Source organism: Lytechinus variegatus, chromosome 4, assembly GCF_018143015.1.
Source record: "Lytechinus variegatus isolate NC3 chromosome 4, Lvar_3.0, whole genome shotgun sequence".
NCBI classification, from domain to species: Eukaryota; Metazoa; Echinodermata; class Echinoidea; order Temnopleuroida; family Toxopneustidae; genus Lytechinus; species Lytechinus variegatus.
In genome coordinates, this window is record NC_054743.1 from 5,518,891 (window position 1) to 5,590,979 (window position 72,089).

At 35.6% G+C, this 72,089-nt stretch overlaps 2 long non-coding RNA genes across 2 annotated transcripts; one reads left to right on the forward strand and one right to left on the reverse strand.

The window, feature by feature from the left end:
- Positions 1 to 4,775: 4,775 nt before the first annotated feature.
- LOC121412516 lies at positions 4,776 to 7,123 on the reverse strand. The gene is made up of 3 exons (XR_005969628.1): positions 7,084 to 7,123; positions 5,506 to 5,630; positions 4,776 to 5,017 (listed from the first exon to the last, which is right to left on the reverse strand). It is a non-coding gene; the product is annotated as an uncharacterized LOC121412516 (long non-coding RNA).
- Positions 7,124 to 29,180: 22,057 nt separating this feature from the next.
- LOC121412517 lies at positions 29,181 to 31,788 on the forward strand. The gene is made up of 3 exons (XR_005969629.1): positions 29,181 to 29,528; positions 30,967 to 31,066; positions 31,679 to 31,788. It is a non-coding gene; the product is annotated as an uncharacterized LOC121412517 (long non-coding RNA).
- The last annotated feature ends 40,301 nt before the right edge of the window (positions 31,789 to 72,089 follow it).

Below are 72,089 nucleotides of genomic sequence, written 5' to 3' on the forward strand. Positions count from 1 at the left end.
TTTCCCATATTGAAAGTTACTACGAGACTGACACCCTTATTAGAGTCTACAACAGACATGCTCTATTATTCAATCAACTTAGACTACAATATTTTAAGACATTATCTTTCTCTCCAATACCAGGTATGTATAAGTACAATTTTGTTATCATTAATATTGACTCTCGCTGTATTTTGAAATATTTTCTAATTTTGCCTGCGTTCCATATCACTGTTATAAATTTGTTGGATTAAATGCTCCCAAAATAAGGACAAGATTGCGCAAAAGAGCATCTAGGACCCCGACCGCAAGGTCTTTGCGCATATTTTTTTTCTAATTATCCACTTCACACTGGCCCTTTCAGGTTTACTTGGAGTCTAATCTGGCTCTTTGAAAGAAAAAAAGTTTGAAAACTCCTGAACTAGAGCATGTAAAGTGTCTCAAGATTAAACACATGAGGAATAATGTGATAAGTGGAATGAAAACCTGCTTGCAATAATTGATGTAACTGATTCTATTACTTACTTTTGAAAATTAAACAAATGTTTTTTAGTAACAGTACAACCAGATTTAACCATCCGGCATCGCAGATTCCAAGTAGAAAACGGTTACTAACATCTTCTGGTACGTGGCAGGGAGATTCGATACGTCACAATGGGCAGGTAAAAGCGGCTTGGTTTGTGTAAATACTTATATAGATACAAAGGGGAATAGAGAAAAGGGTGTATGGATTAGATTGCTTCCATCCATATCCGCAACCCTTTACTTATAACTAATTGATGAAGAAATTTAATTTTTAAAAAGTGGAAGATAAAGACAATTACCATGGCCATGTATTATGATGTGAGCTTGATTTTTAAAGCTAAAATAGAAGATTATGTTAAGCAACTAAGAGTTAACACCTGTGTGAAGAATAATCAGTCGGGACGCAGGTAAAGTATTCTATGTGAGGAATTACATGTACGTTTAAGTTAAGTAGTAATAAAGTAGTTTGGACTTTTCCCATTTTCAGATGTGCTGCAGTAGGTCCTTAAAAATGGTTTGTGGTATAAACTTGTATCGTAAAAAATCCAACATTCTATGATTATCAATAGAAAGGTTAAATTTGGTTGGTTTAGACCATCCTCGTAGGTGTCATACATTCAGTTGGTAATCTGAAGAATGACGAAATGTTACAATGTAAAATGCTTATCATTGACCATTTTACCACCAAACCATCATATCTTCATTTTCAATGTCTTTATCTGTATACGACGTCAGTTTTAATAGATGGAACGGGCGTTTGTCCACATTCGTGTGGGACCAAGAAACTCCCAATAGAGTAGAAAGCAGATTCCATTTTAACACATATTTTTGTTATGAATAATATTTTATTTTCTTCCTCTCTCAAATAAATAAGTTTGCAATAAAAATTCATATAAATCAAGATTCTGATCATGTATACAATACAAATAAATATATTAATATCAATAAGATTACAAATATTTTTAGAATTCTTACAAATAAGGCCTATTGCCCAATTTCTCTTCCATAACAATGTGAAAGAAGAGGGGGGGAACACATCAATAGACAAATAAAAAAAAATACTTTGTGAACGATGACTTTTTTCCATGAATAGAATAGAAAGAAACTCTTTTGCACATATTAATCGTACAAGAAAAAATAATAAAATATTTTAAAGGTTAATTAGAGGAAGGTTATTAGCCTAAAAGCGTCACTACACACTAACCTTACCCCCATACCCCCTCCCCCTCATCTCTCTCACCCAGACACTCACACGTACACCAATACACGATACATCCTGCTCTGGTAACACTATCTGTATTTGAACAAATAAACAAAACAAAATGAAGCAACCAAAACATCCATAGGAAAGGTGTGCATTGATTTGTTCCCATTTCCTTAAGTGTATCCCCAGCTTCCCCTTTTTAAACGCTATTTGATATTCCGTATCTCTATACTCTTTAACCAAATGTGTCACTTTCTATACGGTTGGCAATATTCCCTGTTTTATATAACTAAAAATAATATACTTAATTAAGAATACAATACAGTTTATTAAAGTTACTCTTTTAGTACTTCCAGATATCTCCATGACAATTGTTTTCTGTCACATTTTTTTAAAAACAAGTGCACACGTAGTTACCAATAATGCTTGTAGCATTTTCATTTATTTGAAAGCAAGATAAAAAAGCATTGTAGATTAAATGCCTTGCTCACGGGCATAGGTGCCGCGGCCGGGAATCGAACTCCAGGCTTTTCATGTATAGCTAGGCGCCTAAGACCACTCGGCCACGGCACCTCCTCACATCGCCATGTTACAACAGGGGGTGGAAACTCCGCTTCTGCATCCGGTCAGACATGGGGAAATTTTGGAAGGTCAAAAGTGCACACTGCTCCCATTTTTTGCGTACAAGGCTATGGACACCGCAACTTCATGGCACACCAGCGAAACAGAGGCGTGGTCATAAATTGGCCTGCGCGCACAGCGTAAAAATATGCAAATAAGCAAATTGTCACAAATTAGCATAATACGCGACGTGATTGAATATGAAATGTATAGAGCTGCGTCTTTGGTAAATTCATCTCATTGATCATTCCCCCTCAAGGTATTCAGTTGTTTATTCATCTTTTCTTGTTTACATATTTTTAATTCTTTCGCGATTATTACTACATCAATTAAGATATTTCCCTGGAAGACATTTTGGAAGCTTACAAGAGATCCATTAGTAGGATTGAACTTAGGGGTCTGCTTGCTCTATTCATCAGGTGTTCATCACTGCCCATTATTTTCATTACACATCATGAATAGCCACAAATATTTGTTTATTATTTTTTGGGGGTGGGGTACATACTTAAAATGATCTGAGCAAGAGAGCAATCAGGTCATTTTGTCTTTATTTTGATATTGAAATGAACAATCTGGTGCAAATCTTGTGAAGATTTTTTTTTAAGTCTGAGTTTGGAATGGGAGCCAAAGAGAGCCCAGTACCCCCCCCCCCATGTATTTGCTCTCATCAACGCTATCTTAAAGGTCACTTCCAAATAAAATAAAAATTTGTACCTGCCCACCCCCTATATTTCTCTATCAATTCCACCCCCCCCCCCCCTCTCTCTTCCACACACACACATCCCACATAATCATGCGAGCAAACAATTATTCTCATTTCATTTTTATTTCTATTCCACTTTTAAATCAAACTCATTCATGTCTTTAATTCGGCTGCACCTGAATGTCACAGTATGCCATGTTGCAATGGCTTTTATGGGCTATCTTGCCACGCATGTTATTTTGATACTAAATACCTGTTGTACTAGTATTATACCCATGGATACCCGACATACAGAATCAATCAATCAGTAGCACCATATAGAAGTAATCTTCAGTGCCATTTCATCACAACACAGTTTGGTAGCAATAACATTATCATCACATATCTTTCACGCAATATAAATTGGTGGATTAAGTAAATCACGAATATCAAGATTAGAAAGTAATATTTCAAATTAAAATGTTTATTAGTTAATAAATTTTTGAATACATGAAAAAAATATTTTTTCTCACCAAACACTCTAAAAAATGGAATGTTAAATCAACATTTAAAAGGTTGGAGGAGTGACAACCTTTTCCAAATGTTACATCCAACTTTGTATAAAGCTAAATCCAACATTTTAAGTGTTGGGTAGAACCATTTAAAGTGGTAAATGCAACATTTAGAAAATGTTGTCACTCCTCCAACCTTTCAAAATGTTGATTTAACATTCCATTTTTTAGAGTGAAGCATCAAATTACATCAGCAAAATGCCTATAATGGGTGCAACAGAAATTGCAAGGATATTACAAGAGAGGGGATGTATTTTTTGGTAAAATCTAGAGAAAAAAATATGAAAAAAATAAGTATGTATATTCACTTACATAGTTATTGATAAGCCTTACATAGTCAATATAAGGGGGCCATCAAGGATGCCATTAATAAAAAGATTATCAATATACCTCTCTCTCAAAGTCAGTTACTAAAATATCAAATTATTTTTTCAGCATTTGCTGACAAGAAATAGCATGCTAATCTAATCGGTGACACTTCATAAAAAAAAGGGAGCACATTTCTCTAAAGAGTGCCTTCCCAAATCTGCATATTGGTAAATCAGTAACAAAGTTGCTTATTGTCTATTGTTGTGAAGTGCTGCTAGAGCTGTGTTCTATTTCCAACAAATTCTTTTATTTGCAGAGCTAATCTAGTTCATTATACGGGACATCGACAATACAGTGTTACAAAAACAAAGAGATTAAAAAAACAATAGTGCAACTTTTCACTTCCCCCAGAAAATGAATTCAACAGCATTATGTCCAGCAATACATACAGGTTCTTGTTTCATAAGGACTTCAATTATGGTAAATTGGCCCCAAATGTAACTAGCAACTAGCATGGGAACCCCAATGTTGATCTGTTGCTTTAATGTTTCCATGGTAATTACCAGAATGGCAAAGCTAGAATAGTGGTTGGTCTTAATGAACTGGGGTCCAGGACTGAGAGTGATTTCTTCGCCCTCTGTCACCTTGTTTTTATTATGCACATTTTTTCAATGAAAATCCATTATTTCTTATCACCTTTTATATGTCTGTAGGTATGTATGTTACATAGCCCAGACCTCAGTAAAGGCCCATTCTGCATTGTTTAGATTACCAGAATACAACCTATCCCTTTCAAACTACTAATATTATTCAAAGTGCTTTCACTACTATAAGTACTACATGTAGATGATTAGAACATTAATAAAGGGGGGGGGGATAAGTGTGCCCTTTCGAAAAATATTTTAATCTTGTGTGAAACCTATGGACCTAAATATCTATACTCCAAATAATCTTTTTTTGTTCAACAGATGTGTAGTTAAAGCAACATTCAATATGTATCGACACATTTATTCAATTCATTAAATTTTTAAATCTGTAATTGCAATGAAGCAACTGCTTGTTATGAACCTGGCCTTCATATTTCTTCTTGATCTGCCCTGGTGATACTCAAACAGCCTGTGAAACCTGCATAGTAAACAAAAAGAAAAGGGAACAAAATGAGCTGCTGATATGAATTATTCTTACTCATCTAGTCCAGTTTATTTAGAAGTTTTTAACTTTTTATGAGCCCCTACTCTTCCATGCAATATTATTTTAAAAATGCACATGTAGTAACTTATGTTGCCAGATAAAAATCATAGATCACTATTATAGATCATTATTCATATAACTTTTTTTATTAAGTGTGAAAACCCATTCAAATATATATCGAAAGATTAATCTCAATATTTTGTCCTTTTTTATTTCTGTCTTCAGAGTAACTGAGTTTTAAAGTGATTTTATGTATGATTAATATAGCTAAGATACATGGACAATAAGTATGCAATGATGATAATGGAAATACTGGTGAATCTGAATCCAAAGAATATTGTCTCATCATGAAGCTTTACTTTATGGGATATAACATGATTCAGAAAAATAGGTTTTTTATATTTTTATGAAAACAAGCATACCTGGCAAGCTTTTAGATCAGATATCCTGTTACTCATCAGATTGTACCTCTTGGTGATGTGCAAATGGTATTTGACTTTGTACTTCTGAATAGGCTGGGACTGCTAAGAACTGGATCCCATTGGATCTGCAATTCAATATACATACAATACTTTACAGTTAACAATTTCAAAAGTAATAAACAAAATTCCTCTCTAAAACAATTTTTCAGAGTTTCCAGCTTTCACAATTCCCAACTAGAAAAAACCAGGTCTTGACCAAAAACTAAATGGTTCAAGCATACATGGCCTACTCTAGTGAGGTCTTATGTCAATCTTCAATATATATACACACCAAGCCAGCTTTGACAGATGTAAGATAATTATCATTTGTGTGATAATATGGCTCTCGTTCATTCATCAGTGCGAGTCAATCATTAATTTTTTTGCACTCGTCAATAAACATGTCTGATTTGAATCTCTACGTTAAGTGAGTTCCTCTTTAAGTTTAAGTTTGATTTTTATTTTAAAAAAGGGTTAGCTCACTTGCTGGCAGGTTTAAATGACCCTTTGCCTTTCACCACAAATAACATCAAGTGAGGACAATAAAGATAAATCAATCGGATCAGCCGCTCTCTCTGCTTAGCCTTATACTTAAACAATTCAAAATAGGGCACTATAAATTTTCTCAACCCTTCCAAAAAAACAATTGAGCAGTTTGAACCCTGACATAGAAATGTTGCCCCCCCCCCCCGAAAAAAAAAAGAATCATTAAACTCCTTTGCTAGGCTAATCATATTTTAGTCCAACGGTCCAGCCAGGAACTAAAATGAAATTAAAGTTAACTTAAAAAATCTTTGTAGAAAAAAAAGTCAAACCAGACAGATCTAGATTTTTTCTTTAAATCTATATCTACGATAACATATCCTAGGGGCTTACTTTTATTTAAAAAAAAGAAAAACGTTAACATCTGTCTCAAATCATTCCACGAGTGATGCATGGGCATGGCAAAATCTACCAATATCATTCCAAACAGATTCATCATTCAGTTCATTTAGATTTAATTTCATTTCATTTTAAATGCAGATAGTTATATTGAAATAGCGGTGTCGAAAAATCAGTACTCGGCCCATGGCCTATAACTTCAAATTTCAACTCGAGCTTGTTTGACACTTAATTTCCAAAACCTAATGACCTAGCCTACATCGGCAATTTCGCAGCCGGCTGGCACCGGCGATATCAAAGTCCGCATCCCGCTCTGGCTATATATTTGGCTTAATTTTGATGCAGCTTTGCCGTTAAACAAGTCCACATCTAACCCTGATATTTGACAATAAGAACTGAAATACAGATTTAATAAGGGCGGACATGAAGCATCCCAATTATCCAACTTAGTTCTGCGAAAAACTATATTATTTTCTGACAAAATATGTCAGTCAGATTTCAGACTTATTTGGGATCAGGACAGGAAAAAGAAATGGAAATATGGAAATTGTGGTTCGCGTTGTAAACTGCACATAAAGCCATGCATGCGACGCCGAACCCCAGCAAACACATTACAATTTCAACTAAGATCAAAGTAAGGAATTGAACTTAACTTACTTTTATTCCTATGGAATGTCATTAGATTGATATCAATGTTTCCTCCAAGATTTTCTGCTCCATTGAAGTTCACTCAGAAATCATGATTTCGAACACCAATTCTAAAAACAGATAATTAGACTTGCTATTGTATTTCAAAAAGTTGAATTTCGCAGAATCAAAAAGAACGACACTTCGCACAGATATCGTAGGGAATTGTGGGACGGAAAAAAATGTTTAATGCATGACGACATGAATAAAACATTAGCGTTTTATCCAATCATACAAGTGCATTATGCGTATTTTGACGTCATTACTCATGAATTAAACATTGACCTTCCAAAATCAACCTTCAAATTGGACAAATGGCAGCCATGTTTGTTATGTACAAAACCTATGGAAAATCAAAAACGCGCGAAAAGAGTTGCCTCTCTAGCTCCCTTCGGGAGCTTACGTATACGTAAGATCGTATCTCTGTGTGTTACAAATGGAATTACGCCATCTACGGCAGAGATATGGTAAAGTTTTGGGCTCACGCTCATAGACTCGTCTGTTAAGATGGTACTATTTAAGAAATCTTAAAAATAAAGTTGAAATTAGAGGGTCGAATGTTTACCACCATTGGATAGGATATACTTATATCTGACCTTCCATATCCGACCAGAAAAGGGTCCTGTAGCCAGCTCATTTGAAAAACAAGTCGCGATTTATCAGTTTATGAAGACAAGTATGACTGGATCATACTCATCAACTGAAACAGTAAAATAGCCCTAATTATTCCACCGGTCAAACAATAGTTCCAAATTCATTGATATATCTTCCCAATTTGGGCAAATAAAGTTGAGTAGTTTTCCTCCCTATTATCAGTGTAAGATGGTCAATCGTATTTATACACTTTTGTCAATCAGTAAGTCAAATTAAAAAAAGAATAGAATAGGTTGGGTCGGGTGAACATCTTTTGCCTTCCCGCTGTAATTAGGATCGTGGCACCTTATTGTTGATGTTGTTGTTTAGCTTATTTGCCTTGGCTGTAGTATAGTTCCAGACAATTTTACCTGAATTCTATGGTAAAGTTTGGACTTATACATTTTCTGCTGCTAAGGCTTTCACCTTAGGTTCAGGAGCTTTAAAACTCGCTCGCGGTAGAAATTTTTCAGTTCGCCCGAAATTTTGAAATAATGTTAAATTTCTCGTGAATGCTGGTGCATTTTTATTCGTTACTTGTTCGCACACATATGCGATATTTGTAAATCCTTTTTAAATCCTCAATCAATTAACGAAACTGCCGGATTACGTGAAAGCAGGGAATCTCGCCTAACATTTTGCGTGTACGTTCCATTATACCGTTAAAAATCAGGGAAGGGTGTCTAAAAAGAAATATCGTTTTTTAACAACTTACCCTACTTCACATTATTTCTTCCAAGAAATCTTATTGATCATTAAGATGAGCATTTTATTGTAACGTGTTCCGATTGAACACTGAACCATAGAAGAATAAACTGAATAGCACAACATTAACAGAGCTCAATATATCCAACGTTTTGCCACTGGTTCACAAAATGTATAAATCGCTAACAAGGATGATCACTGCAATGATTATTATACCAGTTTAGTCAATAATAAAGTAAAAAAACAATCTAGGTATCCTAAACTGAATAACATATATACGTATAGACATGGAATGTACTGCAAATATTAAAGAACGCATTATACATCCACATCTGTAATAAATCTTAAATAAATAAGTAACAATTATTATAGAAATAATCGTCATGATGTAGTAGATTTGAATCACATATTTAAATCAAAGAATATATTCATGAGCAGTGCGCGACAAACAAAATTATATATTATAAATTTATTATTGTAGGGATTCCTTGATCCGAGATGAAAATCTGTGATTTGGGCTGCCGTGGCGTAATATAATCCGCTTTTAGATAGCGCTTAGTAAATCTGAACGACGTCTCTAAGCGCTTAACATATAATTACCCTGGTCATCGGATCCTTGCATGCCCACATACAACATTTGCACCTTCTCCACTCCCTGGGGAGCATTTGGACAAGAGTTTCAAGACTCAAATGCTAGGCATACTACAGAGGCTTTCACATCCTACTGTGTACCAATTTAACACGAGGGAGAAGAGTGGCAAAAAGTGGATTGATGCCTTGCCAAAAGACGCTAGGTCATGGTGGGATTTGAACACACGATCCTTTGATTACAAGACGAGGGTTAAAACCGCAGCACCCACTCCTTCCCTTAAACGAATAAGTAAATAAATAACAATACAAAGGTAAGAAGAAAATGTATAAGTCAAAATTCAGAAAACAGTCTTAAGCGAACAAAACGATTTCTTTTAATAAAATCGAAAACCTAATTTGTGATTTGACAATATATTTGGACAATGATTTCCTATTTCACCTTCTTCCTTTGCTTTTTTTTGTTCTTTGAGCCGTTTGAGGCATCCCCCTTCCCTATATGCAGTATTTGGTACAATTACAATCGGTCAGATCAAAAATGAATCGCCTGAACTGTAGCAAAATATCTACTCATTAACATGCTCCAGATATCGCGAAAGTTGCACGATCCACGTATCAAAGTCATGAAAGTGGTCTAGCGAGTAAGACTCTCGTCTTTCAATCTGAGGGACCTGATTTTGACAGGCGTGCTTTCCTTCAGCGAGAAATTCACCCACATTGTGCTGCACTCATTCCAGGTGAGTAAATGGGCACTGGGAGGTAGTAATTCCTCAAAAAGCTATGCGCACCGGATTCGGTTGTTTTTGTTTGGCCGGGGTATATAGGAGCGCCATGAGCACCGACCGAACAAGAAGGATACGTGCGAAAAACAAATCCTATACCACTTTATCTGGCGGCTCAGTCATGTCAGTTGGGCAACTTACATTCTAAATAACTGAACGATTATCATGAACGCTTATCATAATTGTCTACCTGCCTATAACGCAGTTGATGGTAATATTTTTTTCATTTTCTTTAGTTTTTCGTGCATTTTTGGAAAAAGATAATATTAGAGATATGATGAAATGTAATGTCCTTATACAAAGCAAGTAATACGAACAAGTTGGGGATGTGGAAGAAGTTGAAGAAGCAGAAAATAGAATACGAAGAAAGAGAAAGGGGGAAAAGAAGTAGAAAGAATATAATAAGAAGAGTATGATGACGATGGTGATGGTGATGATGATGAAGGACGAGGGGGAGGAGAAGAAGAATTTAAAGGGAAAAAAAGAAACGGACTCTTAAGAATAAGGGAAAAAAGAAGGAAGCCATCATGATAACGACCTAAGTTTCAAGGGCCATAAATCACATGTCGACTTACAAAATCTACATACATACAACAACACATGGAAAGAAAAGAGGGGAAATAACTTGTATAAGTAATTAATAAGTGATATACATGTATGCAATGATAATGAGGCAGTTCATAATGCTAAAATTTAATCAACTTACCTAATACCTTTTATATCAGCATCAATATGTAGCTGTAACCATAGAACCTTCGTTTTACACGTCATTAGTTTTGTAGAAAAAATAATTTATCGAATACGTGGAAGAGACGCAGCGCACATGAACACGTTCATTTGCAATATGCATTGGATTTACAGATTGTTGTATGGCTGGAAATATTTGACATGCGCTGTAGTGCCATATTCATCATGTGACCACTGTGAATCCACCCCTATAAAAAAAAGTCAGGTAGGATCTGATACGTTGTTCTGTACTTGTCAAAGCAACCTCGTCTAAAGGGCGGAGGAGAAGACCAGTGGTGTAACAGGCGGGGGCAGGAGCAGGGGGGGGGCAAGCTGCCCCCCCTGGCGAATTTCACCGGGAAAATAAAGAAACGGTGAAAAAGAAAAGTGAGAGAAAGGGAAAGAAAGAAAGAAAGAAAGAAAGAAGGAAAGGAAGGAAGGAAGGAAAAGAGGAAAGGGAAAATGAAAGGGAAAGGGAAAAAGTGAAAAGAAAGGAACAAAAAGACAATACATGAATAGAGAAAAGAAAGCGGGAAAAGGAACGAAAGAACATTTGAGAAAGTACAAAATATCCTGAACTACTAATACATTTATGATCAGCAAATGAGGGATATAAAATCAAAAGATATGACTCAATGGCACAGGCAAGAATGGCGGGAAAATTGGAGAAAGACGCAAAAGGAAACGAGAAATTAAGGTAGAGCGAAAAGCTTAATTGAAAATTCAGAATATGAAGAAAATGGACAAGAAAAAAGAAAAGAAAAATAAATAAACAACACCACCAGGCTGCCGATGATTAAAGAATATAAAGAAAAGGAAGAGAGGTGGATGGCGTATATCATAAGCTTGCCATTTTTTTGTGGATTGATGGTCGCAATTAGGACCAAAAAATTCTTAGCCAAGGGCTGCTCATATCCCCTGTGTTAATCATAACCTATAAGTAAAGCTTTACGCCTGTTAGATTTACCGTAAAAAGGTCTTTCTTGGGCTAAATTTCCAAAAGTCTTATCAAATAATTAGAATTTAATTTCACAATCTTTTCATAAAAGGCCATTTTTTCTGGCTCGCTTCGCTCGCTGGCGTTTTTTTTTACAAATTCTTACCTCAATTCATTATGCTGTGCTGCCACAAAATATTTCGATTATTAATATTATCACCAACTTCTTTATTTTGTTTATTATCAGCAACTATTATTTCATTTATTATCAGCAACTGCGTTACGTGCTGTCTGTACCAGTGGTTTGATGAAATCATAAAAATAAAATGGCCTTCTGCAATGTTTACAAATATCACAGGGCTCCGTCCCTGACCATTGACGGCACCAATGAGGGAGGCACAGGGGCATTTTCCCCCCAGTGAGTCGCCCCCTCCCCCCAAATTTTGAAGAAAAAAATTGCAAAGTGCTCCAAAACAGCTTTTTGTTCTTTAGGTTTTGTAAATGTTTTCATCCATTCACTGTTAGCTACCAACATTATATGTCAACATCAATTTTTCATGTCATTATATAAAATTCAAAATTATATTGTGATGTTATATTACGACATATGTGATGAATTGTAAATAAATTCCTCGTTTAGAGGTACAAAAAATTGCTTAACTTTAAAATTTAATAACCTCGTTATTAGTAATCCGATTTTGATAAATTTTTCAGAATTTTGCTTTGTGAATTATACTCAATTCATTTAAATATAAATATGTCCAGCCTGGACCACCCCTTTTAACACAGCACTGCTGTATCCCAGTTTTATGTCGACTTACTTAGTGACATATAGGATCTTCCACTTCACCAACACTCTGAACCGGGTTGTAGGAGGTCAAACTCTATATTTATCTGAAATATAAAGAATCAATAAAAAAAAGCCCAATAAAAATTACTTTTATGATATTCTACAATCCATTTTCTACTAAAGAACATATATCTCATTTTGTAGCATCAAATATCGTCTAATTTGAGTCTCAAAGGAGGTAATTGTCCCACAATATGATTTTTTTTTCTCCTATTATTTAGTAATGATCCATATAGTATTATATATAGTATATGAATTATCATATATATTGAATCGATCCATTATTTACCATAATACACGAAATAGGTGTAAATTTCACCCTCCTCTGTGTCGAACTGAGCTAGCCAAATAAACATTTTTTTTTCATCAGGGCCCTATACTGTGGAACAATCTCTCTGTTAAACATCAGACAGCTAAGACATTAAAAGGTTTCAGCTTTAATTACAAACGACACTTACTTTACACCCAGCAACCCCTTTCTCTTGGCAAATAATCATAGCCTCTCTGTTTCTTTCCTCATTATTTCCTGTCCTGTCGTATGTCATATGGATGTATTTTTAGGATTATGTATATATTATAGTTGATGTATTATGTATTACATGTATGTATTACGTACTATGTGCGCTTATGAATGACATTTTGGGCCATCCAAACAAGCCTGATGAGCTTTCATTTGGTCCACTACTATTTTAAAACGTATTTGTATATTGTTTTGTATATTTCTTAATTTTGTGGAAATAAATGAAATGAAAATGAAAAACCTAATAACGAAAAACCATTACATAGAAGTTATCAAATCAAATATGCATATGGGGCGCGTTGATGCATTTTGAAAATGTTTTGTCAAAGTTAAAATGTCGTCTAGAAGATCCATTCTTGTTTAAAGGTCAAGTCCACCCCAGAAAATTGTTGATTTGAATCGATAGGGAAAAAATCAAACAAACATAACGCTGCAAATTTCTTCGAAATCGGATGTAAAACTATGACAGAAAATTATGACATTTTTAAGTTTCGCTTATTTTTCACAAAACAGTGATATGCACAACTCGGCGATATGCAAATGAGAGAGTCGATGATGTCCATCACTCACCTTTTCTTTTTTTTTTATTGTTTGAATAATACAATATTTCCATATTTACAAATTTGACAATAAGGACCAACTTAACTTAACTTTAAACTGTTAAAATAATGGTAATTCCACATGTTCAGGGAGAAATAAAACTTTCTTTCACTTTACAGGGAGGAGAAAATTATGTTATTTCATATAATAAAATACAAAAGAAATAGTGAGTGGGTGACGTCATCAGTCTGCCAATTTGAATACCGACCTGGGGCCCGTTGCATAAAACTTTTTACCTGAGAAAACTCAGGTTGTTTTTACAGGAGTTTTGGCCTGTGCTAAAGTCAATGGCGGAAATCAGACTAACCTTAATTTTCAGTTTTTACCAGAGTTTTCTCAGGTAAAAAGTTTTATGCAACAGGCTTCTGGGGGTGTTTCACAAAGATTTAAGTATGACTTAGAGTCGCACTTAAATGCCTAGTTGCGTACAGTATGAAAGGCATGACCGCATTGGTCAGATAGTGTCATGAGGACGCGCACTACCGCGTATCTATCAATAAGATTGGTCGTTGCATATCATGTACGCGTCGGCATTTAAGTAAATCTTTGTGAAACACCCCCAGGATGTGCTTAGTGAAATTAAGCGAAACTTTAAAATGTCATAACTTTCTTATTTTACCTCCGATTTTGATTAAATTTTCACTGTTTTGCTAGTTGGATTTTTCCCTTTTTGTTGGGGTGGATTTGTCCTTCAAATCTTTACCACTAATAAACCTAATAAAAAATCGCTATGCATGCGAGCTGGGGGTTAATTGTTTGGACCAGAAGAGGGACTATAAAGACCCCTGTTTAGGCCCTTTCTTTTAACATTTTCGGATGAACAAACCTCATTTCATTTTCAGACTACCGAACATTCGGGATTACGAACCTCATTTCGTTTTCAGACTACCGAACATTCGGGATTACGAACCTTTTTTTGTTTTCGAAATTACAAACCTTCGAAATTACGAACCTTCGGAATAACGAATCGTCGGAAATAAGAACGAATGCGGTGCAACAGGGTGTAAAACCTAACAAAACAAATGAATTCACGGATTGATTGATTTACGGATTAACTACAGGATCGACGTCGCGCTCCGTTAAGAGGAACCCCATCATTCTTCCAGCGCCCCCCCCCCCTCCCTCACTTCTCGGTTTTGCCTAAAATATGCTTTAAGACTTGTTGTCATGTAACATTCATGAGAATGTTTTTTTATTAACATTAAAATTAGATTGACAGAGTTTCCATCTTATGTTTCGCCTTTAACCTTTATTTTTGAGAGGCCATCGACTAGATCATTTCATGATCAAGTAGTCTGCAGTCATCTGCTATTTCGTTTTCTGTGACGAGCCATGTAGACGTACGAGATTAAGGAACTTTGGGAGCACGGCGCATGCGCGAAGTAATACGTGACGAGCCTTCTCCTTCACTGCCCAAATCTGTGACTCGTATTTGAGGGTTTTGACGTTCGGTGTCATAGTGCTCGAACGAGCTCTAGTTCGTAAATAATGACGTCATTCAAGCTTAGCAAAAATGAATGAAGCAGCATCAACATTCGAGTTTCGCTAATTTAGCAGGGCTAGTAAACTGCAAATTACTGCTTGTTACCAGTTTTTCTATTACATTTAGTGTGTCCTGTTTTCAGACACAACATATCCGATAGGTAATTGATGTTCTATTTCCAAACAACTGTGCTTTTTCTGCTTTTTGCGCAAGAGTGCAAATGTTGCACACACAGTCGCCCCACTGGTTCGTAGCGTGATGCTATACGTCTGATTCTCCGGTAGTCCACCTCCTGGGGGCCATTTCATAAAGCTGTTCGTAAGATAAGAGCGACTTTAAGAACGACTGGTGAACCTTTCTTATGCCCTTAACCATCGCTAATGTATATACCATTTACCACAAGAAAGGATCACCAGTCGTTCTTAAAGTCGCTCTTAACATACGAACAGCTTTATGAAACACCCACCAGGACTGTTGTTATTTTGTACGACACGACTACCCAGCACACTACAACTCCATAACAGTACACGCATACACACACCCTGAATAGTCATTTTTTTTTCGGGAAAGTGAATCACTGGGGTAAGTGAATCAGTGGAGGGCGCGGGCCCGGGCGTGTGTGTGTTGGTTATGGTTTGCCCAATCAGTAAAAATTGTCCAGGACGTGGACTAATTCTCCGGCCGACCATCGGCCCACGGACCGCTCGCTATCACGCTGGTATAGCCTTTGGCCTGGTACGGGTACGTCGACTTAAATCAAAACTGTTTTCATCAATGTACGAACGTGATACTGAACGAGCGATGTCACCACTTCCGGTGAACTAGGAATACGTTGCAGTCGCAGACAATCGAAAGCTTACTATTATAGACAATTCGTCTTACATCAGTCTGTCTAATATTAATTAGGTTCTTATCTTTTGGTTTTATTACCATTTAGTCTAAAGTCGATGAAACGTTATGATTATTTATTTAAGTGTGAATTTTAGCACTTTCGATATCTTGTGCGTGTGTGTTTGTAAATAGTTTCCATTTTAGTTTACCATTTTGACCTTACAGTAGAACTTCTGTCTCTCTCTCTCTCTCTCTTGTATTCTGTAGATTGGTATATAATATATTTTAAGTTATTAATCACGTTAAATATGACCAGCGCTCCGCTTAAAGGCTTTGCCTTTAAATGGGTCCTAAATCCATTTCGATTATGCTACAGTGTGTATATATATTTGATTATATTCATATAATGTTTGTTGGTTTTGAATAAATAAACCTGACAGACAACCGATAGTATCGAAGGCCTTGGAGAGGTAAAAAATGTCTTAAGTGTATGTTAGGATCATTAGAAGCGGATGCGACATGAATAACAATTTGCATAATTGCACGAACTGTGTAATGTTTTTATTTGTTAACTGAAACCGAATTGCGAATTTGCAATAATATTGTAGCTCGCTAAAATGTCATGATACGATCATTATCATTTGTTTTAGAAAGTTGTCAACATTAGTGATATTGGCCTATGATTAATCGATTCTGGAGGATCACTTTTTTAATCAAAATTAACATTTCATTTCTTCAGCTTACTCCTTGATTAAGATTAAATTGAAAATAATTCTGCAACTACGTCCATGATATGTTTCAATAAGAAAATTGTAGCTTCCTTGTGTCCATACTTCGATTGTTTTTCATACTTTACAATACATTTACGTAAGGCATGTAAGGTGTGTGATGGATTAGCTGGGTTGCAAAAAGGAATTAAAATCTAAATTCTTCAAAAATAATTAAATATTTTGTCATCACTTAGATTTTTTATGATCAAATTTGTTTCGATTTTCAAGTATTTAAGCGATGTGATGTTGGTTCAATTTGATGTATAATCTTGTTTCACTCACAGATTTGAGTTATATCTTTGCTTAGACTTCTTCTATTCAATGCATTATTCATTTTTCCGCCTGTTTCTGTATTATGTTGGAACTCTTTTTTTCAAACTGAGCGCCATAATGACTCTTTGTTCTTAAAATCTTAAGATTACACCAAAGAAAAGATGGTAAAAATATGTCGTTCGGGTTCAAAAATTATAAGTGTGTAATAGTCTGCATTGAATGACAAATACCAAGTCCTACCATCGATATGTCACTTTGAGATGAGTTAACTAAATGTAAAAAAAATGGTAATCCACAACCCTACTATACGGTCGGAGGTAAGGAGTACCTTAGTGTTCCTGATTCTCCTAAATCAAATTGTCTTCCGCTATACCTAGGGAAGATCCAGCTCTTATCAATGGAAGGGAATTGAAAATTATATATTTTCATCCATTTTCCTCGCTGGTCCGCCTACATTTTTTATTTTAGTTGTGGATATTTTGAGTGGCTTGTGTACTATTAACTATTTTTTTGTATTTTTTTGCGAATCGTGGGCCAATTTTTGTTATGATACTATCTACAAAGGGACCTGTTCATGCTGTTTGCAGGAATTATCTCAATAATGCGGACTCGAAGGGCAGCTTGAATATTTTATCGATTTCGACCTGAAGGCCGGACATTCCAAGCACGATCGGAAGGATGAATTGGATGGGTATAAATAAAAAAAAAAAAGATTCGAAAATTTTGTTTTTCAAAAAAACAAAAAGGACATTCTAAACATTTTTCGAAATCATGAACAATATGCGTATCAAACTACATGTAAACAATTTAGACGACCGCAAAACCGCGAGCTGAATTTTTTATTATACTGACCTGAAAAGGACTGCTAATGATTGTTTACAGTAAATCATGAATATACATCTCACCTATCGAAGATGTAAAACACAATTAAGAGAGTGCGAAGACCGAACTATTTTTCGAAGACTTATACCTTTCAAACAATACGTTGGAAACAATAAAACCGTTAATAGGATGGATAAATGATGCTGAAAACGGGCATCCTAATCAGATTATTCGTAGATTTGCAATCATAAATAGAGAATTGTTGTTCGCTATTTCTCTTTCAATGGTCAAGTCGGTGTAATTCCCTTGTTAGGGTGTTAAACATATCTGTTACAATATCATTATTTAATAATTTATTTTATTTTTTATTTATTTAATCACGGTTAAAAAGCCTGCTTTCAGCTAGAAGCTGCTTTTCAGCAAGGCCGTGGACAAATGATAATCCCGACCTTTCGTTTGAGGACGCGTACGCTTATTTAGAACGGTAGTTCATTTTGGGAGAGACTTTTGGGCCGGTCGTCATGGTCGTAAAACTCCGTCCTGTAATGCAAATTGTGTGACATGGGATTTTTTGTTCGTTTCGCATCTGGAACGGAAACATTCAATTTGCGTTTCGTGTGCAAAATTCTGGTTGCTACTATGGTAACAGCGATATATCTGATTTAGGACGACTTTCCAAATCCAAATTTGCTTCCTCCCAGAGCTCGAGAGGCCGCCCGGGGGACCCACTTCCATTGAATGGTGGATACCAGGCGCGACCATACGTAAAAAGGGAAAGAGTGGGTATACATATAGTATATATATGTAGCGTTATGAGGGTGTGAGAAACAATAATTAAAATACTGAAAAGGGATATATTTCCACTACTTGTAGGGTGTCACAACTTGTTGAGAGATGCATTTTCATAATCTGGAAAAGACCTTCCCTTGTTTAGGGTACTTTTCGAAACCCCATGGTCGCGCCTGGTACCCACTCATCAATGGAAGTGTACCCCCGGCAAACCCCCCATTTCTGCGGAAAAGTAAAACATACTGCCCATCACATTGTGTGCTAGAGGCATATCGTTTATGTAGAAGGTGCTGGCAAAAGAAAAAAAACTCCGCAAATTTAGACGGTTTATGACCTGTTGCATGCTGTGTACATGTCAATGCATGGGAAATGATTCGGCTTGAGAGGTGATCTGACTCATGGAATCAATTGCCAGTGATCCACAAATAATGCACATTAAATGCAATATCGATTCGATGGACTGTAATGATCTATATCTAAACCTTAATTCGGTAAGTTTTTCCTTACTCAATATGTACTCGATTTGTTTGAAAAACCACTTTCTTATCCATGTCATAATCTACATTTCGCGTGTCTCCAGCCAGCTGGAGTCATAGCCATGATACAGGTACAGTCCCGCCGCGAGCTTCGGCAGGCAAATGACATGGCATGGCATGCTGGTATCGTATGAAAGAGCTTTGCACACGAAAAGCAAGATCTATAGGGCCTGTAACACAAAGCTTGGCAATGATTGTAAAACAGTTTTCTACGTTTGATTGTATTGACTGTAATGTATAATCAATCTAGAAATTCGAGTCTATGATTAATCGTTAACTTTTGAGTTACCCGACTCTAATCTCGCGTTGTAGAGATTTGCGAAAGGTGCCTAATAACAAATAATATCAACATAAAACAAGCATACAAAAATAAAAACGAAAAACAAAAATATATCAAAGCATAGGTAAAATACAATTGGCAAAAGTAAAATTGGAGTAAACAAAAATGAAAAATAAATAGACGAAAATAATATACAAAGTTATGTCAAAATTAAACATAAAAAATGAAGATATATAATGCGGTATCATCAAGGGTGAATCGGGGTGGAGAATTAAATTAAGAAAGTGATATGAGACGTGCAAATGTAGCCGGGTTTTTTTCTAATCGGGTTGTTGCGGGTAAGTTATTGAATAATTTAGAAGCTGAATAAATGGGACTGTTCTTTAGATAATTAGAATGAGGCTTCGGTAATTGAATTTGTCGGTCTATGTTTCTTAAAAGATATTCTCGTGATTTAAGTGTGATTCGAGAACAAAGGATAGATGGAGCTAGATTATTGACCAATTTAAAAATGGTGAAAATTGACTGATTGTTCCATCTCTTGTTGAGTTGATCAACCTTTAAAATGGCATATACATTCGCTTTACTAAATCTACTGTTTACTTCTAAGACAGATTTCAGTGCCCTGTTTTGTAGAACTTGGAGACGATTTAGTTGGCTTTTATTGCCATTTCTCCAGATTGTACAACAATAGTCAAATATCGGTTGGATTAAAGCCTTATACAACATAAGAGCTGTGTTTTGGGGTATATAACATCGAATGCGTTTTAAAGAATAAAATGTCTGTAAAACTTTCTTCCGAACACTGTCAATTTGGGGGGTCCAGGTTAGGGAGCTGTCTATTATTACACCAAGATATTTACATTGGCTTACCCTTTGCAATTCGTAATTTTGCATTTGTATTTTTATATTATCAAATAGACGGAGTTTTGCTTTAGATCCTAATAACATGAATTGACACTTATCGATGTTAATTAATAGTTCATTATTAGAAAACCATTTAGAAATTAACTTCAAATCTCTATTAATAGTCATTTCTAAATTTCTGGGCTTTCTAGATGCAAAGTAAATGCATGTGTCGTCTGCATATAAAGAGAGGGAGCATTGTTCTACAGATCTGACCAAATCATTTAGAGTGATTATAAAGAGGAGGGGGCCTAGGATACTCCCCTGAGGCACTCCGCTTTCAACAGTACGAAAACCTGACATATTACCATTGACAACCGTTGATTGCTGCCTACCATAGAAATAATTGCGAAAACATTTTACTGCATCCTGATCAAATCCAAAGTAAAATAATTTCTTTAACAGTAATTCAGACGATATTAAATCAAATGCCTTCTCCAGGTCTATAGTGACCATAGCAATAACGTAACCTTGATCAATTTTGTTAGCAAAATCATCAGTAATATTTAACAAGGCAGTGGTTGTTGAGTGGCCTGGACGAAAACCATGCTGGCATGGATCAAGCAAACTATTGTTTGACAGGTAGTTATACACTTGATTAAACACAATCTTTTCTAAGACTTTAGACAAAACCGGGAGTACTGAGATTGGTCTATAGTTTGACGGATTAGTATTGTCACCACTTTTGAAGATTGGCGTTACACGAGCCCTTTTCCATGCATCAGGAATCCTCCCTGTGGACAGAGAAGTATTGACAATATGTGTCAATGGCGTAATGATGTAGTCAATACCTTCTTTAATTACATGTGCTGGAATTTGATCCAGGCCAGTGGCCTTATTACTTGCAATTTCATTGATGTGTTTTTTAACATCTCGACTTGAGATCGGCTTAAAACTGAAAGTGGTTGATGCTTTGTTTAAGTATTGATCCATATTGTCTTCGAAGGTAAACCTTTCTTTGCGTTTAGCTGCCAGGTCAACGAAGTGATCATTTAAGCGTGTGGCAATTTCCTTAAATCCCAAAATATCTTTACCATTAAAAGACAGTTTCTGAATTAACTTCTTGTGTTTTTTATTAGGAAGCATACATCGTAAAGATTTCCACATAGCAGAACAATTCCCTTTGTTGATCAAGATTATCTCTGAAATATATTGCTTTTTTGCCTTTCGTATCATATCTGTGACAGTATTTCTAAGTTTTCTGTATAATATCCAGTCACTGTCAGATTTCGAAGATTTAGCACGGTTTTTTATTTCATTCCTTTCCTTTATCTTGGTCAATATGTCACTATTTATCCATGGAGTTTCTTTTTGTCGCACTCTTTTTTTCCTAAGAGGTGCGTGTTTATTCAAAACTGAACAAAATTTACTGGACCAAATTTCATAGGCAATATTAGCGTCTGTTTCAGAAAGAACATCTTGCCAACATACATCGCTTAAAATCGCTTATATTCATTTTCTTTAGATTCCTTGAATACACATATTTATGACACACAGATGGGGATTTGTGCTTTCCTAATGAGCAGATCACCATATAGTGATCGCTCATGCCTAGTGGAATGACATCACAAAAAGTAATTTTGTTATGATTTGAGGAATATATGACATCAATAAGTGTTGCAGATGTCTGTGTTATCCTAGTTGGCTTATCAACAAATTGTTTTAAATTGTATTCTTCTACTAAGTTCAACAATCGTTTTGTTTGGCAAGTGGGTGGCTCCTTAGCAATGTCACAATTCAGATCTCCTAAAAGGATGACATCTTTAGACAAAGATTCAATAGATTCAAGTATCTTCTCAAACAAATCAAAAACAGCACTTTGAGAGTTTGGTGGTCTGTACCAATACACAACGATAAAAGGTTTTTGCTTATCAATGCATATTTCAACGCATATCAATTCTAAACCATCAACAATAAGGTCACGTTTGATATTAAACAAAATATTTTCTTTAATGTAGATCAAAATCCCACCTCCGTTTCGGTTTCTATCCGTTCTAACAACTCTATAACCTTGAACATCGATCTCACTATTAAATACAGATGAGTCTAATCTTGTTTCACAGAGACATAATATTTGAATATTTTGCCTAGATAAGATATTACGAACTTCATCAATGTCTTTCAATAATGAACATATATTAAGGTGGGCAATATTGATACCGGACAATGACTTGACTTTCATGAAAATGTCATCGGGAGAATGATAATTAGGTAATGGAAGTTCGGCTTGGTTTGGCAATCTAGTGTGTTCAACGGCATTATCATTATCAAAATTTATGTCTTTAGGTAGTTCATCAAATATACAAGGGATACATATCCAATTTGAATTAGACAGAAAGATTTCACGAGTTGCCATAGAACAATCAAGATGGGCCCATCTTTTGCAAGATATGCACAATAAAGCATTTTGATTCGATCTAACTTCTTTCGAACAGGTTAGACATATTCATATTCCTGGTGGCTGCACGTGTAGGAAAGTTTGCAGAATTAATAGAAGACATAAAATAAAGATAAGCAATAAATAAAAAATATATAAAAACGTGTAAACTGAGTTTTCTTACAAGTTCTCAAAGTCGAGTCTTGATCTGATCCTGATTTTCTTTGAATCCCTTGATCTGATAGCAAAGATGATTCCATCTTGGGTCCAACAAGACTTAGACTTCTTGCTATTGACAAGTTCCCAAAAGAGGTTGGCTCGCCTGGCTGTGAGATCCTCCTTTAGCCATATTTTCGGTCCGTTGCCTTTTGTCAATTTCGTTCTCGCCTTGTAGACGTCATTCCGGATGTTGTACCTGCTAAACTTCACTATTATCGGTCTCGGCTGATTCTTCCTTGAAGCAGTTGCGTATGATGACGATTCGTGTCTCTGTTCATCACCTTGCCTCGGACGTAGAGAGATGCGATGACTGCGATCAATCGCATCTGGTGGAACTGTAAGACCAAGTTTGCTGTTAAAAACATCCAGGATGAGCTCGTCAGTCTTTTCTTCTGGTCCTTCAGGAATGCCATAAAGTCGTAGACAGTTTTTTCTGCTGTATTGTTCTGCCTCTTCATTCTCGTCTTGAAGCATTTTCGTTTCCTTCTTCATTTCAGACATTTTCTTTTTCATAGTTTCGACTTCATCCATGTACTTCTTCAAGTCCAGGTTGACAGCTTTGTACACCTTATCCACAACTTGTTCTTCCAACTTTGCAGCTATAACGTCATATACATCATCTGCTAGGCGTTTGATCAGGCTTGATGAACGTAGTGAATGGGCAATCTGTTTTTCAATAGCTTTCTTCAGTGTGCTATCAAGGAGCTGGCCCCTGGATTCATCCGCTACAGTTGAGTGACCAGCTGAAATTGTGTTATCATGTCCACCATCATCGTCGCTATTTTCTTCACCAGAGTCACCGGCTATGTTATCGGCTCGGTTTCGTGTCTTCGTAAGATCTCTTCTTCTGCTCTTCTTGGTGGCAGTTTTATTCGACATTTCTTGTAGAATTACGCTACTTGGAGGTTCAAAACACCAGATGTAGCTTACCAAGATAATGAATATTACCGGCGTTCACGAGAATATGATGCAAGAATATCACAAATGATGCAAATAGTTAAAAATGTTAGTGAATATAGCGCACCGAGGTGACGTCGAAAGTAGATTATGAATCCTTTTCGATAATATAATATAGGATTTGTATAGCGCACGTAACCACCTTGCTAGGTGCTCAAGGCGCTCCTATATTATCCAGGCTAAGCTAGTCTACCGATTCCAGTGCGCACAGCTGTTTGAGGAATTACTTCCTGTCGGTACCCATTTACCTCACCTGGGTTGAGTGCAGCACAGTGTGGATAAATTTCTTGCTGAATGAAATCCCGCCATGGCTAAGATTCGAACCCTAGACCCTCTGCTTGAAAGGCGAGAGTCAGAACCACTAGACCACGACGCGCCCATGACTGAAGCCGGTGTGACGCCGGCATCACATAATATACAGAAGTCCAAACCGGCGTAAGGCCAGCTTTTTTAAGGGGGTGTTACACATCCGACGCCGGCTTCAGTCCACTTTTGACGTATGTTTTTTTTTTTGTATACTGTATGGTGGACCTCAATGACCTCACAAGTCCATTTGTGGATTAGCACACCTTGTGTTGCTCTCCACAGGGCTCTTAGTTTTTAGCTATTTTCACTGTGTTAATTATATAGCTGTTATTTGTATTTGTTGGTACTAGTCTCAGCAAGTTGTCAGGGTGCTGCTTGACAATTTTCATAACATTTTTACATGTTTTAATGTATCTTTACTGCATTTAAATGTTTGGCAGCATTGCACATCGTAGTCATGGCAAGAAGCCATGGCTGCCTATACATGATGTAAAGTATTGTGTACTGTGTACTTCAATACATGTTATATAAGCCTTTTGTGTAACTTAGAGTTGAACCAGAACTTGTACACAATGGGATTCTTTCATCTGAGCTTGCTTGTTCATGTGTGTCTTATTGTTTGCCTGAATGGGACTGAGCACTTCATTGAAAAGCCATTTGGTCATCCTTTAGTACAGCAACCCCTCACTAGAAAAAGATTTCTACAGAGAAGGATCTCCTACAACTCGAACTGTGATGCTACCTTCCAGCTTGAGTTACTTAAAAATGGAGACATTGAGCCAAATCCTGGTCCTGAAGGGCAACCGTCTCAGATATCACTCACTCCTGGAACTAGCGATGTTCGCTCCAATGAGGTTTCTTTTGAACCCATAGTGAAGTATACTTTAACGGAGCTTCTTCAATGGAAAGACTGTAAGTTACCAATATCGAATTGTTTACGTCAGACGATTATATCTCTTGGAATTAATAAGCGTAAGAAGAAAACCCGAAGGGGAACACATGGCAGTCACCATAAGCGTAAGAGGACTTCTTCCTGCGAACATTATTCTATTCCTGTTGTTTTTCGGCCACGTGCAGACCTACCAGCTCAGCCACAGAATGAAGTATGTTTAAATCAACGACAGGGAAACCTGACTGTTGTGAAAACTGTTCCTCATTTCACCAAGCTGTGTATCTTGAACATGAGATCGGTCAGGAATAAGTCTTCAGCATTCACTGACTTTGTTCTTGAAAATGACTTTGACATCATAGCTATATGTGAAACTTGGTTGAGAGATGGTGACAACGCTGTTATTAGTAGAATCACTCCAGATGGTTACAGCTTTGAGCATCGATCAAGAGGAGAGAAGCCTGGGGGAGGAGTTGGTCTGTTGTTTAAATCTTCCTCGTCCATAACTGTTCAGCAGGTTACACCATACAGATCCTTTGAATGTCTTCATGTATTGGTTTCAAGTGACTCCCGTTCAGTTAGACTTATTGTAATTTATCGTCCAGAAGTTTCTGACGACCAAGGACGCCACCTACCTTTTAGCATATTCCTCGAAGAGTTCAGTACGCTGTTAGATGCATACCTTCTTTGTCCGTCTGAAATCTTGATTTATTTACAGGAGATTTCAATATTTGGGTTGATGATAGAACTGACAGAAACGCAAGACAGTTTCTAGATCTGTTATTTATGTTTGGGATGAAGCAACATGTTCAGGAATCGACTCATCGCTATGGACATACCTTAGATCTTCTTATATCTCGAGAATCAGAAAATGTCCTCTCAGATGTCGCCATTCTTCCGGGACTATCGGATCACTTTGCAATTCAGTGCAACTTGCTTTTAAGGAAACCTAAAGCTGTTCGTCAATCAATCGTCACACGAAACTTAAAACTGATGGATCGTGCAAAGTTTCAAACCGGTGTCCATGCAGCGTTATCGTCCATCGATTTTGAACACAACGACGTTTCTTCATGTGTCAACCATTATGAGAACTCTCTACATAGTTTACTTGATCAGCTTGCTCCAAAGAAGACTCGAACAATCGTTATCAAGCCTCGGGCACCATGGATGACTGATGACATTCGTAGTGCAAGGCGTCTTCGACGTCGACTTGAGCGGCGTTGGAGATCTTCTAGAAATCCTGCTGACCGACTTCTATATGTGGAGCAGAAGCAACATGTGTCTCAAATGATGGACCAAGCACAGAAACGGTATTATTCTTCTTCCATTGCAGATTGTTCAGGAAACCAGAGACGTTTGTTTAAAATTGTTAACAAATTATTAGACAGGAAGAAGGATCCAATATATCCTAACACAGATAATGATCATGATCTAGCGAATCGTTTTTGTAATTATTTTGTAGGTAAAATAAGAGGTATTCAAGAAGAATTAGCCACTCTTAGTTTTAACACAAGTACTGATGCCTTTTCAAATATTGTTCCTATCACTGCCACTGGTATGTCTGAATTTGCTCCTGCCACAATTATTGAAATTAGGAAAATTATCATGAATTCCCCTGTATCTTCATGTGGTTTAGATCCTATACCCACTTGTCTAATTAAAGAATTTGTCAGTGACTTTGCTCCTTACATCACTGACATAGTTAATATGTCCTTGAAGTGTGGATCATTTCCTGAATGTTTGCAGCATGCCATTATCAAACCCCTACTGAAAAAACACTCACTTGACAGACAAGATTTGAAGAATTATAGACCAGTAGCAAATCTGAAATACCTTGGCAAACTGATCGAAAGAGTTGTTTCAAATCGACTACAAACTTACATGAACAATGAAAATTTGCATAATCCTTTCCAGTCAGCATACAGGGAGATGCATAGTGTGGAAAGTGCTTTGTTACGGGTAACCAATGATATACTTACTGGTATGGATAATGGAAACGTTACAGGTTTGGTATTGCTAGATCTCAGCAGTGCCTTTGATACTGTTAATCATCGCATTTTGTCTTATAGAGTGAAAGAAATAGGTCTAAGTGGTATAGTTTTAAGGTGGTTTGAGTCTTATCTTTGTCATAGATCACAAGAAGTTTGTATACATGATGCTCACTCTGCCTCAGTAAGTATAGATTTTTCGGTCCCGCAGGGATCTGTTCTCGGTCCGCAACTTTTTAATATTTACACACTACCCATTCAATATATTGTACAGAGACATAGTGTCAGTTATCATATGTATGCGGATGACCTACAACTTTATTTCACTTGCAGACCAGTTCAAACGGAAATAGATGAAAATGTACAAAAACTGGAAAACTGTATAGCTGATATAAGGAACTGGATGATTGAGAGTCACTTGAAACTAAATGATGCAAAGACAGAATTCATTTTATTTGGTAACAGAATACAGCTTAGTAAAGTTCATATATCTCATGTTCAAGTTGGCTCTGCCCGTGTAACTTCTGTACATCAGGCTAAGAATCTTGGAGTACTATTTGATTCTGCCCATGTCATTTGAGTCTCACGTTTCGAATTGTGTGAAACTAGCTAATTGTAATCTTCGAGATATCCGTACAATTAGACAATATCTCTCACCTCAATCCACCCAACAGTTAGTACATGCTTTCGTTACCTCACATCTTGACAATTGCAATTCTTTACTCTTTCGTTTACCCGCCAACCAAGTTAACAGACTGCAAAAAGTCCAAAATACTGCTGCTCGCCTTGTGACCAAATCAAGAAGATCCTCACGTATCACTCCTATCCTAAAATCCCTCCACTGGCTCCCTGTTCAACAGCGTGTAATCTACAAAATTCTCCTCTTAACCTATCGTGCACAAAATAATCTAGCTCCTGATTACATTTCATCGCTTCTGTTAACCCATTCCTCAGGTCGTTCTGGTTTGCGTTCTTCAAATAATGTAAGGCTCAAAGAAATACCTTTTTGTGGAACAGGTTACCGCTATCTATTCAGACAGCTAATACTCTTTCTACATTTAAGGCAGCACTTAAAACTCACCTGATGCTTAATGCATACTGCTAAATCATACCAGCAGTTTACAGTCTAGTTCTTTATTCTTATGTTTAGTTTGTTAATTTTTCTTTTGTTATTTGTATGCGCCTTGAGCATCTCTTAGAGATGGATATGTTGCGCTTTATAAATATTGTTATTATTATTATTATTATTATGACCGATCAAGAACTCGGCATATGAAACAGCCCTATGTGAGTGTCGGGTCACATAATGTGACCCGACATTTTATCTGTTTTTCAGACAGATATAGGCGTCAGTCCAACAGCCTTGAGCTTGCAAAACAGAAAACTCCTCATTTTTCCCAAGGGATAATAGATCTCACGCTGCATCTTACAATTGTATCGACAAATTCACAGGTCATTTAAAAACCTCATTTATCCCCTTCTCTTTTTTATGATTTCGTTTTCCATAAATTTCTCTGCTTCCATTCTACTTTTTGCTCTTTTGCATTTCTTTATTTCTCTTCTTTCCCCTTTTCTTTTCCTCCTTTACCGTTCTTGCCCCCCCCCCCCCTCCTCTTTTGCCCCTTTTCTTCTTTTCCCCTAAGGGAAGGGTAGATTTACCGACGATTTCCAAAGGTGGTGGGTATCGAACCCCTCCCCCATCCCCATATAGCTCCAGGCCTGCAAGACACACAAATATATATATATATAAACGTTTATTCTATTCCATTTCACAAAATGTCATCATTTTTATATCAAAGCAAAAATTCGTGCCAAAAAAACAGTTTCTCACAAATAACTTAAATATATACAAGTTATTTACAAATCCCCAAACGCAAAATATTGTGGCAGGTAGCCTATACATATGTACACACACACCCTCACCTTTACACGCGCACACCCACCCACACACACACACACACACACACACACACATATATATATAATGTAACGGGGCCCCTAGCACAACGAGTAGTGCAGATACTCATCATTCAGTGTAGATAAACTAAGACAGAAAGAACGACAAGTGAGATGTAGCTCTTATAGGATTCTTTTTTTATTGCAAGCTTTCGGCCATCATCGGCCTTCGTCAGGCCGTAATTTTATTGCTGAACTCTCATCGACCTGAGAGGGCGGTGTGTTGTCCGGTGGACACAGAGATACGATCTTACGTATACGTAAGCTCCCGAAGGGAGCTAGAGGGGCAACTCTTTTCGCGCGTTTTTGATTTTCCATAGGTTTTGTACATAGCAAACATGGCTGCCATTTGTCCAATTTGAAGGTTGATTTTGGAAGGTCAATGTTTAATTCATGAGTAATGACGTCAAACTACGCACAATGCACTTGTATGATTGGATAAAACGCTAATGTTTTATTCATGTCTCATGCATTAAACATTTTTTTCCGTCCCACAATTCCCTACGATATCTATGCGAAGTGTCGTTCTTTTTGATTCTGCGAAATTCAACTTTTTGAAATACAATAGCAAGTCTAATTATCTGTTTTTAGAATTGATGTTTGAAAACATTATTTCTGAGTGAACTTCAAAGGAGCAGAAAATCTTGGAGGAAACATTAATGTCAATCTAATGACATTCCATAGGAATAAAAGTAAGTTAAGTTCAATTCCTTACTTTGATCTTAGTTGAAATTGTAATGTGTTTGCTGGGGTTCGGCGTCGCATGCATGGCTTTATGTGCAGTTTACAACGCAAACCACAATTTCCATATTTCCATTTCTTTTTCCTGTCCTGATCCTAAATAAGTCTGAAATATGACTGACATATTTTCTCAGAAAATAACATAGTTTTCGTAGAACTAAGTTGGTTAATTGGGATGCTTCATGTCCGCCCTTATTAAATCTGTATTTCAGTTCTAATTGTCAAATATCAGGGGTAGATGTGGACTTGTTTAACGGCAAAGCTGCATCAAAATTAAGCCAAATACCGATTACCGTATATAGCCAGAGCGGGATGCGGACTTTGATATCGCCGGTGCCAGCCGGCTGCGAAATTGCCGATGTAGGCTAGGTCATTAGGTGTTGGAAATTAATTGTCAAACAAGCTTGAGTTGAAATTTGAAGTTATAGGCCATGGGCCTAGTACTGATTTTTCGACACCGCTATTTCAATATAATTATCTGCATTTAAAATGAAATGAAATTAAATCTAAATGAACTGAATCTGTTTGGAATGATATTGGTAGATTTTTCCATGCCCATGGTCATGGAATGATTTGAGACAGATGTTAACGTTTTTCTTTTTTTAAATAAAAGTAAGGCCCTAGGATAGGTCTAACTTAGATATAGATTTTAAAAAATAAAATTCTAGATCTGTCTGGTTTGACTTCTTTTCTACAAAGATTTAAGTTAACTTTATTTTAGTTCCTGGCTGGACCATTGCCATTGGACTAAAATGTAATTAGCCTAGCAACGGAGTTTAATGATTCTTTTTTTCGGGGGGGCAACATTTCTTTGTCAGGGTTCAAACTGCTCAATTGTTTTTTGGAAGGGTTGAGAAAATTTATAGTGCCCTATTTTGAATTGTTTAAGTATAAGGCTAAGCAGAGAGAGCAGCTGATCTAATTGATTTATCTTTATTGTCCTCACTTGATGTTATTTGTGGTGAAAGGCAAAGGGTCATTTAAACCTGCCAGCAAGTGAGCTAACCGTTTTTTTAAATAAAAATCAAACTTAAAGAGGATCTCACTTAACGTAGAGATTCAAATCAGACATGTTTATAGACGAGTGCAAAAAATTTAATGATTGTCTCGCACTGATGAATGAGCGAAAGCCATATTATCACACAAATGATAATTATCCTACATCTGTCAAAGCTGGCTTGGTGTATATATATATTGAAGATTGACAAAAGACCTCACTATAGTAGGACACGTATGCTTGAACCATTTAGTTTTTGGTCAAGACCTGCTTTTTTCTAGTTGGGAATTGTGAAAGCTGGAAACTCTGAAAAAATTGTTTTAAGAGAGGAATTTTGTTTATCACTTTTGAAATTTTTAACTGTAAAGTATTGTATGTATATCGAATTGCAGATCCAGTGGGAGTCAGAAGTACAAAGTCAAATACCATTTGCACATCACCAAGAGGTACAATCTGATGAGTAACAGGATATCTGATCTAAAAGCTTGCCAGGTATGCTTGTTTTCATAAAAATATAAAAAACCTATTTTTTCTGAATCATGTTATCCCATAAAGTAAAGCTCCATGATGAGATAAAGAGCGTGTATAGTGACTGCACTTCGGAGTGCTGATTTGTCTAGTTCAAATTTGAACTAGACAAATCAGCACTCAGAAGTGCAGTCACTATACACGCTCTTTAAGAGCTAAATTAGCACTTCATTTTTTAGAGTGTATTCTTTTGGATTCAAATTCACCAGTATTTCCATTTATATCAATGCATACTTATTGTCCATGTCTCTTAGCTATATTAATCATACATAAAATCACTTTAAAACTCAGTTACTCTGAAGACAGAAATAAAAAAGGACAAAATATTTCGATATATATTTGAATGGGTTTTCACACTTAATAAAAAAAAGTTATATGAATAATGATCTATAATAGTGATCTATGATTTTTATCTGGCAACATAAGTTACTACATGTGCATTTTCTAAATAATATTGCATGGAAGAGTAGGGGCTCATAAAAAGTTTAAAACTTCTAAATTAACTGGACTAGATGAGTAAGAATAATTTATATCAGCAGCTCATTTTGTTCCTTTCTCTTTTTGTTTACTATGCAGGTTTCACAAGCTGTTTGAGTATCACCAGGGCAGATCAAGAAGAAATATGAAGGCCAGGTTCATAACAAGCAGTTTCTTCATTGCAATTACAGATTTAAAAACTTGAATGAATTTAAATAAATGTGTCAATACATATTGAATGCTGCTTAAACTACACATCTGTTGAAAAAAAAATAATTGGAGTATAGATATTTAGGTCCATAGGTTTCACACAAGATTAAAATATTTTTCAAAGGGCACACTTATCCCCCCCCCCCTTATTAGTGTTCTAATCATCTACATGTAGTACTTATAGTAGTGAAAGCACTTTGAATAATATTAGTAGTTTGAAAGGGATAGGTTGTATTCTGGTAATCTAAACAATGCAGAATGTGCCTTTACTGAGGTCTTGGCTATGTAACATACATGCCTACAGACATATAAATGGTGATAAGAAATAATGGATTTTCATTGAATAAAATGTGCATAATAAAAAACAATGTGACAGAACAAAGGGCGAAGAAATCACTCTCAGTCCTGGACCCCAATTCATTAAAGGGGAAGTTCACCCTGAAGAAAACTTTTCAGGAAAATCCGTTAAAAAGTAAGAAAGTTATTAGAGTTCAAAGTTTTGGATTTGTGACGTCATAGACGAGCAGCTGCCCCATGTGTTATGTGATATAACATGCATGAATTTCAAATTTTGTATGGTTCCTGATGACTTAATTTTGTTTTCTATTCATGATTGGGCATGAAATGATTTGTCTATTGATACACAAAAGGTAGGGTGAAAACCATTTTCAATTTTCTGAGAAAATGACATTTATTTGATTTTTTACCATTCGCTATGTGTGAATGCTGCTCGCATATGTCGTCACAAATCAAATAATTGAAATTCTAATAACTTTTTAATTATTTGATGAATTTTTCTCAAACCTTTGGCAATATTTTTTATTATTTTTTCTATTTTTACAATATACTTTTTGTCAGGGTAAACTTCCCCTTTAAGACTAACCACTAACTTTGAAAATCCGGTAATTACTATGGAAACATTAAAGCAACAGATCAAAATTGGGGTTCCCATGCTAGTTGCTAGTTACATTTGGGGCCAATTTACCATAATTGAAGTCCTTATGAAACAAGAACCTCTATGTATTGCTGGACATTAAGCTGTTGAATTCATTTTCTGGGGGAAGTGAAAAGATGCACTATTTTTTTTTAATCTCTTTGTTTTTGTAACACTGTATTGTCGATGTCCCATAGATTAGCTCTGCAAATAAAAGAATTTGCTGGAAATAGAACACAGCTCTAGCAGCACTTCACAACAATAGACAATAAGCAACTTTATTACTAATTTTCTAATGTGCAGATTTGGGAAGGCACTCTTTAGAGAAATGTGGCAATGTGCTCCCCTTTTTTTATGAAGTGTCCCCGATTAGATTAGCATGCTATTTCTTGTCAGCAAATGCTGAAAAAAATGATTTGATATTTGAGTAACTGACTTTGAGAGAGAGGTATATCGATAATCTTTTTATTAATGGCATCCTTGATGCCCCCCCTTATATTGACTATGTAAGGCTTATCAATAACTATGTAAGTGGATATACATACTTATTTTTTCAATTTTTTTTCTCTAGATTTTACCAAAAAAATACATCCCCTCTCTTGTAATATCCTTGCAATTTCTGTTGCACTCATAGGCATTTTGCTGATGTAATTTGATGCTTTGGTGAGAAAAAAGAGAAAAAACATTTTTATCATGTATTCAAAAATTTATTAATTAATAAACATTTTAATTTGAAATATTACTTTCTAATCTTGATATTCGTGATTTAATTATTCCACCAATTTATATTCCGTGAAAGATATGTGATGATGATGTTATTGCTACCAAACTGTGTTGTGATGAAATGGCACTGAAGATTACTTCTATATGACTGGAATATGATGGTGCTACTGATTGATTGATTGATTGATTCTGTATGTCGGGTATACATGGGTATAATACTAGTACAACAGATATTTAGTATCAAAATAACATGCGTGGCAAGATAGCTCATAAAAGCCATTGCAACATGGCATATTGTGACATTCAGGTGCAGCCGAATTAAAGACATGAATGAGTTTGATTTAAAATTGGAATAGAAATTAAAATGAAATGAGAATAATTGTTTGCTCGCATGATTATGTGGAATGTGTGTGTGTGGAAGAAAGAGAGAGGGGGGGGGGTTGAATCGATAGAGAAATATAGGGGGTGGGCAGGTACAAAATTTTTATTGTATTTGGAAGTGACCTTTAAGATAGCCTTGATGAGAGCAAATACATGTGGGGGGGGGGTTCTGCATGGGCTCTCTTTTGCTCCCATCCCAAACTCAGACTTTAAAAAAAAATCTTCAAAAGATTTGCACCAGATTGTTCATTTCAATTTCAAAATAAAGACAAAATGACCTGATTGCTCTCTTGCTCAGATTTTTCTCATCATTTTAAGTATTTATCCCACCCCCCAAAAATAATAAACAAATATTTGTGGCTATTCATGATGTGTAATGAAAATAATGGGCAGTGATGAACACCAATAGAGCAAGCAGATCCCTAAGTTCAATCCTATCAATGAATCTCTTGTAAGCTACAAAAATGTCTTACAAGGAAATATCTAGCTAAATAAGTGAATTAATTGATGTAGTAGTAATCGCGAAAGAATTAAAAATATGTAAACAAGAAAAGATGAATAAACAACTGAATACCTTGAGGGGGGTGAACGGGGGAATGATCAATGACATGAATTTACCAAAGACGCAGCAGCTCTATGAATACATTTCATATTCAATCACGTCGCGCATTATGCTAATTTGTGACAATTTGCTTATTTGCATATTTTTACGCTTTGCGCGCAGGCCAATTTATGACCACGCCTCCGTTTCGCTGGTGTGCCATGAAGTTGCGGTGTCCATAGGCTTGTACGCGAAAAATGGGAGCAGTGTGCACTTTTGACCTTCCAAAATTTCCCCATGTCTGACCGGATGCAGACTGAAGCGGAGTTTCACCCCCCTGCCGGTGGAACGGTGACACTGAGAGATCAGTGGACGGTGACCAGAAGTGTTGTTGTTTTGGCGCCTGAGAGGGCGGTGTGGTGTGTTATGGTCACAGAAATTGGGACTGAGAGTCCGGTGGAACAATAGCAATAAGGTGTTTAGCGAAAAAACTACGGCTGAGCAGTGGTGTACAATACGGTGATAAAAAAGGTGAAAATTTTGGCTTGCTAGCGTCGCTCGCTCGCAACCTCTTGATACATTTAAAAAGTCTGATCGTCAAATTTCTGATTTCTGCCATTTTGGCACAAGCCTGTTATTGGAACCCCCGACAAAAAGAGGCTGTGTTCGGGCAAGCATGAACAAGATTTATGTTTTTCAAATGAAATTTCAGAGATAAGATTTACATTCTATCTATTAACATTAAACTATAGTTAGAATGATTTGAAACAATTTGTTATAGACCATAGTGTCATATTGTCTTTTTTGTTGAACAAATCACTCATCGTATTGCGAACTTTTTTTATATTTTCAGGCTTTTCATACATTGTTGTCATTTTGTTTGGTGTATTGATTTTATATTTCTAGTATCACTTTAGTGTGATTATTTCATATCTTTGTTCTACTTTCTTGAATAATTATCTGTTCTTTGTTTAATCTAGTTTTATCTTTGTATGTCTGCCTTGATGTATACTATGATGATTGTTTATATTGACCTCTGCTTATGCAGCTGTGTCTGGAATAAAGTCTTGAATTGGATTGAATGAATTCAAAATATAACACCCCAGCCCTCCCCTTATCACATCAAAATAAAATGTCTGTTATTTCATCACCGGTACTTTCCTGTTTTTACATTTTTATTTTTATGGTTTTCCCACGTTACACTAGATTGTCTTTTTTTTCATTCTAATCAACGAATTGTTGACTTATAGACTTGCCCTTCAAAATGAAATGTCAGTATCAAAATCCAAGGAAATTTCAACATTTACATAATGATTATAAAGGGATTCATTTAAATCTGGAGTTTCCTTTTTAAACAGGGTATGAAAAAAACGTATCAAGATAAACAATATCTGAAAATAGGCGGCTACCATTTCAATTCGACCATCGTGACCTTGGGGAGTGGAGGTGCCCCTCAAAATGTGTATGGTTTGTATCATATAATGTATATAAATTTTGTAGGCTGCGTAACATATTTCTTTTTTGGAGGGGTTTGGTTTGGCACAATACATCATTCGGAAGAAAATCGTTTTTGTTGGCTTTTTGGAGACAGATCACCAACTAGGCATCTTTTATTTTTATTTTGTGTAATTTACACAGAAATAACAGAATAATAAAAGAAATGAGACACGTCGTGTCTGTCTATACAGATAATAAAAAAATTTGACAGGATTTGCCAGGTTGAAATATTTCAATCATGCTTGTTAATATATCTTATCATGATTATACTCGATCCACTCTAAAAAAAACACGAAGTGCTCACTTAGCAGATAACGTCCTTGTATAGTAAATGCACGTTAATAGTCGTTAAGTGCTGATTTAGTCATTCAAATTCGAACAGGAAAATCAGCACTCAAAGTGCAGTCACTAAGGACATAAAGAGTTGCAGCGAATAACGTTAAGGCTCCTCTGATAAAAAAAAACACAGCTTTGAGTCAATGGTACATCAAGCATATTCCTATTCGTAATAGTGCAGTGTAAACTTAACACAAATAGTAACTTGCGATTTTTTTTATTTAACACAGTTTAACGTTCTCGCTATTAGATTTGATGATATCATATATTTCACACTGTGTACCTTCCGATGGGGATCATATCTTTGCTTCAACTTCTGGCAATTTTATGGATTTTTTTCTTGAGTTTATTTCCTTTTCAGGAAGGTGATCTACATCATCTTCCCTGTCTTTATTGTTATGTATTTCATCATCTTCCCTTTTATCGCCTAAACCCGCTCCACCCGTCAGACTTTCATCGTTTGGTTCAATTTCCGGCAACTTTGTGGGTACCGATGAGTATTCTACTGGTGAGAGTTTCTTTTTCGGTTGGTATGTTTTGTGAATAAAGACCAATATGATAACAATAGTAATTGCAGTTACTGGTATTACGATCGGTAGAATTATCTTAAGGTTCAAAGGGGGTACAACGTTAGTATTGTTCTTGGTAGTATTTTGTACTCCCGTACTAAATAGAGATTCCGATGTAAATGGCTCTGTTACCTCTCCATACGACGGAATGACTGTTGATTTTTCCTCGTTTGACAATCCTTTTCTTTCTAAAACAAAATCAGTGCAGGGCGGATCATTTTCATTAACTACATTCTTTGCACAGCAATGAACAGATGTATCATGTCCTACTACAAATACGTACAAAATATGGGTTGCATTTTGAGAAATTTCGTACGGTTCAGCTTCGTCTTTATTAGCACGATAAGCTTTGCATTCAATGAATCCAGGTGGACTCCCTCCTCTTGCGGCACAATGAATTTCATCATATCCATCTCTATCTGAAGGCACATGGAAACACTGAGCTTTTCCGGGTGGGTAATTAACGGTTAATGCTATTTCTTTCGACACCTGACGAATTTTTTCGGTTCCGTAAAATCTGCAAGTGTATGAACCACCATCAGTCTTTTGAACATTTTGAATTATTATCTGCACCAATGTATACTGCTGAGCTCCTGAATGCCATGCAGACACTCGAAAGCGGCTTTGTTGGCTTGGAGTAAGATTGTCCAAGATTAACTGTCCTTCTTCATAGAATGGGTCTCTTCCTCCGATAGCTAAGCTAAAAGGAACGGGAGATTCTGATGTACATCGGAAACTTATTAAGGCCTCTGCTCCCTCAGTCTCTATAATTTCTTTAAAATCTTCAAGCGAATGAATACTTGAAATCGCCAAAAGCATGCAGTTTAATCTTATTATGAAGTACATGTTTGATGTGGGAATGAAATTCAGAATATCATATACAATTGCATCTCAACAAGTATCGCCAAATGTGCGATCGCATCTTCCGTCCAAAACTGTTAGAATTTGGCCAGTGGAAATACTCCAAGTTTTTATCAATAATCTCCGCAGTTTGTAGTTATTTGCTCAACGCCATGCAACAGCGTCAAAAAAAACTTGCATTGCCAGCCGATTATTTAAAAGGTAAATGTTATCCAGTACCCTCGAAGAGAATTGAAGAATAACGATTTCATAGAATCTGTTGTAAAAAGACGTAATGAAAGTATGATGAGGTATAAATAATTCGCACTTGTAAGAGAAACCTCTTAAAAAAGGAATACATCATACGAAAACAAATGCAGAAAACATGAACGAATAAAAACAAAGCTTCAAGAAGTATATGATTTTGACACAAATATTTTAATAAGTAAATAGTTATATGAATTGTATGATAATGCATTTTTTTAATCTAATTGATTGCATTACAACAAATGTGAAACAATATTCAGTTATTCTGGATGTATGTATAAATTATATTCTTTTAATGATACAATCAATCAACTAATTTCATGGATACTTACTAAGAAATCTTTGTCGAGTGAACTTCAAACATTGACGTAAAATACAGAATTGTTTAGTCGAGGAGCATTTGATCCGAACGACGTATGGCAAAGATCGATATTCGTTCAACATTCATAAGATGATTTTAGTTGGTTTGAGGGCACTTTGATCAAATTTTTGTTTAGGCTACGTGAGGAGCTCCGTCTGTGAAATATTATGCAAACAGTATTATCTCCAAAAATCACATGCTGTCTTTCTAATAATCCATAAACTAAACAATGAACGATCACATGTCACTTTTAATCAACTGTTGATATAGGAGGGGCGGATGTCGATTATTTTGTTATATAAACATGGGAAAGGAGGTGTCAGAATTGGAAGCTTAAATGGTAAGAAAAATGAATAAATTCAAACTTTCATTACAGTGAGAATAAAACAACAGGACCTATATTTGGTGTAAACATTGTATCAGGAGTTGATAATGTTATATCATGTTTGATAAAATCCAAGCGTTAATACCGTCAATATGTCTCGTATTCATAAAGTTATTTCCTATTTCTTTATCAAATATCTTTATACAGCATATTCAGATAATATACACTACTTTTTCAACACGGTTCTGTTGACATTAAAACTATTCAATAATATATCGAACAAATTCATATAGCGATAATATATACAAACAGCAACATCAGGGACACGAAAGAACGTGAATGTGCACCATTTGCAACGGGTGATAAAACCAATTTGAAAATATAAACCTGCATAAAAAATTGCATGGAGACTGGAAAGAGAATTTTTTTATTGATTTTCTATAATTCTTGTCAAAACTGTCAATAGAATATTACACTTGTAGAATTATAAAATGTAATCATTCTATACATTTTCCCTTGCGTATCAATGACTTTTCTTAAAAGGAAAATAAATGATTGGATGGGGTATTATAACATTTAGTGAAATGGCATAAACGTACTGGACCATGTCCATGTCCTGTATGTAATACAGGCAAGGAACTAACTGCATGTACGTCTTAAAATAATATCATTTCAATTTGATAATAATATGTGCGTATCCAAGGGGAAAAAACTCACTCGCTTCGCCCGTCCGCAGCTCTTAAATAATATGACCAGGCACCATAAAACCTACAAAAAGTCACCAGAAATAAAATTCTCGATAAATAACCATTCTGAAAAAGGAGATGCAAAGCTTTAAATTTATATTTAACTCATTCATAATAATTGATCCAACCCACTCAGGATAGGGGAGAATTTTCAATACAATAGAACACTCCTTTTAAGAAAAAGGGGATTAAGAATTACTAATCCGTTGAAGAGCACTTCATACTCTTCCACTATTCTGTATTGCCGACAAAAGGAAGATTAAAATCAGTAGCATTTCAATAGAAGGATTTATCAGATTGCCCAAAATTTAACAAAGTAATTAAGTATATAAAGTCCATAAGTTTGAACAAGTATCAATGTTAGGAGTTATCCTGTTTTAGATTTACAGGAGTTATTTATGCCTTAACCCCTTGACTGATTATCTGAAAAAAATAATATATCTAAGGGGCAATTCGTTTCGATGGTACTCTTAGAAATAAAAAAAAACATTTGATACAGTTATTAATGGTATCTTATTGAAAAAATACAGATAATGGGTGTTAACCAGACTACTTTAGCATGTTTCCTATCCTGCTTTTCGAATCGACATCAAGTAGTGGCTTTTCGCTATATTTGATCCAAAATTATGCCTATATTGTGTGGTAATCCACAGGGAAGTATTTTAGGCTCATTTCTATTTTCAACTTATATCACTGACATGTTTATTTGTATAAATGCTGACTGTAAATTATTAGTATAATTATGCATATGACAACATACTACTTTGTTAAAACTTCCAACCCAAAATTTGTTGAAGAACAACTTAGCGAACAGCTGTCTACATCTCTCGATTGGATGACTGATAATAGATTATCGTTACACTTATTCAAAACCGAGAGCATTCTGTTTTGTTATAAAATTAGTTATAAAACGTCATTTGAATTTGAAGAGACATACAATAATAAGACAATTCAGAGGATATAATCTGTAAAGTATTTGGGTATTGAACTGACCAGCTCCGTTTCATTTTCATCTAGTAGAATCAATCGTAAAAAGCGAATGCCCGTCTGAAATTTCTGTACAGGTATCAAATTTGTATGGATCAGAAAGCAAGGAGTACTCTCTGTTTGCTCTTTTTCAGAGTTTATTTGCCTTTGCTAACCCTGCTTGGTTTAGTGGCATAAGTAAATTCGATCAAAAGAAGTTGACAGTTAAACAGAATAAAATGGTTAGATTCGTTAACTGTTCTGGTACCAGAACCCATGTTGGATACACAGAACTCTCTGTAACAGGTTTTCCTGAAGTAAACCAAAGATCAAAACAGCTTATTCACAAATTAAAATCACAATAGATCGAATCGTTATATTGGATCAAACTTTAATCTAGTTACCGAATTACATAACTATAATACAAGCAACAGCCATTTCAACTTTTGCTCTCCAAAAGGGTAGGTAATATTGGTAACCCCTTTTATTAAAATGCTATAAAACATTGTAATTCTCTTCCCAATAACATATTAATAATAATGATAATAATAATAATTAAAATAATAATAATGACAATAGTAATAAAAATAATTATCATTTATATAGCGCCATCTATATGGTAACAGCGACAAAGAAGACAGATTTTTCGCAAGCGTCATGAGCAAAAGGTACGTATGTCGTAGAGCTCGAAAGCGCCTCTGTGCTGTGGGGGCATGACAGCAAATCAGTACACATGTTTACAGGTTCGTATATTTTTACACTCTGTACACAGAACACATGCCAAAACTTATTGATTTCCCCATCAAAGGAAATTTTTCATCAAATTATAGGGTTTTAATGCTTTCAAGTATTGAAAGTACATAGAATCTATAAACCAACATAACCTCAGTACAATTATCTAACACGGTGAGAATCATTTTGAATATATTCAGTTTCAGTTTCAGTTCAGTTTGGTTTATTTCATTTCAACTCAAATCAATTTTAACAGCAAAAGAAATCATTACAAAGATATAAATGAATATGCAAGTATATACAGTATGACAATGTGGCATATATAAGTAAATATATACAATAGACACGAAACAATATAATCATTATATAATCTTTACTATTTAAATAAATGTTGAGGAAATGGAGGGATCCACTAAAAAGCAGGGCTTGTTGAGTGTGGATTCCTCAAAGAATAAGTTAAAAGACAGGTTTGTAGGTATAAGTATAAATGCAAGAACGAGAAAAAAAAATCGTAAGAAAGCTATTGTGATGGATGGAGTACGGAAATGATGGATGAAAGTGAAAAGATAGATAACCGAGAAGAAAGACTGGTGCACCTGTGTGGATGAAAGAGAATGAGGGGGGGGGGGGGGAATAAGGGTGATGGCAGATGAAAGGGAAGGACATAGAGGAAAGAAGAGAGAGAGAAAGAGAGAAGTTGTGTCCTGAGCGCTCAATTTGGACTTACTCTATAAGATTCGAGAAGTGCTTTTTTAGCTTGATTTTAAAACAGTTCAGACTAACGGAGTTAATAATGTCGTGACTGAGTGTATTCCAGTATTTAGGACCGTAAAAGGAAATTGTTTTTTTGTGCGAGTTGAGTGCGGGTACGGGGAAGGTGAAAACGGAGTGATTGTCTTGTTGGGTAATTGTGAATGGCGTTATTTTTTGTAAACATGTTAATTAATATGTTTGGGAGTTGGTTTGAATTCAATTTGTACATAAATTGCCCTGTTTGAAAAAGAAATAGATCTGGAAGTTTTAAAATATTGGACTTGTAAAATAAATTGTTAGTATGAGAACGAGGAGGAGCATTATGTATAATTCTTATAATGTTATTTTGTAAGATGAGAATTTTGTCTGTAAGATATTTGTTGGCGTTACCCCATGTCATTATTCCATAATTCAGATAGGGAAGTATTAGGGAGGAATATAGTGTAAAAAGTGTTGATTTTGGAAAAAAGTGTCTTATTTTATTCATTATACCAATGTTCCTTGATATAGTTTTGGATATATTTTGAATATGAATGTTCCATTTCAATTTATCGTCAATCATGAGACCTAAAAATTTAGTTGAAGAGACCCTATTTAGAGCAGTATCGTCCAAAAGGATGTCTCCAAGTAGATTTTGCAAAGTGTTACTAAATAACATAAAGTTTGTCTTCAGGATGTTAAGGGATAATTTGTTTGCTTTAACCCATTCAACTACATGTCTCAGTTCACGATTTATAGTAGACAATAGTGTATTTTGGTTCGCATGGGAATAAAATAAGGTCGAATCGTCTGCAAATAAAATGAAAGATAGAACATCTGAAGATTTATAAAAGTCATTTATGTATATTATAAATAACAAGGGACCTAGTATACTACCCTGTGGAACTCCACAATTTATTGGTCGCAATGCAGAACTGTGATTATCTATTTGTACAAATTGTTTTCTATTCGATAAATAATTCCTGAACCATTCCAAGGCTTTCCCTCTAACACCATAGTGTGACAACTTTACTAATAGGATATCATGGTTAATTGTATCGAAAGCCTTGGAAAAGTCCAGGAATATTGCAATTGTATGTAAATGTTGATCAACGGCATGTGATAATGTATCGATGCATTTCAATACCGCTTGAGTTGTATTGTGATTTGCTCGAAAGCCAAACTGTGATTCGCAAAAAATATTATGTTTGTTTAAGAAGTCTGTTACTCTAATAAATACGATCCTTTCCAAAACTTTGGATAAGGATGGTAACAGTGATATTGGTCTGTAGTTTTTTGTTTCAGATGTGTCTCCTTTTTTGAATATCGGGATTACTTTCGCAATTTTAATGTTATTTGGTACAATGCCACTAGTGAGTGATAGGTTAAAAATGTGGGCCAGCGGAGTCGCTATTGTTAAGATTATGGATTTGAGGAGACAGTTATCAATTTCGTCGTGTCCTGAGCTTTTCTTTCCTTCTAACCTATTCACTATACCGATAATTTCCTCACGGTCAGTAGGGACAAAAAACAAAGAAGATTGGTTATTATTCCCCAGATAATTATCAAATTTACTGCCAGTTGTCGGAATATTTTCAGCAAGTTTTTCTCCAATTTGAGAGAAGTACGAGTTAAAAATCTCAGCTATTGCTTGAGGTTCTTCAATAAGATCGTTAGTCTCTGATTTAATTTTGACAATATTTTGCGTTTTACTGTTTCTGTTTAATGTTCTGTTAATTATTTTCCATGTGTTTCTCATGTTATTTTTATTAAGCTCAAATTGCATTGCATAATAATGTTTTTTCGCTTGTCGTAGTAAATTGGTCAAAATATTTTTATATCGAGTGTATTTTTCACGAGTCTTATTTTTTGGATTAGTTTTGTATTTATAAAACAGATTATTTTTCCGGTTTATCGATCTTAATATAGATTTAGTCACCCATGGAGATCTAGGGTATTTTTTATACTTATTCACTCGTTCTCTAAATGGTATACAAATATCAAATTTATCCTTTAAAATATCAATAAAATTATTGTAAGCCTCATTCACGTCTTCAGAATCATAAATTTGTTGCCAGTTAACTGTACTTAAATTTTCATTCAGGCGCTCTAAATTTCTGGCATTTAAACATCGAGTTTTTATTTTAGAATTACGACTTTCATCTCGTGTGTTTAAAAGAGTAGTTCTACAGAAAATAGGGTAATGGTCAGATATATCAGAAATAACGATTCCTGATTCTAAAGGCATATCTTGCATATTAGTAAAAATGTTATCAATTAATGTGGAAGATCGATCTGTTACTCTCGTAGGTTTAGTTATGGTAGGTAAAAAAGAAGCCGAAAGAATCATTTCAAGAAAATCGTGAGGAAATCCTTGAGCATTGGACTGCAACAAATTGGCATTAAAGTCACCCATTAAAAAACAGTGTTTATTTTGAATAATTGGACTTTGTAAAATGTTTTGGATATCTCTTAAGAAATCATCATGGGGACATTGAGGAGGACGATAAATCACCCCTATTATTACATTCCTACTGTGTTTATTTTTAACCTCTATAAAAAGTGATTCAAGACTGTCATTCATGTGGGTAAGATTTTTTAAACAAGAGTAATCTAGTCGGTTCGGTATATACATACCAACACCGCCTCCTGGTCTATTATGTCTGTTGTTTGTGAGTAAATAATAATCATCAATATTCAAAAGAGAGTTACTAGAGTGTTGGAGCCACGTTTCAGTCAGATCAATAATAGGGCTATTATGTGAATTAAAATGTTCTAGAAGTAGATCAAGCTGATCAAAATTCTTGTTCAGGCTCCTTATATTTAAATGTAAAAGAAACGTGTTTTCATTTACATTGTTCAAACTATTTGATTTGTATTCATTTACCGTATAGTATTTAGATGAAGCAAACTGTTGTACTGGGTCATTGTCATCAAAGTTAAGGGACAACTCTTCTGAGTTTGTGTTTAAATCATAAGAGATGCTGTTGTCGTATTCGGGATTATGTATAGCTCTAGTGATTTTCCTATCTGCATGAAGCTGGAGCAAAAACTCGTCGTCGTCAATAGAATTGAAAGGAAATTCTGTTGCTAACGCAAGAGAGACTGAGGAACGAATCCCAATACTACATAAATATTTTTAGTTATAAATACTTTCAAATTCAAATTGAGCAAGCCAGATAATGATCCCAACATTTGGAAATAGGGACTAGATAGTACAATGCATGTGTGTAGTGAGATATAACTAAGTGATGAGAAGGAGACAATGATATGGGAAAAAGAAATAAAAGAAAACATGACATGAAATGAAAACATAACATTTAAGTAGAGCATGTTTGAGATAAGCGAAATTGTGAAACGGCGGTGGTTAACCCCTGCTTGTATAGACTAAGCTATTTTAGAAGTTCCCTTTGGTATTATTCTGCATAATTAGTAGGAACCTGCTTGAACAAAATTGTAAACAAAGAGCCAGAAATAGAAATTAGATGAGTATGATGTCACGAGAAATGCTATTCAAAAAAATGTAATGGCCTACTCAGTATCTATGCAAGCAAATAAAATCAAGTTTGGGGAAGCGTGATTAGAGTCATAATGAACATACACATTTATTTGTGTTTGGAAGGGGGGTGGGTATTTACAGGAGTCTCTGTAATTAACTGTTCAAAAAATTCAGATGATCGTACATATTTGATTCTAATTAGACATTTGGTCACTCAATGAGACGGAATATATTAATAATAATTAAAGCTGTAAAAGTAGAGCAAAGAATTTATTTTAGATTCCTGAATACGTCACGCATTGAGTTCGCAAGCATGACAAGTGAATTCGTGAATAGATTTAAGCATAAGGTCAATTCCAGCGTAACGGACATGACGTTCAGACAAATTTTTGTAATTCAAAAGTTTATACAGTAGAATTAGCAGTCTTTTGATAATTGTTACTGAGCTTATCAGACACATTTAAGTATCAGTTACATACACATGAAATTTCAAATTGTTTCATTGAACAGTTGTTGAGATATTGCACTCTTTGTGAGCGTAACGGACATGACACGAAATGGACAAAGCATTTTTACCTCCAATTGCTTATCAAAATTCCTGTGAATTCTTAGATTGCATGCACCTGACATTGGTGTTAGTTTAACCTTAAGATCATGCTCTATCCATAAAATGGTGTTTAACAACAGTTTTGCAGTGCATTCTATATTCATAGCTCAAAATATAGCGTAACGGACATGACACACAAAGCGTAACGGACATGACAGTTTCGTCCACTTTTTGTAAGCGAATATAATTATTTTATTACAAGATATGGTACAAGTCTAATTGTTTACATGTTAAGGCTAGAGGTTAGAGACACTCATCACAACTGGTAATCTGTAATATCTCCCATTATTTTGCAATTTAAGAGGGGGGCTTTTCATACAATATTTATAAAACAAAAAAATGTTTAGAAAAATCTCTTTTACACCATTTAACAACAGATAGAGAGTATTTTCCAGTTACTACCACCCTCTACACCTAATTCAAAGAGAAAAAGTTGATAGTAAAGATTATCTTTTATTCATGGCTTACTATTTGATAATATACACTAGCGTAACGGACATGACACCCTTACGAAGTGAACTTCATTAGCACTTCTTAATTTCAAAGTGAAAGAAATATGAATAATGAATGAAATTATGTAACAGCAAAGTACCTTTACTAACATTCTTAAGAAAAATATGTAGATATTATTGGCAGGTATCATTAATTTCATAGCTATAGCCTACATTATATTTTTATATAGAATACAATGTTTATCGTACCACTACGGCACACTGAGAAGACCAAATCTCATTTTTTGTGAGAAGAAAACAAATGTACTAGACCTGTATAAATCCAAGATGAACATATTATGAAATGTATTTTATGATAAAGAATATGTAGTAGTATTAATGTCAGTTTTAAGATTAAAAAAATGACATTAAAAAGTATTTTAAAATTTAATAGCAGTACCTGGGAACCAATTTTTCATCATCGATTACATGTATGTATGACTTGAAAGGCAATTGAAATGTTTGCAAATTGCTTCTAAAATTATTTTTCATTCAAATTAAATATCATCCTGAGTATAATCATCCTTTCATGATCAAATCTTGGATGTTCTAAATCTTACGATCTTACTTGCTGACAAATGTGGCTGTATCTAATTTTTTTGCATTGTCCGCGCTGCTTGTGTACAAATGAAGATACATCATTCAAATCGTGATTATGGCTGACCAAAATACTATAACGGCATAATTTATTGATCGCGCCACATTCCTTCCACAGCCCCTTTGCTTTGTGATATTGCAAAGAAGTGCCACTGTAGGTTCATGGATTCATAGAGCTACACCATGTAACACAGATATCTGATTCTGAATACAAACTTGTTTTTTTTTAATGTGACCCCGTGCCATCACTGAAGAAGTAGAGGTTGGTGAAAGTCAGATAGTTTGAAGCAATACCGTACATGTATCATCAATGATCATCATCAATGATCTCATGAATTCACAAGTTGAAGTTTTATCATGCTCCAAACTGTCAGTGCAAACACCTAAGATAATCAATTGTATTGTTCAAACACAAATGATGCAGATTGTGATCTAAGTATGTTGCCAGATCAAGCTGCATCTTTCCTAATATTATGTGGCGTACCGTTAATTCTCAGAAAAATATACCAGAACAAGAGCTGAACTTTCATCATTCACTAACTTCTAAAAATTGATTGAATGACATGCAGATTCTAGGAGATATTACATCCAGCTATCCTCAAGCAATTGAGACTGACCTCAGTCTGTGACACTAAGCCTAATATTTTGTTTTTGTGAATGCTGCCTTTTGTCATATATAAGGCGTCATGTCCGTTACGCAAATTGTCATGTCCGTTACGCCATTTTTATGAAAATGAGAAATGGTAAGGGAAAATGATTGCTACACATGGTAGGGGGTTTAATTCTAACATAGAATCTGAATTTGCAGTACCTTTAGACAGATTTCCTGTAAGCTATGAAAAGTTTAAGTGAAAAACGTAACGGACATGACACTGATAATGGTAAAGAAATCACACAAATCTGAAGACAGATTTCTCTAAAATTGATGAATGGCATAAAATTGAACGATAATTTTCTGTTGATTTAAACATTAATCAACTATTCAAAAGTTAAAAGAGACCTCTGGGACCTTGTTTGCTTTTAGTAGAGACAGGAAAGATGAATTGTTTAAAAATAGCCACATTTTTTACATTTTGCAATTTACTATTCTATTTTTTTGATGATGGAAAAAACTATAAAATCTTATCAATATTGCGATTATTCTATTAGAAATTGGTACTTTATAGATTACTTTTTAAGAAAATTTGACTGCTTAAGTGAAATCTGAAACTTCATTTTTTCTCTAAAGTGAACATTTTCCATGGAATTGCCCATGAGTAAAACATGATAATGCTGACAAGCAAATGCAGTATTTTCTATGGCATCTATGACATGTACAATGCATTTAAAATGCTGATTGGATTTATGTTATCTTAGTCCAAAAAGGCATCAAATTATAATATTAAAGTACATCCAGGACTACAATGAGAACGCCACAAATCATACGATATATTTCAATTGAACTTGATTGTGGACAATCCAAGATATTTCTCAATTACATATTGGCTGTGGAAAATTTACAGAAAATCTCGAAAAGATCTTGGTTGTGAACCATCTATATAATGCATCTAAATAAACTCCAGGTTGTGAACCAAGTATTTTAGATCATTAGTTGTGATCAAACTACAATAAAGATCTTGGTTGTGAACCATCTTTATAGTGCATTTAAATAAACTCCAGGTTGTGAACCAAGTATTTTAGATCTTAGTTGTGATTAAACTACAATAAAGATCTTGGTTGTGAACAATCAATAAGGATAATTCATCACATCAAGATCTCAGTTGCGATCAATCTACGATGTAGATCTTTATTGTAACAAATCCACATTATTTAAAGAGCCTGGATGAGATCGATCTTCAATGTGACCAATCTTAGATGTGATCAAACTGCAATACAGATCTTGGTTGTGAACAATCACTATTAATAATGCATCACATCAAGATCTAGTAGTGATCAAACTACAATATAGATCTTAATTGTAAAAAATCCACATTCAAGAGCCTTGACTGTGTTCAATCTGTAATAAGATGCTGGCTGTGAATTATTTAATGCCATTAGACATGTTAGATATTGGCTTTAATCAATCTACAATTAGAGTCTGGTTGTTGTCAATCTACCAAACACATCTCGGTTGTAAAAGTAAAAAATCTTAAAATGAAAATACATTTCAAAGATCCTGTTTGTGATTAAACTGCAACATAGATATTGGTAGTGATCAATTAACAATATATTCAAATAAGATCTTGATGGTGAATAACCAGAAATGCATCTCATTAAAAACTTATTATTAATAATCTAAGATAAATCTCATTTAGATCTTGATTGTCTATAAGCTGAAATATATTTCATTAAAATTTTGTCTATAATGATAATGCATCACATCAAGAACTTAGTTGTGATCAATCTACAATATAGATCTATATTGTAATAATCCATATTGAGCCTGGCTATATGATCAATCTTCAGTAGAGATCTTGACTGTGTTCAATCTATAATAAGATCCTGGCTGTGAATTATATAATGCCATTAGACATGTTAGATATTTGGCTTTTATCAATCGAAAATAAGATCCTGGTTGTGATTAAACTGCATTATAGATATTCGTAGTGATCGGTTAACAATATTTTCAAATAAGATCTTGATGGTGAATAACCAGAAATGCATCTCATTAAAAACTAATTATGATAATCTGAAATATATCTCATCAAGATCTTGATAGTGAATAATCTGAAATTGTTTATGTTTTATTAAGATTTTGATTGTAAGCAAATTACTAACATATCACTAAGATTTTAAGTGTGATCAGCCTTCAATAAGTTTAATACTGCTCTACAACATCTTGGTTGCGAATTGTAAGCTCAATATCTTGGCTGTTTTCAATCGACAATATAGATTTTGATTTCCATCAATCTACAATTATCATTAGGTGTGATCACTTTATTAAGTATCTTGTCAGGATCTTTGATGTGATTTATTAATAACACACGTCAATAAAAGCTTGGAGATTTTAGTGAACAGATCCTGATACATTTTATAAGGTATACTTTTGATCAACTCCGCATACATCATCATTTCGATCATAAACTGTGATCAAATTTATTAGTTATTGTTTTCATAGCACTTGAATAAGATTGTCGATCACGGGTGTTCAAGATTTTGTAAAACCTAGGTGTTTCGAAAATATATTTGACAGCTTACGATGATCAGTACAATAACCTCTCGAATGTAAATGACCAAAGAAAAACATCTGACGTTTCAATAAAGTAATAACGCACTCCAAATTGTTTGCAATTGATCAATTTCTTAGAAATTTCAATAAATGCCTGTATGTGTATTGGTCATATTAAATTTATAGAACTATTACATAGAACATTAGGCGATTGCCTACCAAGCATTATTTAACCATAAGGTCCAGAATGTGAAATCTATGATTATATCAAGTATATATTTCAATAAAATCTTGTGGACGATATGTTCTGCATCACAATAAGGCCTTGGTAATTGCTAAGTATATCAGGAAGATCTTGGATGTTATCAATCCGCAGTATACTACGAGGGGATTGTTAACAAACTAAAGCATAACTGTACAAGATGGACAAGTTAAATTGCCTCATGGTTGTGGTTAATAGACTGCATCCATTCGCAACAAGCTCATCTTTGCGAACAATATCCAGTATATATATTAGAATATCGATTTGATAGGTCTATATTGCATCGCAGCAAGATATATTATCCAGATGAGGAAACGGTTGCCACATATCAGGTGAGTTCAAGTGATTAACATATTGTGCGAAGTTGAGATTAATGATGGTAAACTACATGACTTGGTCATGTAAGTGAATGAATCATGAAATGGGTTTATGTATCAAATCTGACAAAAATATTTACCTATTCGACCCAGGATGTCCAGGCGTCCTCTCTGTTTCGTTTAACTTGAAGAGTGACCGATGTGTTAACGACTTTAATTTTTGTCATTAATTTCTTCTCTTTCCTGAGAGTGTAAGCAATGGAGGACAGTCGACCTCTTTCGCGCTTCATCGATGGTGGAAGATCTGACCGTACGGTGACACGTCGTCGAGCTCCAGCACTTTCCTGGTCGCTTAATCGTTGTCGACGACGAGCGTAATCAGGGTGCTCGAATGCCTTCAGGATTTCATCTCGATCAGCCATCCTGGAAAATCTGATGATTATAGGATCTGGAGAATTAGAGGCGCTTCTAGGAGTGCGAGCAGTCGGAAGGCGGTGTGCGTTAGAAATTGGAATTTTCTCGGCATCATCATATGATATGTTTAGTAGGTCGGCGATTGCTTTAGTAGATTCTACATAGACGTCTTCATCTTTTTTCTGACTTACACCATAAAACAGGAGGTTCGTTTTCCTTAGGTGAATTTCCTGTTGAAGCAACTTTTGTTCGAGATCTGCAACCATTTGTCTGCTTGCAGCGATGGCATCTGGAATGGTGGTAGTTTCGACGACAGAGATCCTTTCCGATGTATCATTGACGGAAACCTGTAGCTCAGCTACCGCTTTATTAGTAGCATCCAACTCTGATCTAAAATAAGCAATATCCCGTAGAACTTTATCTAATTTCTGGTTAATCTCACAATTTGATTCCGCTACAGCACTTTTAACTGCTTGCGATATCGCAGTAAGCATACTGGCCGAAACCGCTTCTCCGTGCTGGCTCATGCGTGCATTCGAGCGCGGTATATACATTAGCCCCCTGAGCTGCTATGTCGGAATTCGCGGGCGTGGCACTTCCTGGTTCAGTTCTGATAGCGGCATGCTTTACCTTCACGGACGGGGTGGTTCCGGCGTGGTGTGCATCCAGCTTCTGGTTCTGCGTTGGCGTTGAGACTGACGCCATTTTGGTTACAGTTTTCGGGGCAATTACAGACTTCTTGCTCCTCGGTCGAAGTTGATATTGCTTGTTTGTATTACTAGCACGTTTCTGGTCGAATTTGTAGCTCATAGCTTGTACGTAAATTGAGTAAATAGGGGTTTTACTCCGCAGTTGGTCTAGACACGCATGCTGTTCTCAGTTGTCACAACGCAACGTTATACCCTAGACATTCCGACATTTTGGTTGGTAGTCGTTTAAGGACAAGTCCACCCTAACAAGAAGTTGATTGGAATAAAAACAGAAAAATCTACCAAGCATAACACTGAAAATTTCATAGAAAATCGGATGTAAAATAAGAAAGTTTCGCTTAATTTCACAAAAAACAGTTTTATTCACATCCTTGTCGGTATGGAAATAAGGAGACTGATGACATCACTCGCTCAGTATATCTTTTGTATTTTATTACATGAAATATGAAATATTCCAATATTCTCCCTGTTGTCGTGTGAAACAACGATTAATTCCTTCCTGAACATGTGCAATTAGCATTGTTTAATACTATATGTTTCAATCAAATTGGTCCTTATTGTAAAATCTGTAAAAAATGAAATATTGTATAATTCAAACAATAAAAAATAAGAAATAATGAGTGATGGACATCAACGACTTTCTCATTTGCATATCACTGAGTTGTGCATATCACTGTTTGTGAAAAATAAGCGAAACTTTTACATTTCATAACGTTCTTATTTTACATCCGATTTTGATGAAATTTTCTGCATAATGATTGTTTGATTTTTTTTTTTTATTTATTCAAATCAAGATTTTCTGGGGGTGGACTTGACCTTTAACACTGTGTGCCAGGTGGCTAACCGTCTGTGTAGACGGAAAAATACACAAAAATCTACACTCTAAAAATTTGAACTAGACAAATCAGCACTCTGAAGTGCAGCCACTATACACTGTGAAAAAAAAGAGTAAATTTACGTTGGTCATTTTTTTGTTGGGTAATATATACGTTGGTTATTGTTTTGTTGGGCATTATGTGCCCAATACTTAGGCAAATTTTTACTCTGCCGCTGCCAAAATACAGATGTCCAATTGTTGGGCTAGTAATTGCCCTGCTGAGTGGTAAATGTTGCGAAACTTTACGATCACGAGTTGCGCTTGCAGCATGCTACACACGGTCGATAAGATATGGAGGAGCTTCTAGATGACTGGGGGCTGGGGAGCCTCGCTGAATCTTTCATAGATGAGTTGCTTAAACGTTTTTTTAATTTTTTTTATTTTGGACTTTACGTTAAGCATAATTTGTAAGGAATTTGTCAGAATAGGCCTACATACATGACATATATCTGACGCTGTTTTGTTTTTGCTTCACTCACTTGAGATATGCACTTGCACTTGTATGCAGCGTTATTGTGCATGCAAAGCACTTTCGGATAAGGTCTCCGGATCGACATCAAAACCCCAGTCAAGTAATGACCATTTGTTGTGTAAAGCAAATGAAAAATGCCCAACAAATAGTATTATTGATTGCAGGGAGGGATCATAATAACTCAACAACTTAGTAAAATTATGCCATTTTTCTTGGTGATTATTAAAGGCCTTGCCCAGATGTTGGGTTAATAACTTTATTAAAAAGTTGGGCAAATTAATGTCGCCCAAAATGTAGTTCAAAATATTACCCAACAGTTGGGCACATTAATGCCCCAACAACGTTGGGTAAAATATTGCCCAGTAGTTGGTAGGGTTGACTATCGGCCCAACGTTGGGCAAAATATTGGGTAAAATATTGCCCAATTTTTTCACAGTGTACACGCTCTTTAAGAGCTAAATTAGCACTTCATTTTTAGAGTGTAGATGAATTTCAGACAGATTTCAGATACGTAAAGAAAACGCATGCAAATTTTGCTTAAGCGATATGGCCTGTGAACTAAATTGCCAGCGATTCAAAACCAGAATATCTTAATCTGAATGAATAACTCACGTTAAAGAAAGCAGGACCCTATCAATTCGATGAAGTGTAATGTGTATCTACACCTTAATTCGGTTAGTTTTTCATTCTTTTGAAATATAGTTCTTGTTTGAAAAAAAAATCATCTTCTTAGCCATGCCCTTAAACACCATGTTCCTCACCTTGAGACATATCTAACCCTGTATGTGCAGTCCCGAGTTGCTATGGGAGCAGGCGCGCGGGAAAGTAATGGTTTTTCTGAAGGTCACACAGCATGCGTTGCAGGTTTTTGCGAAATCGATCCCTTAACGTGGCTGAGCGAAAACAGGCTACTACGTTTGGCATAAACCACTAACACAACATACGCGCATGGATTAACAGGCTTTTTACATTAAAAAAACAACAACAAATATTATAAAAGTGTATAGATGCTTCAAAATCAATATATGATCGATTTTAAAGGGATAACATTAGCTTCTCCACTGGAATATGATCTAAGACTAGCGTCAGATTGGGTGTCACTATTACAAACGTCATATTTCTCCTCAAGGTAGATATCTTTTTCTGAATTTTCAGATGTAAACGAGTGTACATCTGGGGTTTCATAATACGTATCGATGCTGGAACTTGATTCCCTCTTGCCACTAGTAATAGGTTCAAAGGTACTGTCATTTTCGTCACTGATATGCGTTCCAGTGTGTCGAAGAGCATTTTCCTGCCAAAAGCGAGATGAGATCGACCGTAGGAATATTACCAGAATCATCGCAATAATCGTTAAAATTACAAATGCAGTTGTTCCCGATACAATAATACCCTTTTTACACACGCTAAAATTTTCTTAACCCCGTACTATAGGTGGGGCTAAATTGCCATTTAGCCCCACCTATCATACGGGGTTAAGCTTAGCCCACTTTCTTTTTACACAGCATTTTTGCAAAGTGGGCTAACCCCACCTTTAGTACGGGATTATTTGGCCCTGCAAAAAAGCAGGGTTATCCCAGCAATTGCGGTGCTAAGAGCGATAGTACGGGGTTAAGATCGCTAGTGTAAAACGAAAGTGGGCTAAGCTTAACCCCGTACTATAGGTGGGGCTAAATGGCAATTTAGCCCCACCTATAGTACGGGGTTAAGGAAATTTTAGCGTGTGTAAAAAGTGTACGAGTGAAGTACTTGTACTACGAATGATCGACAAATGTATTTAAAGCATGAGCTACCACTAGTCCGGGGTTAGCGAGTTTCGTGTGTGAAAAGCAAGCATTCCTTATCCGGGGTTAGCAATAGCAATTTGGCATGTGTGAAAAGGAAAAAAAAATAGTACGGGGTTAAGGATAGTACGGGGTTAGCGATAGTCCGGGGCTAAGAAAATCCTGTGTAAAAAGGGTATGAGTGCAACGCGTGACATTGAGGGTATAGCAATGTTTCTTTGTTTGCAGCGTTAATTGCCGTTGCAGATCTATCACTACTTGTATGAAATGTCCACTCTTTAACTTTCCCTATCATGCCTATGGCAAAGGTAGATTTCGCAGTTAAACTAGGTTCATTTTCTACAGAACTTGTATGGCTCTGGTCAGGTATCATTGATTCATGGTCACGTACATGCTGGTGCGATGGGTTCATTTCAGTTTCATAATTATCGGTAAAACCACTTTCATTTCCTAAAAGTGGCGAGGCTTGCTTCGGTGGTACTGTAACGGTATTGTAAGTTGAGTTTATTTTAATGCATGTATCAATTGCAATGTAAATTACCCCCACAATCCCGCTAACCTTACAACCAATCACATGTCCATCGACTTATTAGAGAAATACCGTTGGATTTCATGGATGGAATCCTTCGAAGATGAAGAAACAAGACGCCCATTGACATACCATGAAAATGTCAAATGCACATTTAAATGTTCGTGTGGAATATAAAGAAAACACGACAATTCCACTTTATTTTCCATGTTCTGTATTGAAATCAAACTCAGGTGCATGTTGTTTTCGCTCTTATTCACATCTAAAACTGAACACTCTCTGCCGACATCCGACATAATGATCGCGGTGGAAGAGTTTTCTGAATTACCGACAATGTTAGAGGCATTGCAAGTTATTCGCAATATGGCATCAGTTTTGATATTGCTATGTAATGTTATGTTAACATGAGCACTATCACTGTCACATCTGTCGGTATTGCCTTTCGGGTGACATGACCATGAATAGTTTATATTTTCCGGGAAAGCTATAGCAATACATCTAAAACTAAGAGAGGTTATTGCTGATGCTTTGATAAGTGCCTTCGGAGGAAAGACCATAACTCGAGGTTTATGATAGACCAGAATCTGTCCGATACTACAATGTAATGTTTCATTTGGGAATGCAACATTACTCGTTACTTGACATTCTAATCTCTTGAGATGGAGATCGATACTGACCTCTATATCCGTCCGCTGCAGTCCACTGTCGACAAGGTTTGGTAAATTAAAGGCATTGATTCTCCGATTTCCAAATGGCACCCATCGAATGTCTACAGGAGGCTTACTACGCGGTGCTGCACAATATATAGAGATAATATCACCTTCAAACAGTGGTCGGATATGAGAAGGTCCACATGTCACTTGGCTCTGTTTTGGAAAATATTGTACATTGGTTCTCGCTTTAAGGGAAGAGAAGCAAGCTCCGTCATCTCCATCATCAAATTCAAGAACACAAGTAAATGTCTGTCCTATTCTACCAACGGAGCACACCGTTAGCTTTGATGAAATTAATCTTCGTCCTGTTCTGACTTCGGTAACCACTTCGTATATGTCAGGTTCTATGATCCATCGCAGTGCAGCATTTCTCTCATTTCCATGTTCTACACTACAAGTAAATGTCGCATTCTGGTGTTCCTTCACAGTTAAATTTGATGGCTGAGTAACAAAATAATGTGCACCTGGCGTACATTTTGACGATGATGATTGAAGTGAATTCACAGAAAAAAACGAAATTAGTACAATTACACAATAGCGTAACATTAACTTCAAAGTAGCCATTTCGAAAATTCAGAGGTTGTACAATTCAGTTTACATTTCTCTGATTCTATTTTGTGTCTTTTGATCGTCCTCAGTAATATCACTAATTTAGTATCAGTAATCGTGTTTGATATCACTCAGACAAGATCTCTTATATAGGCTCGAAGCTTCCATTAATTTATATGCATACATTGTGACAGATCGAAATGTCTAAACGAGACTGTAGTGCTTGAAGAACAAGTGAAGTAGCGAACTTAAAATCTAGAGATGCAATTTACTAATAACAAAAAATCTTGCGTGTCAAGCACCTTTCCTTCCTCTTATTTCAGTTCAACGTAATGATGGGTCATACAATAATCAAAGATTTTGAATTATGTTATATGTTCCAGCTCTATCCAAGTATGAACTGGTATTACAAACGAAACTTATTTTTCAATCTCAGATGCATCTGTTTCGCAAAGTAAGATGTACAAGTATGATAAGCTGTTTGTATCTTAAAAAAATAATAATGTTTACGTAAACAATTGTAGCTTGTTCATAATTTCTCGTTACGTTATTTCCTTAAATGCATTATAAAGTTGATTCTAATTGTCTTTTTTATTCGCTATTTTATTTTGTTACTTATTCTAGTTATTTCATTTTCTTATTTCTTTACATTTTGAATGCTTGAATTAGTTTTTGATTTAAGAGCACTGTTAATGACTGTATCAGTGTGATTTAACCCTATCTAGGCCGGGGGGGGGGCCTCGGAGGCCCCCCCCTCAACGAATCGCGCGATATTTTCGCAGTGCGAATTTTTTTTACCGCGCCACTCGCTGACTTTTTACTTTCAAGTCTTGCGCAACTTTTGAGACCAATTTCGCGTCACCCAGGTACGTGGTTCCAAAATTACGCAACATTGCATGTCAGACCGAAAATGGCTCAAAAACGTGATTTCGTGTACAAAGTCAATGCAAATTGTGTTTTCAACCAAAATTCATAAATGTATGATTATTTTTAGTTTTGCTAGTCTAAATGTATTCATTTTATGCTTTTTATGATCACAGAAGAGTCCCCAACAAATTTCATTGAAAAAATAATGAAAAACAAAAGGTAAAAAAACAAGGAAATACATGTACATAAGAAATTGCAAAAAACAATACAATACATAAGAAAATAATTTTATATCGCAATTTTTTTCATGTACACTTGCTAAGGACACCACAAAGAGTTTCTATACCAAAAATTATTACATTTGGAGCTTTATTTAGGGAGTTAGAGGAAAAAGTATGATTTCGCATACTAATTACGCATAAATTGGCATAATCACTTAATAGCGATTCGCATGAAATAAATTACTATACAATCTTGTAGATTATGTCCCAGGCTACCCGCATGCCAATTTGCGGCGCGATCACGCGGTCGACGGCCGAGATCTTAGTGGGGGGGGGGGGGCCTGGGAGGCCCCCCCCCCCCTCGGCCATAGGAACTCCCAAAATACCCCGGCCTAGATAGGGTTAAATAGGCAATTCCGTACCGTTTGATAAAATTTTGGTAGGAAAAAAACCCCACCCCATTCCATTAATTCATCGTAGTACCTAATCTTTAAATCCACATGTTTTTATACCTCACACACACAAATATGCTTCAGCAAACAAATCCCAGTTATTATCTCTCTTTTTTTGTATAGAATTAATTTTTCCAATTATTAAAAAGGATTTATTATCAAAGGAAAGTAAACTTGAGTGACAAAAAGAAACCAAAAACTATGAATACGTAAGAGCAATATGCTTTCACTTTAATGAATATGACTTATCCTCCCCTACTTACCTGTTAATGAAAGAAAGATAAAGAACATATCATCAAGAAAATGAAAGAAGAAAGAAAGAGGCAGACACACCCGCGTATCAGAGCACTACTCTTAATCCCACCACCCCCGCGCTTCCCACAGCACCAACCCCCTCCCTGCCAATGCATACCCCGCTAAATAAAAATCTAGCATATATGTATATGAATACAACATGTAAATTAGGATGAGTCACCCCCCCCCCCATGGTGCTACTGCATGAGGATCTTCAAGCTCATCAGTGCAAATCGATAACACACATAGGACCCACAACTTGTTAAAATTCGCGTATTTGTTTTAGATAATCATGTGGCCTATTATTTGATTGCTACCAAAGGTCAAATATGAAAATAAAGATTGCCATAGGCAAGGAAGGTGGGCGTTTTGAATACTGTGTAAAGGAGTCCTTCTTGAAATGTAAGGTACAGTGCCGGCCGCGGGAAACGTCACAGTGCCCCCTAGGGCGGACGCGGTAGCCCGTAGCGGGCATTTGAGGGGAGCGGACGCGGGAAGACGCCCGCGTCCGCTCCTCTAGAAAATGAGTGCCCTAGGGAACCGCCTGCGTCTATCCCAGGGGCACTGTGACGTTTCCCGCGGACGGCACTGTAACACTAAAACTTTTCGAAAACTATCTTTCAAATCGGAAGCAAAAGGTAATAAGAGGCTGATAAAAGAAATAGAAAACTGGGAGCCCGGACTGAGAGAAGGGGAAAAGGGAGAAAGAGAGAAAGAGAATAGAGGGGGGGGGGGGGGTGAAGAAGAGAAAGAGGGAAAAGGTAAAATGGAGAAGGGATAAGGAAGGGGGAAATTAAAACAAGAAGAACCTAGAGAGAAAGAAAACAGAGGTGATGAAAAAAAGCGAAGGTGAGATAGAAAGAAAAGAGGGAAGGTGGAAGGCAAATAAAAGAAAGAAGGATAAAGAGAAGGAATAAGGGGTGAGAAATTAAAAAGGAAGGGAAAATTGAGAAAGATGAAATAGCGGGGATAAAAGTTACTGATGGCGAGAAAGAGAGAGGGAAAGGGACTAAGAAAAGAAACAAGGAAAAGGAAAGGAAATGATACGACTATTCTTATCAAAATACTGGAACCCCTCTCTAATTTTCATCATTTTTTATCCCCTTCCTGATTTACCTTTATCTATCTCAACCACTAGCTCTCATCTTTTCCCGATGTTTATCTGTGGACATCATTTTCATATGCACCTCTCATCATCAAATTTATTTTCATTTATCGTTTAGTTCTTTCTCAATCCCTCTCTAAAACTACTCTTTCTCTCTTACCAACATATAATGCTATGTTAAATTAAGCTACTTATACATTTCTATAGAATACAAGAAACTGTTGTTTCGCAATATAACGGAGAGGGTATTACAAAAGAAGGGGAAGGGAAAGCAATAGAAAATAAAGCGGAGAAACAAATCAAGGAGTGAAAGGGGCCACAGAAAAGGAAGGGGGGAGGGAACAGAAGGGATAAAGGAAAGGGAAAAAATATATAGAGGGGCAGCAGAAGGAGGGAAAAAGAGAAAAATATGAAGGGGAGCAAGAAGGAAAAGAGTGAATAAATGGGGGAGGGGGGTAAAAGGAGAGGAAAGGGAGAGAAAGAGAAAATATAGCGGGGGATATCGAGCGTGATGATTAAAGGGATTTTCGACTATATTGTATAGAGGTGAACCCGGACGGGCTTTTATTCTTCAACTTGGCTCGACTAACTCCTTTGTTCCCCGAAAAGAAGTTAGGTTTGATAGTTAGCGTTTGCGTGAGCACCCGCTAAAATTCTTAATAAAAGAAAAGAAGGGTTTGTATAGCTCCATTCTTGCTTTGTTGGCAAGTGATAATTAAGTCGTTAAGTACCCATTCCATACAACACGTCATAGTAGCTTTCAAAAACATACTTTTGCTTGGGTTTAAGCATTTAAGCTAAATGCGTTAGGAAAGTTTTTAGTAGTTACATATATGCAAATAGTTTTGTTGTTCTGCTCTGGAGCACATTGAGCATCTAATCAAGATGGAAAGTGCGATTTACAAATCTTATGTATTATTATTTTTATCTTCCATATAACACTGAATTATGTATTGTACCAAGCTGTGGTTTGGTTTTGTGATTTCGTTTTATCATTTCCAATTCATATAACAAAATATATTCGAAGGATAATATTGTTTTACTGAAATGAAATAATTGAAACAATGTCTAGACCCTAAATGATATCCAACTAATCTATCAATATAAAACCGCAGTTCGTAAAAATGATAGGTTAATCTTTACTTCGACGATCATCATATAAGTGTATCAAGGATATTAATATTCGTTTTAAACCCATCTATAACTTTTTATAAAATTGCGCTTAATAAATGCGTTGGACAAGTAATCTTTACTTTGAATATATTAATTATTATAATCTTCCCAATCCGAATATCTACCGATGTAACTAACACCGCAATCGAGAGCAGATAATGTAATCAGATGTTTTAGCAAAAAGACAAACTTGTTAAATCTGCAACATTGGGGTAAATTTATACTTTTTACAGGGTGGGGGTTTTAAAGACCCGATTTGAACCGAATTGAAAGAATATCCTTATTCATTGTTGTTGACGCATCAGATAATTAATACCCCCCCCCCCATTTCTAAGAACATCCTGTCATAAATTGGGAAGCGGATGTGATCAAAGGAGAGGGGTCGACGTGGACGGGGAGCAAGACTCTCCCAGACTGCACAATAACAAAAGAACCAAATAAAAAAAAAATCGATGAGCACAACCAGTTTTGCTGGGGTTCGCTTTTTGCGCGTCTACTTTTTATGATGTGAGAAAGAACAATTGTCCCCGATATGAGAGGGTTTTTTTGCTCTCCCCCCCCCTTCCGGCCCCCTATATACCCCGCTTTTTATGATAAAGGTTTATAAAATATCAATACCGAAAAGAGATAAAATGAAAATAAGTGGGGCTCTTGCCTTCCGTGCATGATGTGATGTCGAAAGAACACACCAACGTCGGATCGTAATCGACAACCCCCTTTAAAGAAATCAAAGAAAGATCGTGGCACAAAAAGGAGGCGGTGAAATATCATGAGTCGACCTCGCGCATGACCGATGTCATAAACACGTCGTAACGTTGTATCGTAATCAACGATCATTGTGACTATTCCAGCGAAAGGAAATGATAAATGAGCACTGAAAAAATGTCAAGACTCGGGGAAGGCCTTCGTCCGAGAGTATATGCATGTATCTATATGTCGAAAAGTTTAGATTCATTGCGATAATAGCTTCGACGTTCCAGCCGGGGTGACCAGATTTCACAAAATTAAATACGGGACAATCGGCAAAGCACTACATAGGATCGACCGAGCCAGGCCAAAAAAAAAAGGCCACACAATGTTAGACTTGTTAACAAAATATATCAAGAAAGGGAAGGGAGGGCTAGTGGAAGAAAGAAGGAAGCAAGAAATGAATTGAGTGGAAAGAAAGAAAAAATTAAGGAAAATTAAAAGGAAAAAAGTATGATTAAAACGTTGAAAGAAAGAATAAAGGACAGATAACGGTTTCTGTCATTACTTGAAATGAATAAAGAAAGAAATAATTAAAATAAAGGAAGGGAAGATGAATGAATGTGTGAAAGAAAAAATATATTGAGAGAAAAGAGAAAAGTAAGAAAAAAGAGAAAGAAAGAAGGGAAGAACGAAAGAAAAATAATTCCTTCATTATTTGAAAGAAACAGACAGAAGAAAAATGGAAAGGAAACAGGGGAGGAAAGAAGGGAAAGAAATAATAAGGGAAAAGAATTAAAAGGGAAACAGAAATTAAAGAATAAAAGAAAAGAAAACAAATAACATCTTAAATCAAAAATTCAACCTACAATAGATCCCGATCACGCTAGTTTAAAAACATAATGGTCTATCACAAGATAATCGAAGTACACGTAAACATAGTGCAATGTACGTAACCTAGGATTTCCGAGGGTAAGTGCGGGCACGGCCAATATTATATAGCACGCGGTAAACCGCGGGCCCGTCTAAACGCCCTAGGCTGCTCCCCTGGAATACCCTCGGTTAGACGCGAAAGCCCCCTAGGCTGTTTGCGTGCTCGGGCGTGACGTTTCCCGCGGCCTGCACTGTAAGATACCATTTCCTTTAGTCTATTATCGTTTATTTTTACAAAGCCATTTAACCATCTATTGCTTTCAGATTTAGCTCTACGCAATGGTGAAAAGGAATTTTTTTGCAATTTATAAGCATCTATGTCATAAGATATGGTTACAGAGAGAATTCACTAGTACGAAATCATTTCTTTGCCTGAATAATGTATTACGGTAAGAGCGAGTTTTCACGATTCTTAGAAAGCATAAGTCTAAAATGCTAAGGCAATTTTTTTAAGGCACGTAAATATAACATGAAAACCCAATCATAGAAAATGTCCTTTTTAGACAGTCTTGATGGGTGGGACTATTTCTAATGTATGATAAAAATCACATTTTCTTCATTAGATCAGCATTACTAAGCATATAACACAAAATTATCATTTTTTTATTCAGTTGTCAGTATAGAGTTTTGTTTTTTTTCAAAGGCTCGATGTTCATTCTAACATACCGTCTACTTCTTTCCCGTTTTCCCAAATCTTTCTTATGCAGGTTGTTATGACCTATTTGCACGGGGTAAATCAATAGGAAGCTAGATTTTGGATTATCTGGACAGTAGTGGATGCTAATCATGGTTACATGATTGCAGATGAATGTTTCAGTTTGACACGATAATCGAACCTGGATAGAAATGGAATCATAACATTCAGTTTATAAAATGGTATAATATACTTTCAATAAATAACATTTACACAACGATATCCAGAAAATGGGGAACTTGATGCATCTTGCGGTTACCCTCCTCACTTCGATGGCATTTGTAGCATCGTCTGGAAATGCCAAGCTGGTGAACGTAATGGAAAAAGAGAGAGCTAGTATCGATTTTCCTCATTCATGTGATGTATACGAAGTTGTTTTACAGGCTGGATATAAACCCCCATTTTACCATTCTAGACATGGAGGAATTCTAAATTTACCTCCCGACCAGGCAGACAGATTCTTTGTTGAAAATTCAAATTATACAGATGGTTGTTCATTGAACTTAACGATTTTGAATGTCCACAAAGACGATGCTACTACATATACATGTTCTATTTACAAAGACAGGGAAAGTGTTGAGGACTACAAACGTGTAGGTTTACATGTTGACTATCCACCTGGTAAGGCATCATGCCAATTACATGATAAGCAAGACGAAGGTTGGAGCTCAATACAATGTAATGCATCGGTTGGGAGTTTACCTGGACAGATTGAATGCTATCAAAATGGTGAGAAGATGCCTTCATTAAATGGCCCATTCGAAACTAACACATCGCTAATGCAGATTATATTAATAAAGAATTCATATATTGTATCTTGCTGTAGTTCGTCATTCAAGAGGACGAAAGAGCCATGCGAATGCAATGACTCTATAATTGATCCTATTTACAACAGGCATCTCCCTTCAAGGGACGTGTGCCCTGCTACAGTAGCCCCTAAACCTGTGCAGTCATCAACATCAAAAAGTCCGAATGCAAGCAGAAAATATGTTGTATCCACTTACTCCGACGTAGAAGTAGAAACGACCCAAAATACAAGTGAAGCTAGCCGAATGAATAGGGCTAATGTAATTTGGGGCTGCGCAGTAAGCATACTAATTTGTATTTTATTACTCATGGCAATAGTGCTTTTCCTGTGGAAAAGAAAGCACAATAGTCTCCGCAGCAACCAGCTCTATAAAGCAGTAAAGGGCCAAGATCAAGAAACTGCAGACACAATGGATATAGAATTAGATAGCCTACCTAGGCCTACACAGCTCGGTCCCGGAAATGAAAGGGAGACAGAAGCAACGATTTCGAGTAAACAATCTGATACGCCAAACGAAGACTGTTCTTCGAAGGAATCATGATGTTTAGTATATATCCGATTAAAAAAGACAAATCTCCTTCAAGGGGGCTCTCATTTGAAATTTCTGTCATGTAAATTTTGCCAACTCATATAACTGTATAACATATCAAATTTACATACATGTAAATTTTATTAGTTTGCATACAAATTCTATTTTTTTTTAAATATATACCTGTGACTGTATTACTCTATTAGTCAAAAAGAGTCCACTGTTGTGAAGAAAAACAAATTATCCCCTGAAGTGGTACTGTTTCTGATACGGCTATAACGCCGATCTCGCCGTATCAGACACAATACTATTTCAGGAGCTAAATGGGGTTTTTTCACAATAGTGAACCTCTCAAAACTGTTGTATTTAATCTGTCTTGATCGGGCATTTGGCAGGGGACGTCTACCCCATCAAACGTGGGTTTGAATTAAAAAAAATCAAACAAGTATTTGACTGAGATTTCATCAAAATCAGAAAACTAAAGCATTTTAAAGTTTTACTTATTTTTCACAAACAGTAATAGGCACATTATTTACAGCACAGAGATTTACAAATAGGAGATCCGATGAGGTCACTCACTTTTTTCTTTTGTATTGTTATGGTATGAGCTACAGAATATTTGAATTCTACATATTTTGACAATGATGAAGCATTATTGTGAATCACAATAGGTTGCATCAATGGCAATTCAGGTAAAAATCAAACCTTGTTTCATATTATCTTGAGGGAAAAAAGTCTTATATAATGAAAAACAAAAAAATTAATGGTGTGTGACGTCATCGGTCCACTTATTTGCACACCGATCAAGGTGTCTATAGCTGTGTTTTTATTTCTCTTTAAATTCGAATCAACTTGATTGGTGAGACGGACTTGTAATTCAATTTTTAATGTTATAAATTACATTACAACTTGATTGTGCTTAAACTACTCTTAAAGTAAACGATGAAATTTCTTTTGAATGTAGGGATGACATTCATTTTATCATTGTTTGGTCATATGAAGAGCTCAGTTTCAAAACGGGTTAGGCCCATTTTTCATCAAATTTGATTTTTTTTTTTTGTCTCAATGAATAGACTTTTAGTAGCTCTGTATGATGATAACAAAGAAAAATTGAAATTCCCATTAAAAAGTGAACAAAAATGGCAAAGAAAAAGCACCTTTTTTTCAAAAGGGGTTGTCCATTTTCAGTTTGGTTGCAAAAGGGGTTAGTTCCACAAAGAATTTTGTTTAAAGAATATTTCAAAGAAATATGAAGATTTCTTGTATACCCAATTTTATGTTCACATGGTATGGTATCATGCAAATTTACTTTTGCACAATCATATTGCAATATTGGAGAATACAAAACAAGACTTTCTTGGAGTGGACCTAACCCTTTTCGAAACCAAACTCTTCTGAAGAGCTCATTTGTCAAAAGGGGTTTGGTCTTTTTTTCTTAGATTTTATTTTTATTTGTCTCAAAACCTATAGATCTTTAGTCGCTCTTGATTATACTAAAGAACAATTCAAATTCAATTTACAATGTGAAAAAAAGTGGCAAAGAAAAATCACTTTTTTACTCAAAAGAGTTTCGATTCATTTCAGTTTGCTTGCAAAAGTGGTTAGGTCCACAATGTTTCTTTTTTACAAATATGTATAAAACTATTGAAGACAGATATATTTCTTTTATACCCAAATTTATGGTCACATGAGAGGGTAATATAGTACACCATGACAATTTAGTTCCTCATAAGAATACTGCAATAAATGGGAATAAAAAACACGATTTTTCTCGGAATGGTCCAAAGTTGACCTAACCCCTTTTGCAAAGGAACTATTCATATATAGATAGCACAGTATTAAGACTATGTAATAAGTATTTACGCTTGCTATGGCACGGCATATCGGGAACGCATTAACATCATTTTGACTAAACTTCCTGAGCGGAACAAAAAAAAATGTTCCTTTTTATTACTGAGATTTGCTTTCGTAAAAAATATATACTGTAAGGACTTAATACCCCTTTCATAAACCCAATTAAAATGAATTAGGCCGCTACTAGCAGCATAATTTGGTCGTAAAATTGGAGGAGGACAAGAGTTATCCGCATTACTCTGATGCTGCTATTATCCGCATAATAGCGGCATCGGGATAAGATTTTGAGTTTATGAACGCATTTTCAAATAATGCGGATAATTGCCATGGTGCGGTCACAAGGTCACCCTTTTCCAACACAACCGCATCGGAGGGGGCGTGTCCAGTTGTCATGGCGATTATCCGCCTTTTTCAGGAGGCCGGGCGCTCGTAAAAATAATGCGGCTTATTTTCGGAGTTTATGAACGCAATTTTTATTGAATTATCCGCATTATTCTAATTAGGCGGCTAATTGGAGGATAGGTTTATGAAAAGGGTATAAGACAATCCATTTTCAAAACCGCTTCATTTTGTTTACTAATTGACACTTCTTGTGTTATTTAAGAATCCCCCTATTTCATATTGAAAGTATAATTTATATTATTTGGTTATTTTCATCATCTGATCATTAGAAAAATAAATTCAGTTGAATCTTATGATATTCTAAGTTTGGGGCCATTTGCTTTTATTTTTGTATATGTGTATTTCAAAAGTATTGGGGTCATTTACGTGGTGTGGTTAGAGATTTCAGTAGCTATGTGAGTCATTATTTGTGTGCTCTGGCTTTTTAAAAGTTATTTTCAGGGAGCAATGCGCTGCTGACTTGACACAAGGCAAAGGAAATGACGGCTTTTACCACTATTATTGACTACATGTGTTTATTTTACATAAGCATGAAATGGGGCAAATTACGATAATGATCATTCTTGCATGAACTTCTGTGGAACAGTGTGTTGGGTGTGTGTGTGTGTGTGCCTTCATGCTTGGCAAATTGCGTGAGTTTACTTTCCCCAGGAGATAACCAACCAAAAAGTAAGCCCCCTCCTTCAATAAACATCCATAATTTCTGAAACGGAAAGAGTTTTACAAATCTTTTTACATGAGCGAGTAAGTAATTTTATAAGCTATTCTCTGAGTGAACATATAGACTGATGATATAGATATAGACATATTTTTGTCATTTTCTAGTGAGCATCTCGAGAAGGCAAAATTGTCACTTTGGTAAAAATCACACGCCTATACCATGACCTTAGATTCATTTTGCTGTAAACAGTCGGGTACGTGCCGTGCAAGTTTCGGGTAAATTTCTGAAGCTAGCCAGCAAAATGTTTCTTACTGTGTCTTTCAAAGTACTGACGCCTGTCGGAAAAGTGATAAACTGTCGTGTCACTCAGGGCAGTTCCAACTGTTTCGTGTACTATCAGTGATTGGAATGTCCCGGTAGCGAAATTATTATTCCCACCGCAGTTATGGAAGCCAAATATAATAGATTAATCTGCATTTTCTAAGTTTTTCCGTTTTTAATTTCCCGTGCTCCAGATCTGGTTCTGTATACGGATCAGACGTATTAAACCAAGGCGACAAAGCTAAATGGTCTAACGTAAGTAAACGTAAATTTCGGAATTATGCCTAAACAATTCTAAGTTAAGCATGGCATTAGTCAGTCGCAGAAAGGTTCAGATTTGAGATAAAAATAATGCGCTAGCCTAGGCTAGCCATAGCCTGTCCGAGCATTTTCCCTGTCATTAATGGCAATTGGATAAGTGTTTAAGAACTGGATATAGATCTAAGCCAAAGGCCAATATAAGGGTACCGGAAATTCTTAGGTGCTGATTCATTCATGAAAAAGCGAGTCCATGCGCATGCGTACTCTTATTCTGAAGACACAAGTCATGAATATTAATAAAGGTGTCCAGAACTGCGTTGGGAAAAATAATTTCTGGTCCTGGTATGGGTTTTTTGAGAGATCGTCAAGTTAATGTTCATGGAATGTTTAAGATAAGGTCAAAAGAAACGTGATGTCTATGGAGTACGGAAGGGGCTCATTTATTTTCATTTATTTAGCTAAGATACTTGCATTATTAGAAAGGAAAAATGCTGCTGACCCTCTGCGCGATCGAAGTTTGGATCTACGCAAAGTTATCACCCCGCCTTATAAAGGGGGAGTGGGAGGGAGTCGCTAGGCCTATTCTAATTTCTTGGTGTTAAGATTTCTTGGTGTTAAGATTGATAATAACCTTACGTGGAAAGATCATATTAATGAAATATCATATAAAATGTCATGTGCTGTTGGTGTTATGAGTAGACTAAAGTTCACATTGCCACCTTTTATTCTCACTAATTTATATAATACAATGAACTTGCCTTATATAACCTATTGCAATATAATATGGGGAAGCACCGCATCTTATTTATTACAAAAAATATTTTTAATACAAAAACGTGCAATAAGAATAATCACCAATTCAACATTTCTTGCCCATACAGACCCATTGTTTCGAAAGCTTACAATTTTGAACATATATGATTTACATCGCTATTTTGTTGCTTGTTTTATGTATTCTTATTCTAAAAGAACTTTACCTGATATTTTTAATATTTTTTTCACCCTTAATAGTAGTATAAATATGTATTCAACAAGAAATATCAATGACTTTTATCTGCCAAATTATACATATAACTTTTCTAGAACTGTTATTGGATACAAAGGACCTGTCATCTGGAATGATTTGCCATCTGAAATTAAAACTTGCCCCTCATTATTGACTTTTAAACGGAAATATAAATCATATCTTGCCAATTCACCGTCAGTTTTTAAATAAAAGGGAGCCTTGTGTTTTTTCTTTGTTTTTGTTTTTTTTTGTTAATGTTTTTTTTTCTTTTGCCTGTTTATGTTGATGTTATAACTATTTAATCACTATTAATTTGTTTTATTTTAACCAACGTGCGGAACCAAGGGGGATTGGCCTCGATAGGTCTTTGGCCTTTGCCAATCCCCCACATCCACCGCATGTTGGTCTTACTTTCTCTATTTTGTAATTCTATTGATTTGTTTATGTATTGTTTTTTATTGTTCATATAATATTGTATGCTGTATATTTTTCTTTTAATGGATGTGAATAAATTGAATTGAATTGAATTGAATTAATGGGGAAACCCTCCGCCTAGGCTATGTGTTCACCTAGCTGTTTTTTATTTAGTGTTTCATGAGGCATAATGTCCACAATACCGATGGTCCGCAAGGCCGATTATATCTCCCCCGAGGCCGAGGGTCCACGAGGCCGATTTTTCGTATGTGTTTCACAAAGCCAAGGGTCCACGAGGCCAATTTTGTTCATTGGTATACTTTTATTAAGATATTTGTCTCATCGATAATCAACTAAGTCACAATTAACAACAAAGGCAAAAAGTTAAGTTGAAGTCATGCCATGAGGACTTTTAAGAAAAAAATCTAATTAGTTATTAATGACGAATCCATATCAAAACATTCAGATTGTATCAAATAGTTGAAATTCTAATTTTGAAATCTAAGTAAAGAATTTTACAGTTAAAAGGTCATTTTAATAGTTCATAGGGATTTGACATTACAATGACGTGAACGTTAATCTTCAGAATTGCTAAATTTGACTTTTTTAATTGTGTTTCTTTACATCTTGCTGTTTTGAAAAAAAAATATTAACCGAGAAGTAATATAGTAACGATAAAATTTTTATAACTAGATTTTCATTATTTTTTACAAACAATAAACGGCTGATGGGCAAGTGGTCCTTGTTCACTTTAGTTTTAGAATAATATATTTTTTTCTCTCTAGGTTATATGCCTTGTATTCAGTAGAGCTTATCATCCATTTTAAGAAGAAAAAAAGACAAAGGAAAGAAAGAGAAAACAAAAAAGGAAAAGAAAGGGAAAGGAGAGGAAGGAGGAAAAGGGAAAAGAAAAAAGAAGAATGGAAGGAAGGAAGAGGAGAATAAATGAAGGGAAAATAATAAAAATGAAGAAATGGAAGGAAAGGAAAAGGAATATGTATATGCATGTGTGGATATGTATGTAGGTTATTTACTAATTCCATGTTCATCTAACTTACAACCTTGATTTAACAATGCACCATTCCATTTATTAAAGCCCTTATTTTGGATGCCCCATAAATTTCGAATCATCCTAACCTCCCCATATCAAATTTTATCATTTTTATACAATACAAAACAGACATACATGTATTTGATTGGTATATGCGAGATCATTTCACGGGAAAAGACTATCATTTTTATTTCTATTTCTTTTTCGAGTTTCAAGACTATAGAGTATCCCAAAGGGAGCCCCCTGTCTACACCGGAGAGACAGGACGATGTCTGGACGGTGTCGTTAGAAAGGACGGGATCATGCGGTAACCTGTAAGATACGATGGTCTTTGTGATAATAATAATAATAATAAAAAAAAAGAAAAGAAAAAAAAAGAAGGAGAGGAACGTTTTTTTAAAGACACGTCGAAAAAAGAAAAGAAATAATAGTTGGCCTAACGACTTGGCGATAATAGTCAAATATGACTGGTCGCCATTAATTTTCAACAAACAACAACAACAGAGAGGCATACTCGAGTATAATTCATATTTTCCCGACAAAGCTTCATATTATAAAATCATAGTTAAGCGTTCGGTATCTTAGCTAATTTAAACTAAGCTAAGTAAATTTTAAAAAATCATTTTAAGCGCTCCCCAATAGACATCATATTTCTCATAACCTTTACTTTAACATTCCATAAGAAATCGAACATTAACTTTTCGATCTCTTCAAAAACACATTTCGGGACATTCAAATTACTTTTGGTACATTAAACAGTTGGAACTGCCGTGAACTGCGTGACCCGATAGTTTATAATTTTTCCGACAGGCGGCAGATGTTTGAAAGACACTGTAAGAAAACTTTGCTGGCTAGCTTCGGGAATTCACCCGAAACTTACACGGAACTTACCGACTGTTTACAACTAGCCTTGTAACCCTGGAAAATGTTCAGAAGGCTTGTTACAGGTACTTTCTAAAAGATAATACATTTTTTGTGCTAAATTTCAGGTTTGAATAAAAGCACGAGTCAAATTTGCTATAGTTGGAGTTTTTACAGAGTTTTTATATTTGTAAGAAATATAAGAAATTATGTTATTTATTTTGGGGAAGAATATCTTTAATAATATTTATCATTTCACGGTTCAATGAACATTAAATGAAAACAAAAATGCGATTTTCAATTTTTTTTTTCTTATGATTTTATATGTATACGTTTTGGAAATTAACCTTCTTTGGGCTTTTGCCTCTATTTTCAATGGATGCAAACTATTAGATAGGGTTATTTCCTACTTTTGAAGCCACTTTCTTATAAAAGCTTCAAAAATACAAATAAAAGGAATAAAATAAGATAATACAAAACGGATACAAAGACTTTGAAGGCAAATGAATAATGTACAATTAGAAAGTCAGTCAGTAATCGACACGTATAGGATAGCCACCATGCAACTCAGTCTGTGGTACTAAAGTACTGCCTATTGTTAACGAGCAGGCGCGCAGACAAACACACAAGCGCTGTGTTCACATCTACTGCTGATCACGAAACTCGTAATCTCCAAAGTACGTGTGACGAAAGATCTGATACTGTATGTAGTCCTTAAATATTGAAATGACAATTTCAAGTTGCCCTTTTATTATTTTTTCTCTCTTCAGTGTACTATGCATATGAG